Source organism: Clytia hemisphaerica, unplaced genomic scaffold, assembly GCF_902728285.1.
Source record: "Clytia hemisphaerica strain Z4C2 unplaced genomic scaffold, Clytia hemisphaerica genome assembly, whole genome shotgun sequence".
Lineage (NCBI taxonomy): Eukaryota > Metazoa > Cnidaria > Hydrozoa > Leptothecata > Clytiidae > Clytia > Clytia hemisphaerica.
Window position 1 is genome coordinate 982,282 of NW_027103770.1, and position 60,948 is coordinate 1,043,229.

General features: G+C 34.0%; 3 protein-coding genes across 5 annotated transcripts in view; 2 read left to right on the forward strand and 1 right to left on the reverse strand.

Annotated features, from left to right (window-relative positions):
- LOC136805884 (uncharacterized) overlaps nt 1-14,159 on the forward strand; it is a 16,697-nt gene extending 2,538 nt beyond the window's left edge. The window contains exons 1-5 of one of the 2 annotated variants that reach the window (XM_067062456.1): nt 6,214-6,270; nt 11,567-11,719; nt 12,325-12,374; nt 12,658-12,893; nt 13,114-14,159. In XM_067062456.1, coding sequence (XP_066918557.1) covers nt 6,251-6,270; nt 11,567-11,719; nt 12,325-12,374; nt 12,658-12,893; nt 13,114-13,983 — 1,329 coding nt within the window. In that variant the 5' untranslated portion in view covers nt 6,214-6,250 and the 3' untranslated portion in view covers nt 13,984-14,159. Of the gene's footprint in view, nt 1-6,213; nt 6,271-11,566; nt 11,720-12,324; nt 12,375-12,657; nt 12,894-13,113 lie in introns of those variants that run through there. The other variant, XM_067062455.1, reaches the window with a different exon arrangement.
- A 16,514-nt stretch (nt 14,160-30,673) lies between these two features.
- On the reverse strand, nt 30,674-42,578 carry LOC136805886 (nuclear pore complex protein Nup50-like). The gene is made up of 6 exons (XM_067062459.1): nt 42,464-42,578; nt 34,681-34,730; nt 34,447-34,501; nt 33,459-34,092; nt 32,538-32,706; nt 30,674-31,565 (listed from the first exon to the last, which is right to left on the reverse strand). Exons 1-6 carry the CDS (start codon nt 42,545-42,547, stop codon nt 31,208-31,210), a joined length of 1,350 nt encoding a protein of 449 aa, XP_066918560.1. The 5' UTR covers nt 42,548-42,578; the 3' UTR covers nt 30,674-31,207.
- Nucleotides 42,579-42,917: 339 nt separating this feature from the next.
- LOC136805885 (phosphatidylserine lipase ABHD16A-like) lies at nt 42,918-60,251 on the forward strand. 2 transcript variants are annotated; one of them, XM_067062457.1, is made up of 21 exons: nt 42,918-43,056; nt 47,458-47,514; nt 47,789-47,855; nt 48,798-48,887; nt 49,395-49,474; nt 49,883-50,049; nt 50,474-50,547; nt 51,522-51,562; nt 51,931-52,029; nt 52,439-52,502; nt 53,100-53,149; nt 53,881-54,045; nt 54,420-54,483; nt 55,072-55,135; nt 55,865-55,921; nt 56,238-56,297; nt 56,972-57,048; nt 57,634-57,729; nt 59,132-59,178; nt 59,515-59,598; nt 60,184-60,251. In XM_067062457.1, exons 1-21 carry the CDS (start codon nt 42,982-42,984, stop codon nt 60,214-60,216), a joined length of 1,611 nt encoding a protein of 536 aa, XP_066918558.1. In that variant the 5' UTR covers nt 42,918-42,981; the 3' UTR covers nt 60,217-60,251. The 2 variants fall into 2 exon arrangements, with proteins under 2 accessions (XP_066918558.1, XP_066918559.1); XM_067062458.1 differs by having other exon boundaries at nt 60,196-60,251.
- The last annotated feature ends 697 nt before the right edge of the window (nt 60,252-60,948 follow it).

A 60,948-nucleotide genomic window follows, 5' to 3' on the forward strand; every position in this document is an offset into this window, starting at 1 on the left:
CAGTGATATTTGATAACTATAATTACTTGTACAACTTTCACTAACCATGAGATTCAAATTACATTTTCAACTTGTATATACTGATAAATGGAACTGTGCCAATTGTTATTTATGGGTCGAATGACTAGTCAATTTGGAATAAAGTTTCTGACCCTTTTCAAGGCACTTTATGCACCCCTGTGTTACAAACCCGCTGGAACCCCAGCCCCGCTGGAAGATTGGCAAAAATTTCGTCCCCGGTAGGAAGAAACCCTTGAATTTCAGCCTCACTGGGAAATTGACTTTGATTTCATCCTACTCGAAATTAAATGTTTAAAAAATTGTGCTCCAAAACCATCCCACTGGATTTTGTAGCCTTGGTAAAATAGAATTTTTCATCCTCATTGGTCAGCCTAAGCTGACCATTCAAATAGGTAAAATTCGGTTCTTCTTCCATAAGACGGCAAAAAAAAAATCCGATTTCCCGATCTCACTTTGATTTCTAAACTTTCTTCCGATCGGGTTAACTTTTTGGGTACTTTTAGCGTGCGTTGTTTTTACAGATCATGTGGTGTTTCAAGATGGCGGCTCAAGCGATAAGTCAGATGTGATAAGTCAGTGTTGTACCAAAGTATTTCCAGTGTAAATCTGTTGCAAGCTTCAATTTCTGTTATTCATTTTTTTAACTCGGTAAATCAAACACATGATTTTCATCAAGGGGATTCTTTTTCTACATTTTTTGAAGGTTTAAAGCCGTTTGCTCAAGTTTTTGTTTATGTTGAATTTTCTGATACTTTTTATTGCTGCTTTTTATTAGTTTTTGCAATGAAAACATAATATTTCTTGTTTGCCTCTAGGGGGGATTGATGGTGTTATAATGTTATTGGAATTTGATAAAGTTTACAAAAGTACAGCTACTGTCTAAATTTGATAAAGACTGGATGCAATCGTGCTTTTTTGGACTTGGACGTGTTTGATAAAGTGAATCGCAAAAAAATGTTTGGTTCCCGTCATTTCTACTTTAAAAAGTGGGGGTCATTCGGTTGGTCGGTCGAAAATATTTTTCTGTTAAGAAGCAGCTACATCTTGTTGAAAGGGAATCCGTGTGGACTGATCCGAATTAAAAAATTGAGAAACCGTGGATAAACTGGTTTTCGGTTTACTCTCCATTAGCATGCGGCTCGCTACTTCGATTTGAAAAATTGTAAACACAGAGAGCGTGCAGATGTCGACAGTGGAAATCCAGCAAAGCAGCGGAAAAGTTTTCCAACTCTCCAACTCTACCTGCTGACCGTAATGTAAATCAGGGTCGGTCAAGAGACGGGAACCAAATGATGACATCACATCTCCTATTATTGGACTTGCAAAATTATGACAAATGGTCTTTGGAATTTGATCAATTATATTAATATTAATATATACAGTTCTTGTTGAAATTGATCAAACTATTTTTCACGCAGTTCCGGAGGCAGATTGTGTTTTTCTAACCTTTTCTAACCTTGGCGCACGTTTTGACTGAATGATGGAATGGAATGAATGGCGATAACAGTTTATACATATCTCTTATCAGACTTGCAGAAAGTGTACTGCAGAAAGTTATGAAAAATGGTTTCTAGAATTTAATGAATTATACCGTCAAGTTACACAACATGCACACTCTCGTCACAACTTGCACAATCATGATTCATCTAGTCTTCATTTAACATTGTTTTAAAGTTTAAAAAACACTGCCAGTGCTTGGCACAGAAGAGAGGACTCCCAGTTGAAATTAATTACTACTCCGCTGCCCTGTTGAATTTATTTATTATGGTTGTGTGTTTATTCCTCCAAGGCGGTAAAGCGATTGCCCAAATTCATAGACCAATTAAAAGGGAGTTTAAAGCAAAATGGGGGAAAAATGAGCTTCCCTGCATAGTTATGAATTTTAAGTTTTGCTTTCGATTATCATTTGCGACCAGCAAAGTCTTCAAGATGGTTGTGTGCATGTTGTGTAACTTGACGGTACTAAACTACAAAATTTATTTACGCACACTGGATGCAAATTATGTTTTTCTGACCTTGCCAAATTTTGGCTTTGACTGAATAGCAGTCAGTTTATACGTACCTCATTGGCCTTGCAGACAACTGACAAATGGTTTCAGTAATTTGACCAAGTCTACCAAAATACAGTTCCTGTTGAAATGTTATAAATATGAACTTTATACGTTTTGCAAAGTTTTTGATGCAAATTGTGTTTTTCTGGAGTTTGCGCTTTGTGACTTAAAGTTTGTAGCTTGTTAGTTTAAAGTGTTATTGGAGTTTTATCAAGTAATACAAAAAGTACAGTTTCTATGTATATTTGATGGATATCTTTATTTTGGTTCTGACGTTTTGGCAATTTTCTTATTTATTTCTAGTATAACACTTTGGTCAGATATGGATATTGTGTACATCCAACAGAAAAAAATGTATCATAACTGGCTGGAATGAAATTAACAAAAAGTTTTAATTACACTATGTTTCTCTTTTATTTTATAGTAATGAGCTATAGCTTAATTGTTTGATGTCATAGAAACAGTGCTACAATGCTAAAGAGAAGTATACTTTGAGCTTCTCGTGGGGAGGGGGGGGTTGGAGGAGCTCTCAGGCTTTGTTTTAAATCATTTTAAATCAAGTTATTAAATGTTTCACATTTTGTACATTATTCAACATTTTTAGTCTACTCTGTTTCAGTCATCTCTTACATCTGTTAACCCACTTATTAAAGCTATCTAGCTAAGCTCTATTGGCTGACCTTCCAGCCTCGGCTGGTTTATTGGGATTTCAATAGGAATTTTTATCCCCACTGCGGAAAAAAGTTTCACTGCGGCTGTGAGACAGGAATGTCTTTATACACGTCGTCAACTTGCAACATAAACCTCCCGCAGAAACTTTCAAAAAAAATTTTATTATGGTTAATACGAAGATGAAAAGAAGTTAAAGATCATGGGGTTGTTTTCTTTTAAAATTTCTTAAAAGGTTTAAAATTGCCAAGTACTATTTTCTAATAACGTCATCATTTATTTAGTGTAAGATTTTACAATTTCAAATCAAGCTGAATAAATGAGCCTTAAAACGAACTAACTGAACATAATATAGGACTTCAATGGATAGATCACGAGATATTTGGGTTTAATAATTTTGCTGAATCAGCTGCTAAAGTTATCAAAAAAGTGCTGACTCGGCAAAAACCATGCATTCATCTTCTTATGTTTTCTTGGAATTAAAGTGATTTTTCTTTCAGATATTTTAGAGTCCAGCGGTACCTCCATATTATAGAGCATCTTCTCCTCTCTAATATTTAGAAGATTCTGACTTATTTTAAAGAAAAACTGGAGGGAGTTGATTTACTGTAGAGTTTGAGATTCAAAGTTACGAAGCTGGTTAAGGATGGTGATCAACTTAACATGCACAATTTAACCAGCGTTTGAGTAAAATAGGAAAATAGGCTAATGGGAAATAAGTGGCTCCACTTCCCATCCAGGCGTCTCGAGTCTAGCCCTTCGATCTTGGAAGTCAATGACCAGCCCCTTTATAGCCTTCGGTCTACGAACAACATTTTAAAAATCTTTTCTGCTTGTCTGACCTTGTGCGGAGTTTTCGAAATCGAAAGTATTTCGATGTCATTTCACACGCCTCCCCTTTCCTTGAAAACTTGAAACTTAAAGAAAATTATGGTTGAACACATGAAGCAATAAAACAAATATCTTCCTTCTTAAAGTTGCGGTTCCTTTTCTTGATATTGGAGTGAAAAGTACGTCTAAACATGTACACGTTTTTATATAAGGCTTCGATCGCAAAAATACTAAGAACTAGTTAAGAACATTTTAAGGCTTCTAAAACACCCGATTTCTTAGGAAATAGGACACAAATACTCACAAAATGGTGAAAATAAGAACATGTTAAGAACATTGTTAGGCTTAAAACTCAAAAAGTTAAGAACATCCAAAGACTTCAATAATTTTCGATGTTCTTATAAAAAAAAGGTGTGACACTGTCCTAATTCAGACCGCTACTTGTAAGTGGTAATTTAAAAACCACTAAATCAATTAACCAAAAAAAAGTAATTAAGAGATCCTGTTAAATTACAAGTTTCATTTGCATGGTACCAAAATGACTTTAAACTTTAAAGGAAGATTTTCGCTTCAGCTTCAATGTTAATTGTTGCAGCGTTTCATTATGAAATACATACGCGTGTTCCCACAAAATTGCACAATATGTATTTATAGACAGTCTTTGCGTATATCATTAATTTAACGAATTGCTCTAACACTTCAAGTAAATTAATTGGCTCTAGGTTGCCTAAAGAAAAACTACGACTACGACTTACAAACCTAGTAATAAGTAGCTTTGACTCTTTTTCGGGTCTTCATACAACTGTCTCGGCTACGAACTGAAATTGGCAGAACCTGTTAGCAGGGGGATCATCGCTTATGGCGCTTACACCATAGAAAACTCAACCGCCTTAAAGTTATAGTCGTTGATGAGTGATGCGCCTTTAGATACCCAGCTGGCACACAACGTTGTTTTAACGTTCATCTAACGTTATATGGACGTTGTGAACGTTAGATAAACGTCGAAAAAACGTTGTGTGCCAGCTGGGTAAGTTATTTCATACAGTTCAATGCGGATTAAACTCAACATCTTGTAATTTTGTACGAAGGTTATGCAGTAAGGAAGTGGTCAGAAACTATCTACTATCATGGTCAAAATCTTTTGAGAATTCAGCTTATTTCCGCGTTTTTTGAAATTTGGAGTTCGGGCGAGAAAGTCGATTTTGGGCCATCTCTCAAATTTAATCGGATATTTCAATTTGGCTCAGGTTTATAGGCCTCCAGGCTATATTATGAGCCTTATTGAACCATTTTTTAACTTTTGGGTCCTCAGATCCTAAGGTCTCATAGGTCTCATGTTAAAACTCAGAGTTAAAACTCTATCCTTCTAGCTTACTTTAGAGCACTTACAAATCGATTTTGGTTTCAAAACTTCCCGGTGGATTTCCATTTTTTTCTCAAATATTACGACCATGATTGTAATAGGGTGGGATGTAGAATAATTTCCAAAAATTCCAAAAAAATATGCACCCCCTTTACATCCTCAAAAAAACTTCAAACCCCCCTAAACAGTCAATATATTTTTGGCACCCCCTCCTAATATAGAACCCCCCTAGAATCCCCCGCCCCCTAGTAGATACTTCCTGGCCCTAAATTTAACTTCAACAGTATTATGGATTACACTCCGGCGTACCGTGGGTACCTAATGTTGGGATTTTTTCTATAATAACATCCAAAATCTTAGAAGCCTTCGGTAACTCATTTTGAGTTTTAAGTCTAAAAATTTTCTTAATATGTTCTTATTTTCACAATTTTGTGAGTATTTTTGTGTCAATTTTCTTAAGAAAATAGGTGTTTTTAGGGTCCGCAAAGCCTTAAAATGTTCTTAACTTGTTCTTATCGAAGCCTTATGTTCTTATATAGTCTGTTCTTATGAAATGAAAAACGTATAGTGATATTTTTGTTTGCGTTGATTACCAACAATTGTTATAAAGGACTTCAAGAAGAATATGAAATGAAAAAATGAAAAGACTTTCCAGTTCTCAATAAGAGCAGTCAATGGTTTTTGGAGAATGCTGGAAAAGGGATATCATAAGTTCACATTAAGTAATTGTAGGCCATTGTAGTATTTGAAACAATGAAAATAAGGAATGGGACATGCGTAGACAAAACCCCAGGTTGTAGAAGGAGCTGTATAATATAAACTACTAAAAGGTGCACCAGCAATATGCGACGTATAAACCTGAAAAGTAAGGATAGTAGAGTTTCAAAAGTTAATATTCGTTTGAAAAAAGGTAATGAGAAATACTCTGTGTATTAGAGAGTTATCTGCAATAATAAAATTGGAGAGACTGGGACAGAAAAATAATCAGCGAAAATTTCTCAGAAAATTTTTCAGTAATGTCCAAAATTGCATATATCTAATAGAGCTGTATTCTAGTCAAGAATTCCTTTGAGAAGCCGTATAAAAAGGTATGCAAAAATTCTGCAATAATAGGTACACCCGGAGTAATTAAACAATTTTCTTTTACATTAGGATAATTTTCACATCAATAAATATACAGTTAAATTGTTTGTGTATCGTTGTTTAATTTTTTGCAAAAGTTAAACATCAGGGTGCATTGAAAGAAAGAAACAGTCATTAACAGTTCTGGGGCTAAATTGTTGCAGTGGCAGAAGTTTGATTTCTGTTGCGTGTGATGGCTCCTCTTAAAATAAGGTAAGCTGTGTAAAACGTTCCATATACTGTTTAGCCAGAACTATTTCAACTAGTTTTTTTAATTACTATCTTTGCAAGGGCTACGGTAAGGACAGATAGCATTGAAAGATTTTTGTATTAAGAACGACAATTTTCTGGGTAACTTTTCTTCATTTTTGCAAAACAGTGCGAGCGAGCGAGTTTGAGGATTGTTCGATTGTGATGTACGTTGTTGAGTAAAAATTTAAGGTGTAATACGTGATTTGGGCCGTTTTCATCGACAATGCATGTTATGAGATTATTTTAAAGAAGTTTTTCAGAATCGTAATGGGAAATAATGAATCTAAACTAATGAACCCATGATTTGAACATGGAAGTCACTGTGGAGTCCTGGGGCAGTAAACAAGAAAGCCATTCCATCAATTGGTCAACAATTTTTTTTGAAAGGTTTTCCAGACTACCAAAGATATTGGACTTAAATATTGATTTAATATGTTTATTAATTATTAGTGAAAAACAATTGCTTCCAGGGACAATTTTAATTTGTTTAAATTGGCGATTGAGACCTCAAAACAATTTTAGTTGATTTCTTATGATTGTAGATTTACCCTGTGAAAGCAAATACACGTTTTTTTTTATAAGAACAAACTGTATAAGAACATAAGACTTCGATGGCCAAACATTAAGAACAAGTTAAGAACAATATTCACAAAATGGTGAAAATAAGAACACATGTTAAGAACATTTTTAGGCTTGAAACTCAAAAAGTTAAAAACATCCGAAGGCTTTACATATTTTGGATGTTCTTATAAAAAAAGTCTATTTAAAATGAGCAATATTCACAAATAATGATTTGGTATGGAAGTGAGGCTCGATAAATTTGGTATCATTATAATTAGCATTTTATGTTAAGCAATTAATTGTACAACTCACAAACAGAAAATTGTCATAAATACGTCAATTTAAAGGAAAAATACTAATTGCTTTGCGGTAGCGAAATAATTGATGGTTTTTCACTCAAAGCCCATTATGAATTTTTAATAGTGCAAAGAGCAAAGAAAATCTGAGCCATTTATGTAACCAGGCTACAATTGACAGAACTTTCGTCTTTTTTTTTTAAAGGGGGCGAAAAATGAACCGCAAATTCGTGAATTTCCGAGACTCTAAAATGAAAGTAAAAATGTGCTCGAGAAGATTTTTTTGATTGTGGTGGAGGAGTGAAAACGGTTCTTAACGAAATAAGGAAAAAAGTTTTATTCTTTTAAAACAGGCAATTTAAATTGAGGAATCTTTCTATAAAGAAAAAACTATTTAAGAACATAAGGCTTCGAAGCCCAAAATATTATGAACAAGTTAAGATTATTTTAAGGCTTAACAGTCTCTAAAACTCCCGATTTCTTATGAAAATGGACAAAAATACTCACAAAATGGTGAAAATAAGAACAAAATAAGAAAATTCTTAGGCTTATAATTCAAAAAATTCATAACATCTGAGGCCATTAGTATGGGGGACCCCGTCGTGTGTTCGTAGAAGGTTACGTATAAGATCTTCCCAACCCCGTTTGATTAGCCCACTTTTTTAACATACAAACCTATGTAACTATATATTGTGAAGTATTACAAAAAAGCAGGTCGGTAACTTTGTTAATTTGTTCAATTTAGGGCCATTCTTTAGGCTTCCCGCTTCCCACATAGACTGAAGAAAGAGTTCCAGAATCAAGAAAAAATTTCAACTGCAATTTAATCTTCTCGCTATGCTGGCACCGAAACTGTGGTTAACGAATATACAGCAGCCCATTATTTTGCTTCACCTGCATCAACTACTGTTTTGTTTCAAGATATCTTTTATATCAGACAGAGCGAGCCCAATCCTTGGACTTCAAAGCCCCGAAGAGACTAGACCCGAAACTCCTAGATGGGAAATGAAGCCACTTATTTCTCATCCCAAACGCGTGACCGCATGGTTTTCACAAAGACACCAGATTGAAAGTAAAACATATCAATAAAATTTCGAAAAATATGCCGCTTAAAAACAAATGAAGGGCTTGATGCTTAATTCAATCCGTAATTCTAAATGCGGCGCAAACGTTAGGGCTTCACATTTTCTTGCTTGAGTTGAGAAAGGCTAAAAGATTCATTCGGCTTTAAACTCAATGGCTCAATCACGTACAATTTGTACTCTGAGTACAATTTAATATCACAAGATTCGCATTGTCAGCAATTTCTCTTCTGACGTCTATATTGGCTTAAAATGAGGGGGTTGTCTTTTGATCTCTTTACGTCTTATTTCATATATTAAATTCTTGATCCCTCTGCAAAAAGATTTGTTACTGTGTATCATAAACATTATACGTCTTTTTATAAGAACATCCAAAAATTTTAAAACCTTCGGATGTTCTTTAATTTTTTGAGTTCTAAGCTTAAAAATGTTTTTAACATATGTTCTTACATGTTCTTTACATGTCCATTTTCCTAAGAAAATAGGTGTTTTAGGGTCCGAAAAGCCTTAAAATTTTCTTAACTTATTCTTAACATTTTTGCCATCGAAGCCTTATTTAGCTTGTTTCTTATAAAAAAGGAGTAATTTAACAGTTAGAAAATGTTAACCATGGCAACTCAAGACATTCGTCTTTTTTATATGTATATTCAATATTTCTTTGACGTCATAATTTGTCATTTTTGAGTAATTTTGCTTTTGAGACCGAAAATTTCAGCAAATCATGCGAGCCCCTAAACGAAACTGAATGGCCAATTTGGCCACTCCGACATGAAATATTACTGGGAACCACAATCATGGAAAAAAATGTTTGAGAAAAACACAGGTATTTGTAGTAAAAATGTAGAAAAAAGCCCCCCCCCTTCCCCCAGCTGCAATGTTCAGTCCGCAAGGCCGTCCACACCAAGCACTGAACATTACAAATGGGGAAGCAGCTTAGAATTAACTTTTGTCTCAACATTTGTGTCCATGATTGCAGTGTGACTATAAAAAATCAAAAAAAATCAATCATTTGATAGCCTGGATCTCCAACTTTTAACCTTTTTTTATTTCGATACTTCTGTTTTTGCCTTTATAGGTTATTTAAATCTGCGTTGGCCCGTCCTTAGCCTGTGCGCAATCATGACTAGACGAAAAATATGCATGCGTATACTAGGCCTACAGACAATTGTTGCATTACTTTTGCTTGGGCATTTTTATAGCCGTGTAGCCGTCTGCAATAACATACAAAAAGACACTCGATGGCAAATCTCAAGGAAATAAATAGACCAGCAAATCTTAATCTCAATTTCAGTATTATCAGTGTAGCCTGAGCTTAAGTCGGTAAACCAGAAACAAACAGGATATCCAGGCTAAACATTACTGGTTGAGAAAAAAACAGTCTAAAAGTGATAGAGCTATGGGCCTTCTGTTTGCGGTAGAATTTTGATATCATTTCAATCAGCATTAATTCAAACCTGATATCTAGATAATCATTGACAATGCGAGTGTTTTTATCAATCAAAAAGGCGGTATTTCTTTCAATAATGTTTAAAAAGGATGCCATAATAATTATAGGTACGCATCCGATGATCAAAATTAGTTCTATCTTTACTGGGACTATTTATCAATCAGGCTAGTTATCTTGTGGTTGATTTCTGATCATTTTTTTATGACGACGCCAATAAATTTCTTCCGATCCACATTCTCATTCGGAAACGCATCAAACATTTTACTTCAAAATGTTTGAGACATAAAATTAAGACCTAAAAGCTATTGCCGAAAACCAACCTTGTCCCCGTGTATCCCAGTCTTTTTTTACGTTACTGAGACCATGTTCGCACGTGACAGTTCCGAAACGAAATGAAGCCATTCTATTAGTTACATTCAAGTGTTACGTCACTTCTAACCAATAGAATGGCTTCATTCCGCTTCGGAGCGAAACGGAACCGTCACGTGTAAACATGGTCTGATACACACCCCCTGCGTATTATCTGGCGCTTTCAGTGATGCATAAATAAGCTGATAATACATAGAGGGCAAGGTTGTCCGAAAGTTGTGCGGCTACAGCGCAGCTTTAATACAAACGTTAGATTGAAACACACTTTAAACTGATTCAGAAAAGATTGTATTTGTTTATCATGGTGTATTTTCATAAGTTCTAAATAGATCAAGCTACCTTCCCGAAGAGAGAATTGTTAAACAAATAAAATTTAAACTTGGAAAGAAAGTTAATACTGCATCATAAACATTACATCATTTCTAACCAATAGCTTCCCAGTATTTGAAAAAAAAAATCTTATTGCATACGTCAAATCTAAATCTATGTCATTGTTTCGCTATTAGAAAAATATTTCAATTAGTCAAGCCCGATAAGTCACCCAACACGATATGGTAGTTGCGGCTTAGATTGAGAAAGCAAAATTTTCCTAAACTAGGATTGGCGAAACGATCTGATGACTTGATTTAACGATGTTTTCACAAATTTCTCTTTTTGCCAAAAATAATCCAGGTGACAGGGTTTAAAACGCGAATGAAAAAACGATAGGAAAAAGCGACAGGTAGAGAAGTCGGACGTCGTTTAATTTATGACGAAAATCAACAATTAATTTACCAAACCCAAGTATTGATTTAATTCGTAAGAATTGATTTAGTTGATTGAGCCTTTCAAGTCTATTAAAATGGCCGTCAAAAGTTGTTCTCAAAAGCCCGATTATCTTAATAAACTTTTTTTCGTTGACTTAGAAAAATATAAGAGTGTTTGGTATTTCCAATAATTGATAAATTTCTTGGAGAAAATGATGAACTTCTATATTTGGAAACGGTTTTTGAAAAAAAACTAAATTACTGTCTACTGCGGAAGCTAAAAGCCTAAATGAGTATAATAATAAATTATCATAATAGAGAAGTAACAAAAACAAAAGATGTTACATTTAATTATGTGAAAATGACCTTATCCATTGTTTTCTTCAATTTGAGAAGAATCAATTATCAAAAGACCTTCGAATCCTGAGTTTGAAGACTTTCGATTCCAAGCCTCCTACATATGATTTATTCAATCAACCGAAAGTCCCACGCGATACTAAATTATTCTTTCACATAATTAACGTAAGAACTCGGCATTCCGTTCTCGCTAAACGTGGGAAGATAATTATGCGTATATAAATGTTCGTTTTTCTCTGCATAAATCATCATATTAACTTTGCATAATCAACGAGTGAACATCAATTTATCTTAAGAGTCCATCATTAAGGTTTTCGCTAGAGCACCAACAGTCAGTATTAGCTCACAAAAAATTGTTACGAGGTTATCATCGGCTTTTCAACTTTCTTACACGTACAGAATGGTCACTTATTCCAATCTGATGGGTATGGAAATGTTGGCAAATGACTTGCAAAAACCAAAACCGTCACTTTCAGTCAAAACGGAGAAGAACATGAACGAAGCTGACGAGAAATTGGCAACATTGAATTATGTCTCTGATCTCAAAACAAAGTAAGTAACACTAAATCTTTTGATTTGGAATTTTTTGACTTTGATAGTTTCGGCAATGCATGAAAGCAGAGCTAATATAGTATCAATTTCAAAATATTATACTTCTTTAAAATAATACACGTTTTTTTCTATATAAGAACAAACTATCTAAGAACATAAGGCTTCGCTGGCCAAAATGTTAAGAGCAAGTTAAGAACATTTTAAGGCTCTGTGGACTCAAAAACACTCATTTCTTAAGAAAATGGTAAAAAATATTCACAAAATGGTCAAAATAAGAACAAGTTAAGCACATTTTTAGGCTTAAAACTCAAAAAGTTAAGAACATCCAAAGGCTTCAAAAATTTTGGATGTTCTTATAAAAAACGTGTACGTTATATGTGTGATATTTTAATGAAATATAGATTTTGAAATTCGAAAAAATCTTGATATTTTGAAGTCTAATTTCGAGCCTATCGGTTTAGTTTTATTTCTTATGAATCTAGAAAACGTCAAACTCTCGCTTTTAGTACTTGAAAAAAATTCAATCTCTTAAGTTCTTTCAATACAAAACTACATAACCATTATCACCCCTAATATCACTAATTGAATTTTTTATCAATTTACAGAACGAAAAGCAAAATGTTGAAAGAATATGAACAAAAGATGGGAAAACCAGGTACTTAAATTTTTTAGAACATTCCAAAAGATTTCAATCAATCCCAACAACCTGAATAGTTTCTCTCAAAATATGTCTACTTACTATTTAAAAATTTTACTATAGTAATTAATATATATTCTCTCCCCAAACTTTCACAGAAATGTTAGTTCTTAAAGCTTTCAAACCCTACTGAAAGTAGTATTCAAATTCAATCAATTTCAAAATCATTTGTCTTTATACAGCTAACAAGATTTTTGTGTTGATGTTAAAATTTAATATTAAACTTCGTATCATTTTCTAGGAAACAAACGACCTTTATCCAGAATTCCATTATGGTACTTTCTTCATGAGATTCTGGATGTTGAAAGATGCAATGATATGATTGGTTGGGAATGTGAACCAGAGCTGATTTTCACCATCAAAAAGCCTAAAGAGTTGGCATGCCTTTGGGGACAAATCAAGAGCCGTGAAAACATGACATACGCTAAACTCGCCAGAGGGATTAGATATTATTATGGCAAAGGAGTTATTGAAAAGGTATACTATTTTTTATTCCTGCGCAAATGTCATTAATCGTGGTTGAACATTCAAAGTTATTGGATCAAAATTCAATGCATCAGTTTTTCATAGAAACGTTTTCAAAGAATCATTTGTTAGTTTGGTATTCAAAAAATCTTGGAATATAAAGAAAATGCCTAGACCACAAATCAATGTTAAATGGTACTTTATGGTAACATTTCTTTAATTTATTTTATAGTTTAATGGCAAACGATTTTGTTATCAATTCATCGTCTCCAAGAAAACCAAAGCTGTTTTATCCAAACGTAAAAATATTCCTCAAGAAATTATCAGTACGAAATCACCACATGATCGTAAACGAAAATCACCATTACCAGATACTTATAAAAACGATTCTAAGAAGTCATGGGAAAATAGAAGTCAAGATGGATTTACCAACACCTCGGTCAAAGATTGGACTAGCGATGATGATGATATCATTTCAGATTCTGATTTAAGTAGTTTAGATCAATGTATATCTGATATTTTCACTGACCCGAAATTTGCTACTTTCTTCCCAGATGTTTCACTTGAGAATAAAGTATTCCCAACATCAGTATCAACCACGAAATTAGATTCAGATATGTTCATAATGACCAGACAACCATCAGAACTGGGAATATTTCCAACGTTAGATGATATGAGTCAATTTATTTCTACATCAGGACCTACCGAAACTTTAACAGATTGTCTCCAACAGAAAGAAGATCTCGTTGATTTATCCAATTTACAAGATTCCCAACTCTTTGATATTTATGACCAAGATAATAGCTTTGATGGTTACCAGCCAAAACAATACAGAGATCACCAAGAAGTTCAATGGGATCGCAAAAAATCGAAAAGTGAATCTGAAGCTTTTTTCCAAGACTTTTTTAACCAGAACACTAGTTCTTTACAGCGTTCATCAGCTACTGTCAGATCTTTACCAGACTTTTCAATTATTGACAACAATGTGTCAACATTAAAACCTGAAGACCAATATGGATTTTTCACTAATATGCTGTTAGACCAAGAAGATACACATACACAAAGCAGATCATCATCTCTTAATGATTATTTCAATTTTTAAAAACATTCGATGACATTTTATTAATAAAGATGGGGCTGAAAAAGAGAAAATTTTATATAAAAAAAATTATTAACTTAGAATTTTTAAATTAAATTCCATGACGCAATTGTAAATAAAAATTAACCTTATTTTTGTTACATATGTATAGTTTTATAGAAAGAATTGTAGCGAATATATTTACTTGTGTTTTAAACTGACACTATAGTTTGATAAAAGAAGACAAAAGTTGATAAAATAGAAGTTAACAGCTTTAGTTGAGGAAAATTATAGCTCAACTCTAACTAAGCGTCGACCATTAAGAAGATTAAATAAAATTTTCTCAATATTTGAATCAAAATATCTCAAGGTCCTTGCAATGATTTTTATCGATTAGATAAAATTCGTTTCATTCATAAACCACAAAACATTCGAAAGGAATAATTGTCAGAAATAATCTGACAATGCTACACCCTATTAGCAGCATGAATATAAAATATTTGCCCTGATCTAAGGGGTACAAGAACCTCAGGTCTCTGAATTTCGTACGGTCTATAAATTTCAACAATTGTTTCTTTAAAAAAAGCACATTATCAAGTCAACGTAACAAGATATTTTTGACCTGAGTAAAACATACAGTGTGTATAAAAAAAGCGGACAAATCTTTATATAAAGTAAAATCCTAAAAAATCGTTATCTGAACTGACCTTAGAATAATTGAAGTAAGATGAGAATTCTCTGCTTAATCAATAGACATTTAACCCTTTAAATGCAACGGTCATTTTCTTCTAAGTTTTTAAAGAAAATCGCTAGTTCAAACTTTAAAGGCTTATATCTCCAGATCTAGAAGGAGTTAGAAGCTCGTTTATAGTCCGTTGGATAGCTGAGAGTCTCTGCGAGGACCTGCCTGAATGATAGAAAGGTGCCCAGTGGTAAAACTTTGAATCAATTCGCTGGTGGACAGAATCAAGTAAATCAGGGCCAAATTTGGAGGTTCTTGGATCACTCGTTGACCAAAAATTGTCAAAAAACGGTCAAAATCTTAAAAAAGTGGATTTTTGTCAAATTTTGGCATTTTTTTGACTTTTTAGCTTAAAATCTCGCTGAAAAGACTCGCTTTTGATTTTTTTTTATGCTTGAACATAAAGCCCAATCCAATTCCTACGAGTTAGATCAAAAATAACGATTTCTAACTCAAACTGGGCATTACAGGAGGGCTTCGCCCTCCTACATAGCCCATGTCTGATATATACGACATTGGCACTTAAAGGATTAAGAGCCAAGATGATTGAGTATGTTTTTGAGATTGAAATATTAAAGTATACAAGTCATAAAATTTGGCATAAATTATGAGGATTTTACTTTATATAAAGATTTGTCCGCTTTTTTGGGACACATTGGGCTTTTCCAGAAAATTTTTTACCCACACTGTTGAGGATATTGATTTTTCGAAGTATCGAACCCCCTGGATATCCTACTTTATTAGTAAAGACCCCCTGGATATCCACTCTTAAAAATATGCTCAACCCCCTCGATATCCTCTCTTATAAAGATGATTACCCCTGGATATCGTATTTTTTACTTAAAAAGACAGTTTACTCTTGGATACCCGCTCCCTTTTTATATAATTAACCCCCTGGATATCCACTTCTGAACAAAAATCGTTAACCCCCTAGATATCCGATATTCTCAACAGGGGGGGGGGCACGGGCTATTTCTAAAAGCCCATTGTAGAAGGAACGTTGATTCGAACTGTAAACTGTAAACTTAATTTTGGTGTTGATAACTTGTAGCAGATTCTTCAAATATTTTGCAAAATCAATGGCGAGATTATAATAAATTACTGCTTATAAACTTAATTGTATGGTGGAACAACTTCTTTTTGTGAAAACAGCTCCGATACTTAGGAAATAAGATGACATTTGGCGTAAGTCGTAGTTCTGAGAGTTTTAAGACGTGATTTAAGTCTGAAAAAGTACCGCGGGATGAATGAAAATGAATATTTTCAACAAAGAAAATTGAAAATATGAATTTTTGTGAAAATTTTATTGGTTAGAAAAAAGAATCCCATTGAGATGGATTTGAAAATATCTCAATAATACCAATTTTGATGTATTAAAAAAAAATAACTTTCGACCGTGATTGCCAGAAGGAAGACTTTTGTTGTTACTAGGTTTTAATAACGAGTTGCACAATTTGAAAATATTTCCTTCACAAAACTTTAGATCATTAATTCGAAACTTTTGACATATTTTAGGACAACTGTTGTGCGCAGATTTGTAATACTTGCGCAGATTTGTAATACTTGCGCAGATTTGTAATACCTGCACAGATTTGTAATACTTTCTGCGCAGATTTGTAATAAACTTTGCGCAAATTTGTAATACTTGAGCTGCGCAGAAATGTAATACTTCTCTGCACAGATTTGTAATTTGTAATTTAGATTTTTACTTCGAAGGCATATGTTTCCCACGGAGAAAAGTTTCGAAAAAAAGACTTAAGAAAATAATCAGAAAATCACACAAAGGTTGTATATCTTTTGTATGAACATTTATTAGAAACGAATCAATATATTTTAATCTAATGAAAATTGGCTTTTGGCAGTTGGTTCCTTAAATACAAACATTTTGAATAATTTCAATAGTTTCATTTTTCTTATAAGCATCAACTTTATAAGAAATAACGATTCAATATATTTTATAATTAATCTAATAAAAATTCGAAATAAACAAATACCGACAATTTCTATTTTACGAGTCATTATTAGTTTCTTATAAAAGCAGTTCTTATAAAAAATTATGTCCGCGCTATTCTCATAAACAATTTTTATATTACCAGATAAGTTCCTTATAAAAGCACTGCTTAGAAAAGAAATATTAATTGATTATTTATTCGATGTGCTCAATAATCACTACTTTATTTGGGTATTATTTTTTAAGTCTTTTTTAATGCATTTTGTTCGCAGAGTAGAATTTGGTTACCAATGAAAATATCAATTCCAAATTATAAATCTGCTCAGAGAAGTATTACAAATTTGCGCAAAGTTTATTACAAATCTGCGCAGAAAGTATTACAAATCTGCGCAGGTGTTACAAATCTGCGCAAGTATTACAAATCTGCGCACGACAACACATTTTAGAGATTTTCGATACATATTTGTATATACAGGGTATATAGGAAGATTATTCAATGTCTCAAATTTTCAATAATAAAAAAATCTTGCAAAGACTGTATGTTCATATGATTTTGTTTGTGTTGATCTAAAAGGGCTGGTCAGTGTTCATATCGTCAAAAATAATATTAAAAGAATTATGAATCTAAACAGATTTTACAAAGAAGTACACCCCCTTCTCACAGACCCGGTCGGATTTTATCAGCCAGTGAGGGCAAAATATAACGGATCAAAACTCGATGGGGATTGATATTCCCATGTTTTTTATTACTGGGGACTTGAATTCCATTGTTTTCTAGCAGTGAAAAAATTCAGAAGCAAATTCAGTGGGGATAGAAAAAATAGCACAATATTTGCAGTGAAGATTTGCTTATCAGGTTATTTACAGTAGGGACAAAAACTAGAGTATAATTTTCCACTGGGGACGATATTTTTGCCGATTTTTCCAGTGGGAAGGGTTCCCAGTGGGTCTGCGAGAAGGCAGTGTAGAAGTCTCTATAACTCGAACAACCAAGAGGAAAACAAATTTGTTTGAATTTGGAAATTTTGAGCTATGCAGTAAGGTTTATAAAGAATTGTTAACTGAATGGACGAGAAAACTTCTTCGAGTCATAGCGGTTCAAGTTAAAGAGCTTCCACTGTACTAAAATGTTCTACTTTTACATGAAATCACCGTGGTCGAAATTTTACTAAATTATCTTTTCCACGGAAGGCCAATATTGTCAATATGCTTTTATTTTTCAAAACTAGAGTTTGGTAATACACGCTTTTTTTTATAAGAATGGTGTAAATCCACTTCAGCATGGATATTCTTAACTTTTTTGGGAAAATCATCCTAAAATATTCTTACAGCATTCTTATTACTTGGGGATAATTGGCAATTTATAATTTAGAATGCTCTAAAAATGACATTCTTTGCTTGAATAGCAAAATTCTATGATGGTGATATTCTTACCATATTCTTAATTTTTTGGCCATTTTCATCATGGACATTCTTATAAAGTGTATTTATCTATATCAGGGTATTATAAAAAAAAAGCGTGTAATGTTCGAAAAGTTTCTAGTAGAGAATTCTTTAATTTAAAGACGTATAAACATAAATTGTATCCAAATACTGACGAAATCTTCAGCTAAATTTGCTGAAAATCATAATTGCAATTGTAAAGTTGGTCAAAATACTAGTTTGAATGTAAGCAATTAAATTTAGAAATGAAGTTTATATAAAATATAAATAGACGTAAAGAAAAAAAACCAAGTTGAGTAAAACAAGAGCAAAACATGTTGAAATTATGACGATGCTATCGTCTGTTAAGGGGATACGGTAAACACGGAAATTTTTGCATACGCCGTGTTTGCAACCGAAATTGGTGGTAGACGAAGAAAAAATAGCGACGCTGGAGTAGAAAAAGCATCTTAAAACACCTCCCTCACGGTTAACTCGGTACCGGACTTTACCTCAGTTTCATATTTATCCCGCCACCTAGATTGCCATATCACTTCAAATAAACAAACGAGGCGTTTATTGAATTTTTGGGATTTTAGGAGGAGTGTTTATTCGAGGGGGCGTTTAAAAGAAAGAGGGCGTTCATTCGAAGTAATACGGTATTCCTTTTTTAATGACCTTTGTAAATAAACGATCGGACCGTTTAGTTGAAATTTGTAGACTCATACATTTCCTAGACTTGAACATTCTATTTCTTTCTGTTTAGAATGTCGTTATTGTTGTCTTACAGCATTCTAGATATTTTTATCATAGTTTAATTTTCTGGAACTTTTTTTGTAAATAGTATATAAGATATAAGACTGAGCAGTAAAATTCGACATACTATACTACATTTTTATTTTGTGGGCCTGGAGTAGTAACATTTGCTTTGGTTTAACCATGAACATATAAACGACTGGACATCCATCTCCTTTGTCTTTTTGTAGAAAGGGCTGCTAGCTTCGTTGCCGCCTCGTTAAAAGCATAAAATGAAACAATAGATTTTGATGATATACCACTTGGGAATACCTTGCTAACAACGTCAAAACTTCGACAAAAGTCTCTGATGTTCTACTCTTCTCAAGTCGTTTATCTATATCATAACAAAGATAACAGAGGCAAAATCATCGTCAGCTTGTCAAAACTCCGACTAATATTGCTAAATTTTGACTTGAAAGTGTCTAATAATTTTAGAGAGTGTCACATTCTAATTTCGATATTCTTATGGAAACAGCCTCTCAAAAACAGCCTTTTCAAGTCATAAAAAAATTATTGGAGTGACAAAAGGGTTTCAAAAGTATACACGCAGTTGAAATTCTGTATTTTAGAGTTGAAAATTTTGATAAAATATATTGCAAACTTGTGAAAAAATTCGATAATGATTTTTTTGTGCATTAGGAGTAATTTTCAAGCTCTATCAATCCTTTTACGTAAATGATTCAAAGAAATAAAATTATGACGGAATATTGTCGGATTTTTCATACCAATTTTGAAATACAGGCGGCAACGAAGCTCGCTTCAAAGAGGCAATAAAAGAAAGACGTCCAGTCGTTTATATGTTCATGGTTTAATCTGACTTTATTAAGATTCATTTTGCCTCAAACATCTATGCAGGTTTTGAATAACAACAAATTATATAGGAACACAAGGCTTCGATTGCCAAAATATTAAAAACAAGTTAAGAACATTTTAAGGCTTTGCCGACTCTAAAACACCCGATTTCTTAGGAAAATGAACAAAAATACTCACAGATGGCAAATAAAAATAAGAACATATTGAAATTTTTTTAGAGTTTATAACTAAAAAAAGTTAAGAGCATCTCAGGGCCTCAACAATTTTTGGATGTCCTTATAAAAAGAAAGTGTACTTAACAGGTTAAAACCCCTGAGGAATAGGCTCAATATAAAACATTAGATGACAAATTAAAATCCATTCTCTTGCACAAATTCTTATTTTGCTTGCCATTTTTCAATGTATGCTTTAATGTAAACAAATCATAAACCGTTGAAAAGATAATTCAAAATAAAATAATATTTGAGGAATTACTGCACACTTTCAAACCATATGGACATCTCCAAATTTTATAAGATTCTTTATCAATTAAAGTTATGACCTTAAATGATTTCTTTCCAACAATTATAGTATGTACAGAGACTGTTGAGTTTAAAAAAATCTCCACATTAATTTGAGATTTTGTAAATGCACGGAAAAGGGCTTGTATATTTTTTCAAATAAATTTGAGTAAAAGTTGCACTTAAACTTTTTAAACCTTTCCGTGCCGATGTCAGCATATGCCGACATGAGCATTTATGATTTACTTGCCATTGTCGGGATTTGCCGACATGCGAAATTTCGACCTATTTGCCGGAAATTTATCATTTTTTACAAGATTTTTGTATTAAAAAATGAATAGTTACAAACTTTTCTATGTTGAAAAATAACTATTCTACTATGTTCAACTCAAAATTATAGTCCTTGGCTAATACTTCATATATTATTCAGAAAATGAAGTGAAAATCGCTACTTTTTGCCCATGTCGGCATATGCCGACATGGGCAAATAGGTCGAGGGTGTAAAAAAATATGGATGGAAATTGTATTGTTCCAAGCTTAAAAAATCCAGTGGGAGTGCAATATTTTCCATTGATTTATTTTCCATCTAAATGTGATAAAATTAAATTACCTTATGGGGCTGAAATTGTAGGATATCTTTTCGACTGTGCGTGGACGATATTTCTCAAAGGGGCAGGGGTACAAGCGGGTCTGTGACACGAGGGTGTTTTATCAATTTTTTTTCTAAAGCTTAAATATAACCTAATGGATTGCCTTTAAACCTTCGCAAAGTTGACTTTAAAAAAAACAGTTTTATTTTAAATCCAATTGCAATTGCAAAGGATTGTTGTTTTAAATAATGCACTCGTAAATCCTCATAGCTTAGTCAATCCATTTCATTAAGATTAGCCAATTATCAATTTGCACAGCATTCTTAATAGTTTTTCCGATCTGGTATTAGGTTATTGATCATACTTTTTTAAATTCCAATCCTCCATCAAAAGTGACTTATTGCAATTAATGAGTCAGATTCCCATACCATGCGTATATGGGGGATATACTATTACTAAGGTCAAAAGACTTCATTCATCATTAGTAGTTTTTGATAAAATTTGAAATTGTATCTTTTAAAAAATCTTACTTTTTATAGTAATTTGATGAATTTTAAACTAATTTAATATGATATTTTATTTCAAATTTCTAGATGATATTATAGAAATAGGGGGATTTTTCTAAAATTTTTAGAAAAATATTTTCTAAATTAGAAAAAAACCTTCCGACCAGATTTGAGGTGGAAATTTAGAAATTTAAAAATATAATGGCATTAATGGCATGAAGTACACATTTTTCTTATAAGAATGGTGTTTGTTCATTTCATGGATATTCTTAACATTTTGGGAAAAATCATTCTAAAATATTTTCACAACATTCTTAGGTTAGGATCCAATCCAGCAAAGCTTTTAATATTGGTGGGGGGTTTTAAAGTTGCTCTAAAAATTGACATTCTTAGGTCCAGTTGCCATATTCCACAATGGTGTTATTCTTAACTTATTCTTAATTCTTGTTTGTCAATTTCGTTATGCATATTCCACAACGGTGTTATTCTTAACTTATTCTTAATTCTTGTTTGCTATATTCTCAAGAAGTATTTTCTTCTAAAAAAAGCGTGTAAATGACTTTTCAACTGACAATGAACTTAATTAAATTTAGGGCTCCTGTAGATTACCGAAGCAGATTGTGGGCATTTAAAAAAAGATATCATGAACGATAGATAAATCGTGTATAAAATCATATTTTTAAAGAGTGATTATGTTTTTTTTTCTTGCATCTATTTTCGGGGCTACGTTACACAAACAGGGTTTCCGGTCATGTGAGCTTATCATGTCAATGCAAGTTCACTTTATAGTATTGACAAATAAATATTGGAAGTCTACTAACCTAATCTATTAACCGATCGGTATTCTTTTATAGTTGACGCAACTTTTTTGATCCCAATAACTTAAATTAAAAACGTTTTTTCAAAGAAAATTTACTTTGGCGGATGGGTTGAAAAATCTGTAATTTTCTTGAGCTTTGAGCCTAAAAACTTTCTTATTATGCTCTTATTTTCCCCATTTTTCGTTATTTTTGTCAAATTTCCTAAGAAATCGGGTCTTTTAGAGTCCTCAAAGCCTTAATATGTTCTTATAGTGCAGATACAAGGTGGTGAAACAAGCCATCCCCTGGAATTTTGGCGTCACTACGAGTTGTAAAAAAAATTCATTCATTCAAAGCTCATCCAAATATTACCTACTAACGTTTCAGCACCCACAGACTGTGGTGTGATACACGCTTTTTTTATAAGAATACACTACCTTATCGGCCCTTTTTACACCAGCCCTAATTTAACGCCGGCCCCTTTTACGCCGCCCCTTATTACGCCATAGCCTGATTTTGGGCTTACGCCAATTAGGGCCGTAAATAACACCAAAATTTGTTAGAATGGATATTTCTGCTTCAATTTACATTAAAGTATCATTTGTCAGTAGTAAACTGTAGAAAATTCCATTGAAAATCACTCATTTTTGCGAAGTTTTAGATGTGGAGTAAAACAATAGGTAGCTTTTTATCTGCGAATCATATACCCGAAATCCTTTAAAATGAGAAAAATGGTCAAAAATTAACGCCACTTTTAAGTAAAATTTGCAAAATTTTGGCCCTTATTAAGCCAAGAGTCTAAAAATAACGCCAAATGATGAAAATGACCAAAAAATTAAGAATAATGCTAAGAATGTCACTATCATGAAATTTTGCTACTTAAGCTAAGAATGCCATTCTTAGAGCATTTTTAATTATAAAGTGTCAATTACCCCCAAAAAGTAAGGCTCGCTCCTTTCACAAAAATGCCATTTTATGTTTGAGACGTATGTACTAAATGTTAAATCTAGTCTGAATTAGGATCCTAACCAAATAATGCTGTAAGAATATTTTAAGATTATTATCCCAAAAAAGTTAAGAATATCCATGATGAAATGAATTTACACCATTCTTATAAAAAAAGCGTGTATTGGCAGCTCATTCAAATTTAGAAAACTTTATTTTCAACTACAGTAAAACGACCCGCCAACAAAAATTGTGCGAATTTGCAACCATTCAGATAAAACATTCACCAGTAAAATATAAAGTGCTTTGAGTGGATTTGGATATTCATCTATAAAGAAGAACATTTTTGTGCTAAAGGGAAAAAATTATGCGGGCAGTTATTTGTCGGTCTTTGAAATTTTAAAATCACCAAGAAAAATTGGTCATAATGGAAGCCTAAAGCTTGAAATGGACAGAATGAATATTAAAATTTCTCGCTGCCATAAATCGGTAGTCGTTTTTATTATTCTATTGCATAATAAATGCAATTTGCATAATTAGCTTTCTATTCTTACCATCTGCAAGAACTATGGCTTGAATGAGGAAATACAGCTCTCAATCCCCATTCTTGCACGATTTCTAATTGCATGTTTTGTTTTGTAGTGGTAGGAGGGTGCCATGAATTTTAGTTTCGAAAGATAGCATCTTTAAAAAAAAAGGCTTGGTATCATTTCAATGGCAAAACAACTGATGAAAAGAGTCCACAATTAGAAAATAGTGTCAAAAGATTATTATCACGTCATTCGCTATTATTTACAAAAAATTATTAAAAACATGTCATTTAAAAAGGATATAGCAATTAAGATTTAATGATTGCGTTCTTTTGTGATGTAATTACCTTTCGAAACCGGACTTAAATTTTTAGTTTCGAAAGGTGTTGAACATAAAATACCTCTTTAATACACTTTTCTTTATAAGAATAATTTGATAAGAAGAATGGGGCACAAAATCGCCAAAAAATAAGAACAATTTAAGAACAATACTGAGCCTGGAATTACAAAATTTCAAGCAATTTAGGGGGCAAAGTAGTACAAATTGGATAAGAAGCCTAAAAAATACCTCAATTACACCATATAAGTAAAATCAGGATAAGAGCAATTTGAGGCTCAAAGCACCATAAGAACAGCGGAGCCTCATAAAAAATTAACTGGTTCTTATAAAAAAAGTGTATACATTCAAATTAAATTTAAATTTAAGCTAATACAGTAGTTAAGGCATAAGAAAAAAAAATGCATGAACAAAAACACGTGTCCTTTAATTTGCGGTATTTTTACCCCGATTGAACAATCCCGTAGCAAAATTATTCAATAATTTCGGTACAATTCTTTAGAAATTTCGACTGAGATAAGAGAGGCTTTCGAAAGCGGAATCAAGGGTCATCGAGGTATTTTAGTTTCGATACGTTGCTAATGATTTATAATGGCTTTATCTTTTTAGGTAGGTATGCAATTATCACTACTTCCTATCTATTTTGTCAGATTTTGTTTTCCTTTATTGTTAGCTTCTTAATTTGTTAGATAAATAACAGGATTTCAAAATAAAATTGTCTTACTACGACGGCACTATGAATATATTTTTAACATTTCCAAGCTTTTTTTTGGATTTTTTTATCCGAAATTTCAAACTGGTATCAAAGCTTATAACTTGAGGGTTAGACAATGGTTTTAGTACCATTCCAAGGGTTATACTCTTTATAACAGCATCCTGTTTATGCCATTTTAAATCAAGTGGTCAGGAGTTTTTTTTTAAATTGAATTTGAAATTAAAGATTTGAAAAACCTCATTTTCGCCCCATTTTGATAACGTCACAGAAATAAGAATTTGAATAACTTCTAGGAGAAAGCTTTTGACTTCAAATTTTCACCAAAGGTGTAAATCAATAAAAGAAAGCGATCCACACTCATATTTCAGCCAAAACGTTTTTTTTGCAAAATTTGCTGACGTCATCAAAGAGTTTAAATTTTTTGACAGAAATGTGGAATTTCAAAGAAATTTTCGGTAGTGGAATTTTTATGCTCATTTGGATGGTTTGTGACGGAATTTAAGTATAGATTTTCGCGGATTTGGAGGATTTGGGTGTCATCCGCGAAATGGATTGTCCCAATGGAAATTTGAAAAGATCTTATCCGGGAAATAAAAAAAAACAAACTCAAAAAATGTAAAATAATTACTTTTAAAATGTTTTAACTGGCATCAAAGAAGCGCTAATAATACGTATTTCGTATTTCGACAACCAAAGTTAAAGAAATTAAGTGCCTGCGAAATCTTTCTAAAAATTTCGCGGATTAGCTCAACCGCGAAATCTAATCCCCGCGAAAATTTATCCCACTAAAGTAATATGGAGAAATAAGAACTAACTTACAACCTTTCACAGTGTTTCGTGCTGCAATGGTGCAATCGTGCCAAACCAAATCAACTTCCCATTTTTCTATGACATTCGTCTTTTCGAGTTTGAAACAATCGTGATCGATGTGGTGTAGACACATCAATTTTGATTTAGCTTGCTGGTTATTTTTCTTGTTTTTTATGTACTAAATAAAATCAAAAAATATTTGAGAGAAAATTAACAGAGAACCAAGAGTAAATTGCTGTTTATCTAATAATTGGAGAGGAACAAAATTTGCCTTCAAGCATTGTGACTTCCATACCATGGTTTATAGACCGCCTATTAAAAAATTAACATAAAATTGTACAGATTAATTTTTCGCGTGGATTTAATTTCAGCCAAAAATCTATCGAAAATGGCCCTGTAACTACCTGTTTTTGTCACAAATAGCAAATCTACATGGTATTTTAAGCCGAAAATCTGATATTAAAAATTTCACATGAGTTTAATTTCACGAATGAGCGATACTAAACGATTTTGCGACTTTTATTTTCGCGAAAATTACAAAAAGTCGAAATTTAAACTCGCGAAATTTAATCCGATTGAAGTATTTGAAATCTTAAAATGTTGCAGACGAAGTCGTCAATCGTGAAAATTGTACCGGCCAAATTCACATTAAAGAAAATATGTAGAATAACAAGAAAAAGGAAAACAAAAGCTTGAAAATCAAAGTTTTTCGATATTAACATTTGGCCTGTCAAAGAAAAAATATTCTTCACGAAATAATGAAAAATAATATGTTCAAAATAATATGAAAGCGAGTTAGAAACAAAAAGATATCAACATATACAACATAAAATCAGTTTTACTACTTCACAAGCTAAGTTTTAGACTGTCAAGTTGTAATAACTGATTCATGAACAGAAAATCTAGCGATTTTTATAACCCATTTATGCAAAACTATTTTCAAGGAAAAAAGTTTCTTTGGCATATTCATGAAATGAAAAAGTTAAACTTTTCGATAATTTTTGCTTATTTTAACGGTATTTGTCGGTATTTTTGTCTGGATAAAGATCTTAAGAGCCATTTTTTTTAAAAACCTTCAGAATAAAGAAAGTCTGATACCTCACCCTCTTAGATTTTGATGAAATTTTGACCAAATGATCTATCACACAAGAAAATAAGACTCTGAAAATTTCACCTTGATATCTCAAGTAGTTTTGAAGAAACAACGTCTCAAAGATGGGCTACTAAGCGAAAATTGACCCCTAAAAATCATGAACTCTGGTGGGGAGCAGATTTTGAAAGCCAATGAATTTTTATTCAAGTACATTAGAAAGCTGATTTACAGTGGATTTCAAGAACTTTTTGTAGGGAATCAGAAAAAATCAAATTGAGTCTCCAAAATTTTCCCCAAAAATCTCTAGCACCTCCTGTAGAGGGCTTCAAACTTTGCGTAATCTGGGTTTGGAAGCACTTTTAGCTGGCTGCTGATGGTCCTTGGGACTTTTTTGAAGTAAACTTTTGACCTGGAGTGGTTTACTGGTGGGTTTTGGCCACAAAAATAACATTTTCAGGATTTCCATCTTTGCGTAACCGTCAAAAATGGCCGAAAAAATTGCTATTTTGGCAGACCTGGAGCAAAATTCAAGATGGCGTATCTTTTTAAGGCAACACCAAATTTTTTTGAAATTTTCAGCAAGGCTTCCTTAGTAGGTCTAGTTTATAGCCTCAAAAAAATCTCAATGGGCTTTTGAAGTCTCTTAAAGATATGATCGATTGAAAATTTGCTTAACTTCGTTGTTTTCTCCCTAGTAAAATGCTAAATCAGGCCCACTTAAGGGCTCTAACAGGATAATTTTTGTCAAAATATTGGTTGATCTTCTCTAGCCAACTAATCATTGGCATTAGGGGAACAACTGAAAAAGATTCCAGGTCATTTCCATCAACAGATGACATTTTATGACTGTTTCTTAATTTTTAAGTACAGAATATGTAAAAAAATGAGACTGGCATCTGGCCTTTCCTAACATTCCAGAGCCCATATTTCCAGGAAACGCATCAACCTTTCACAGTTTTGTGAATAATAATCTTAAATATAAGCAGGCTACTTCAACTAAATGGGTTTAACAGTACTTAATTCCTATTCAAAAACTTTTTAGACTCATTCAGAAATCCTACTTTGACAATAATTTGCGCTTTACCGCAAAATTTCTAAGTCCAAGTGTTTTGATTAGCTTTAGACTGTCCAATATTTCTTGTCCAGAAGATTTAAACAGCATTGTTTGCAGTATCTCATAAATTATCACCCTAGTAATGTTGCCTAGTTATTTAAGAATCAACAAGTAAGACTGTTAGTGTACACTATTATAGAGATATTGGACAGTCTAAAAGCTAATCACGACACTTGGACTTAGAAATTTTGCGGTAAAGCGCAAATTATTGTCAAAGTAGGATTTCTGAATGAGTCTAAAAAGTTTTTGAATAGGAATTAAGTACTGTTAAACCCATTTAGTTGAAGTAGCCTGCTTATATTTAAGATTATTATTCACCAAACTGTGAAAAGTTGAGGCGTTTCCTGGAAATATGGGCTCTGGAATGGAAGGAAAGGCCAGATGCCAGTCTCATTTTTTACATATTCTGTACTTAAAAATAAAGAAACAGTCATAAAATGTCATCTGTTGATGGAAATGACCTGAAATCTTTTTCAGTTGTTCCCCTAATGCCATGATTAGTTGGTAGAGAAGATCAACCAATATTTTGACAAAAATTATCCTGTTAGAGCCCTTAAGTGGGCCTGATTTAGCATTTTACTAGGGAGAAAACAACGAAGTTAAGCAAATTTTCAATCGATCATATCTTTAAGAGACTTCAAAAGCCCATTGAGATTATTTTGAGGCTATAAACTAGACCTACTAAGGAAGCCTTGCTGAAAATTTCAAAAAAATTTGGTGTTGCCTTAAAAAGATACGCCATCTTGAATTTTGCTCCAGGTCTGCCAAAATAGCAATTTTTTCGGCCATTTTTGACGGTTACGCAAAGATGGAAATCCTGAAAATGTTATTTTTGTGGCCAAAACCCACCAGTAAACCACTCCAGGTCAAAAGTTTACTTCAAAAAAGTCCCAAGGACCATCAGCAGCCAGCTAAAAGTGCTTCCAAACCCAGATTACGCAAAGTTTGAAGCCCTCTACAGGAGGTGCTAGAGATTTTCGGGGAAAATTTTGGAGACTCAATTTGATTTTTTCTGATTCCTACAAAAAGTTCTTGAAATCCACTGTAAATCAGCTTTCTAATGTACTTGAATAAAAATTCATTGGCTTTCAAAATCTGCTCCCCACCAGAGTTCATGATTTTTAGGGGTCAATTTTGGCTTAGTAGCCCATCTTTGAGACACTGTATCTTCAAAACTACTTGAGATATCAAGGTGAAATTTTCAGGGTCTTATTTTCTTGTGTGATAGATCATTTGGTCTAAATTTCAGCAAAATCCAAGAGGGTGAGGTATCACACCCTGAAGACTCTTAAAAAAAATGGCTCTTAATCCAACCTGATTCGCGGAAATTAGCTCTCAGAAAACAAATCAATATTCCTGCTGTGAATTATCAACTGTAGTCCTAATCATAAATTAGCTAGTCTGTGTATTTGCACTTTTGAGGACGGTAAAGTGAACGAAGCGATTTGGAATAACCCGCAGTTCTGACCAGCAAAATCGAGGACGTGGTAAAAGTGCTGATTTACCGTCGTCCTCAGCTGGTCAGTATCTAGTCAAATTAAAACCTTACCGTCTCCGTCAGAGAAAAACACACATACATAAACTCAGTATAATCAACTTTAGGGGAACATAAATTTTCTTTCAAAATTGTTAAGCCGTTCTTCAATCTAAGGTTAAGTATCTTCCTCCTTTCCACGATGTATACATTTTTTCTTGGATTGTGTTTGTGATTTTAACTCCTTTTCTTTTTTTTCTGAAAAGAGCTTGCAACGGTTTCAACATCTCAGGTGTAATAAGTTTAGGACAATCAAGGTCAAAATTCACTTTTTCCAAATATATCATTTTCTTCAAAGTTCTTTTCATTTCCTTAAAGTTTTCCTTTAAATTCCTCAATGCGTTTGTTGATATTTCAACAATCTTGACGTCTTTCTTGACCAGAGCTTTTAAATCTTCAACAGTAAAATCATATACATTGACATAAAATGTCTTTTTGCTATCTGGTGATTGAAATTGTCTGTTGTGCAAAACAAGACGACATTGTTTCAACGTTGCAACTAACTGAATAAATCTCTGTACATTTTCTTTGGTGATTTTAAAACAATATGTTCGAATCTCTGTTATTTTTACAAATCCAGCAATTTTTCGTAGCCAGTCGATATCCCATTGTTTCGGGCGTTCGTTCCTAAACTCCACACAATCATGGTCGATAATTAGCTCCTTTATTAAATTGGAAGATTCAACACATTTTAGGAGAATATTAAAATCATCTTCGGTCATTGCTTTAAATGCTCGAGTATGCAATATAGCAGATACTTTGATCTCTTCCATCATCTTTACATCAAAGGTTTTTTTACATGCATAGTGATCGATGTATACCAGCCGTAGATGAGGTAATAATTCATTAGAAATGACCTCAGCAGATAAATCTATTGAGTAGGAAAGGTCAACAGTGTGAATCTCTCGAATTGGCAAATGAGATAGTTGCTGCAAACTGTACAAACCATGGCATTCTTTTGGAAGTCTTGGTTTATTCCATATTATTGGCAAACACGACGAATACATTCTTTTTGAACATCGATTGAGCTTTTTGACGTCTTCAAAAGATAACATATTGATTATCGTAGACAAGATTTCATTTGGTAATATATCCATCTTTTGTAATATTAAATTTATCAATTTGTTATCAATTTGTGCTACTTTAATCTGAAAAAGAAATGAATTTCAGTCAAAATTCATACCCGGAGAGCTGCTGCTCTTCTTTGCCTGATTGGGAATATTTCAAAAATTATTCAAGGATACCAAAATCTAAAAATAACCAAATGATGATTATTAATTCTTTTAAATTTTGATTGCAATTTAAAATTCAAATGGGAAATTAGGTAAATACTCCATATCTTATACAAGCGTCGTGGCGTCTTTGAAGGGTTAACCACCTTAAGGGCAATTGTTGAAATATTATAACCTTTTGTCGTGTTGTTGACTAGGGGGATCCTCAAGTCTGTCTCGATGTAATCTGCAGCAGATTGGGACCTTTTCAAGATTGATCAAAATCAAGAAATAGCGGCTACGTTTGAAATACATAAAAGTTGTATTTTAAAAAGCTATGATGTAATAAAAAGAAAAAATATATTCATTAATAAACAAAAACACAAAGAATGAAGGAAAGTTTTGTGGATTTTTCTAAAAATTTAAAAATCTTAAGTTTACAATAGGAAATACAAGTAGTATTCTTTAAGTGCAAATATCATTATTGGCAATCAGGTCAGACAAGACGGGTTTTAAATTCAAATTTAATTTAAAGTATATCCAGTTGTTCATCAATATTCAATGTCTATGATTTTTACCCTATTGGAAAATAAATACTATCCGTCAGCCACAACCCTCCTAATTTCTAGCACATCATTATACTGGGTTATGAAAACTTTCATCTCAATTTTTCCGATCCAAATCAAAATTACCCGCCGACCATGAAGGATTGCATTATTTGCATTGTACTATTTCATTGAACATGAGCTGATCCCAGAGTCATTTTAGTGACTTTCATGACACCATCAGTGATAACATAATTCACTTTGGCTTAAAAATTGCCACCCAGCATAGATTTTATTTTTTGATTTTTCCAAATAGCTCATCTGCTTCAGTGGTACCTTTAACTCGAATCAAATAAGTACACGGTTTACCATTGTCCCCTTCTTCTGGTTTTGAAAATACTGGTGGATTGGGAATAGTTACAACCATGACGTTATTTTTACCACTTCTAGAGGTCGGCGTATCATTGGTCACTGTCACATTTATGAGGACTTTACCAGTACTTGTCTCCATTCTGACAAGGAGTTGTACTTTGGTGTCGTCAGAACCAGGTTTCAGATATAACATACCGATACCAAGTTCTTTCCATTCTGCACCTTTCTTGAAGAATAGTTTACATCGTGTTGTGTGGAACGCATCAGATTCAACAACCCTAGAATGAAAAAATATAGAAATTATGAGTATAGAAAGATTCTTCTTCAAAGATGGTCTAAAGCATTTTTGACAAAGATAACCAGAGTAGAAGTCGCATCAGAATAAAAAAAGTCCATTTTTGTTGTTTTGAGAAAATCGACTTTACTGTAAATGACTTTTCCTTAAACCCTGAAAAACCATTAATATTTGAAATATTTTTGTGTTAAAAAAGCCTCAAGTCCAAAATTGTTTCCACTCTAGTCTCAAGGCTTTTTTGCCCCAAACTGATGTGACTTGAGGCTTTTTTACCCAGAAAATAAAATGAAAAGTTAAATTCTTATTTTTTTAAAAACTTTTGAAATTAGTTTGGTTTTTGATGGATTTAAAGCCAAAAAATCGATACAAAATGGTGTCTAAGGCATCGGTATGGTCATATTTAATTTTCCAGAATATGGACTTCAGCTTTTTTATTTTGATGCGAGGTTATCTTGTTAACCACCATTAAGCATAATAGTAAGCATAATGGGGAAAGTATGTGACTTGAATTAGACTTCATGATTCAGATGAAATATCATGTGTTCCTAATATGCGTGATTGATGATTATACGATGTATGATACTTACACGTCATGCACATAATTACAAAGTGTCCCAGGAAGGATTACCTCCTTTCACTCAAAGAGTGATTATAATAATTTTGTTTAAATACAAACTGACAAACAAAAGTACTGTCATCAAGGGGGTCAAGTAGTTAGTACAAGACACCATGCCAGTTAGTACCGTGGTGATGTGCCTTGGATGTGCGAATTGGATGAAATCACTCAGTACTCAGGTGACTAACTGCAAAAAATGATGGTTCCTTGCAGTGTCGTGTACTAACTGCTTGACCCCCTCCTTCTATCAAAAAAATTCTTTGAAAATGGAAAACAAATTATTCATTCAATTGATTATAAACAATGTATCCATAGAGTGAAAACAAAAGAGCAACAAACGTTTTTCGTTCTGGTTCCGGCACTTTATCTTCATCGTCAGCATTTTCTTCTTTAACAGTTTCAGGGACTTTCGTTGATGTTCCTCCTGTGGTGGTTGCAGATGAAGCGGCCGATGGTTTGAATGAAAATGGCGATGCTGCAGCATTGAACACTGAGTTTGTTTTCAATTCTACATAAATGGAAACGAAAGGGAAATCTTTAATAATTGTATGCACCCTTCAACCCTTATAGAAAAAGAGCTCAAACATTCATATAAACATTCGATGCCTAATGATTTACTGTAGTTAAAATATACTTCAAAAGGATTAATTTTCATGTATAATTTTGTGTTTTAGCGTTTTTTGTTTTTTTCACGAATTTACGAAACTCACAAAATCGCATGAGATTCAAAATTCTTAAGAATGAAAGTAGCCCTCAAATCTTCTATTTGTGAAAAAACAACTGGAGTTTCCAGTGCCACTTGCAACTGATCTCTTGCTGGTTCTCAAAATCGAATCTACACAAGATACTTGAAAACGCTGATTCGCCTAAATAAATCCAAAAAATTTTGCAACATTTTAGCTCGCAAAATTTAAATCATGCAAAAATTAATAAGATTAAAGTAGCTAAAAATATCAAAAAGCTTGTGTATTAAGGTATTATCAATTCAAAGACCTTCTACACTCTTTACAGTCCTTAGAACTAAAACTTGTGGTTTAAATTCATACCATCTAAGTAGGTTGGAAGAAGAAAATGGGAAAAAATATGTGACTTTTTCTACATCAACCTTGTATTGTATGTATTGTAATAGGTGTTTTCTCAGGTTTTCTCAAACTTTACCTTCGTAAAATTAATTATTGTCTCTTCATCAAAAATGCATGGTCTACTAGTCTTATTTTCAAAATGAAAGAAAATGTAGACTAACATAATATGAATACCTACCACCAAAGGGGTTAGCTGGTATTGGAGTTGACGATTTGAATGAAAAGGGTGGTGCAGCAGATGATACGGCTGGTGCTGATGCAAGAGCACTTTCAGGTGTTTTTGATGTAAGCGGTGTTTTGAATGATGCTTGTGTTGGTTCTGGTTTAGATTCTGTTTTTGTTGACGCGTCTGATTCTGTGCTGGATGCCTCTAGTTCGTATTTAGCGTTCAGTACTTCTATATGTTTTTTGTAGTCATTGAAGACAGGCTGTAAATCGATGACCGGGTTGTCATCAAGATTTTTTTGAATAAATCTTAAAACACTCATATTTAATTGGCATAGTTCTTTTTGGAAATTTTCGTCTGTTTTCTTATTAGAGCCGTTTTCTTTATCACTGTTGTTATTAGTGTCTGAAGTTGCCGATTCATTGAGCGGCTTTTCATTTGCTGGTTTTCTGTTTGAGAAAAAATCTTTTTTCTGGTCCTCTGTTTTGTTTCCCCAAAAGTTGTTTTGTGTACTTTTATTAGTATTCATTGCAGCCAGAGGAGCAACAGGTTTTGCAGGTGTTATAACCTTAGCAGCACCAAAGGTTAACGTAGGTGTACTTGTGTTTCCTCCACCAAAGCCTCCAAACTTGGCAAATGGATTTGACTAAAGAAAGAATAAATAAAGCTCCATGAAGCACTAGGTAACTCTTTGGAGAATAAGCTGTAGTTTAGTCAACTGACTTTCTGCCCTGAATATTCTAAATATTAGAGTAGCAAAAAGTGGGATGAAAGTTCGCAATCAAAGAAGTCATTTCAGTGACGTCAAACAAGGGGAATGCATTGACTTCAGAGACCCACTTTATGATCATTTTGATTCAATATTGGAATAGACAGGGCTTTTAACTAGAGTTAAAGAAATGTAAGAAAACAAACAATTTAGCAAAAGGCATCTCACTGCTCACAAATTTGGATAAAATCTTCAAAGCGAGAAGTATAGCTCATAGCTCAAAATGAATACCTTTTCTTCACCAGATGAAGCAGAACTCAGTCCCCTTCTTTTAGCTTTTCGAATTCTAGAAAAAATATTTCATATATTAATCATTGATTTGTTAAAGGTAATTTTAAAATGTCACTACAAACACATCAAATTGGAAAATATTAACTTTTTTATTTCTAATACTTTTCATAAAATGCTGCAAATGGCTTTATAAATTGAGCAGAAAGCAAAAATAAAACAAGACCAAAAGCTTACGTTCTTTGAGCTAAAACTTCTTCATCTGCAGGTTTGAAAACACCAGGATCCTAAAAAAGACATTATTAGAAAAAAATCAGTTTAAACCAGCCAGGATTGAGATTACGCTATCCATGCAGTTGAATTACCAATTCAACCAAGCAACTGACCAATTGGATTAGATTTTCTCTGGAAAGGAGGTTTATTAAGATTTATTGTATTCCCACCATTATATCCATTTTATTATCAATGCATAAAGCAACTTTTACAAAATCTTAGTATCCACCTTTGGACCCACAGTGCTTTGAAAATTGCCTTTCACACTACTACTCCAGCTTTACAAAAATCAATATTTTTAAGCACACACAATATTAAATTTTTTAATTAAGGACATAGCTTTTTAGGCCAAATTAATAACACAGAGAGTCTTAGTCTCAAAAGCCTTATTTTTCCAGGTTTTTTATCTGGAAATGTCAAAAACTTTCCAGACATTTTGATAGAATTACCAAAAATTTTCCAGACACTTTATCTGTTACAAAGGTTTTCAGATATTCCTTAAAGGTCATTTGAAAGGCCAGATTGATAAATACAAAAGAATGAGAAATGTCAGAATGAACGAGCAAAGTGAGCCCAAATCTTTTCCCTTTTTTTTTTCCAGACAAGTATGCCAATTCCAGACTTTTCTAGACAGGTATGCTAATTCCAGACTTTCCAGACTTTTCCGGACTTAAAAACTCTATATATAACATTCTAAGAATCATTCAGAGGCTTCGTGGAATCTAGTACAGTCAATTTCTAAAAACATTTTTTCAAATTTTATTTTCTATCAAAAGTAACATATGTACTAGTCTGCATGACTTTGTGTGCTATACAAATATATTTTACAACCTAATGTTTGTATGTGTATTTTTTGCTTGGCGTGCTATGTGCTTAGTTGGAAGCTTACTTGGGACGATTGGTCAAAACATGGGACTGTTGATATCTGGCCTGTATTTTCACTTACTGTTAAATCTCTTTGACAACAAATTTGTTTCGATAACTCCACCAAGTTTATCAATCATACTTTCTGTCACGATAACTTTCACTGATAGTGTGCCCTTTTAAACTTTTTTGTTTTCATTCAAAATGATCGGACGCCAATTGGAGAATTAGAGAACGCCTGCCGCCTATCGCACGATGGGATTAACAAGTAACGAGTGTGTAACTTGTCACGCGAGTATGGCGTCAAACGCTCCATTTTTTGCCACTAATTTGGTCTTCTTCGTTCCAGACATTTGCGTGTGTTCCACTACGGATTTTTTTCATATTTCGATTTAAAAGCCTACTCGGTGCGAAAGGCTTTCAACACTTATTATATATTTGAGTTAAAATTGTATCCTGACTCACAAAAGGTCTTTTTCATAGAGTCGCAGTGCAACTTTAGCATTGACAAATTGGGCAACAATTTTAAATTTCACAGCTTTTCCATAGTCAGAAAGTCTGCAATATACTTGGCTTTCTGATTTGAATGATGGCGCTGTGATAGCCGTTTTGGAGAACACATTAGTCTATTTAACTAATTACTCAAGCAGTAATTTTTTTAATGATAACATCATAATTATAATTCAGTTAGTCACACTAGGAAATCAAGCTTTCAGAAAAAACAACATTGCAGTCATCTACAGGATGTATTTGTAACAACAAGGATGAGAGGTACCTGAATCAAGTTCAAGTCCCAAGACAATAATTAAACCTTGAAAACTAAAAAAGAGACAAAATGATCGTTCGCGAACATGCAGCAGCCAGAATATCAAACAACCAAATTTTGTCATTCAATTCCAGAGACAGCGCTTTGATTTTTAAGGCCTTGTTTATACCCTAAGTAAAAGTAATTCCGCACATGTAAATGGGGCAGTGTTTGAGGTCCGGCAAAATTTCCAGGAAATAGTATATCCGACGGTGCGCACATCTAGATGGGTTACGTCTTCCCCGTAGATCTTTTTCTTGGGAACTTGATCTTCAAATTAGTTTTCAATGTTGGCTTGGCTCAAATTTTATCATCTATGGCTCAAATTTTAGGCAACTTCTCATCAACATGGGACTATCTTACACAACATGGGACGGCCATTCCACCGCCATTTCACTGAACCTCCAAAGTCATTGGATTTGAGTTTAATGAACCAAGTATTAAAAAATACATGATTTCTCTTTCGCACTGAGTAGGCTTTTAAATCAAAATATGAAAAAAAATCCGTAGTGGAAAACACACGCGATATGAGCGTTTGAGGTCACTCGCGCGCCAAGTTAACACTCACTATTTGTTAATCTCATCAGGCGGTAGACGGTTAGGCGGCGGGCGTTCTTTAATTCTCCATTCGGTGTCCGGTCATTTTAAATGAAAACAAAAGTTAAAAAGGGCGCGCTATCAGTGAAATTTATTGTGACATGTTATGACAGAAAGTATGATTGATAAACTTGGTGGAGTTATCAAAACAAATTTGTTGTCAAAGAGATTTAACAAATTAATTTTAAGTAATTAAGTTACAGTAGGGGTGGCCAAATTGATTCCCTTGCTCATATCAGAGGGGGCCAAGATGGGGGTAAGAGAATTAAAGTTTCTTAGTAAAATCTTAATTATCACCCAAAGAAGTGGCTTTTTTTTTCCATATCTTTTAAATAGATAGCCCCAGCCTTATCCCTCCTTCAGTAAAGCTTCCTATACCTTTTGTCCTTCAGAAAAACCAAAAATATTGGCCTTAATTGCTTGCTTTCAGTTCCTGTAGCCAATAGTGTGACCCCCTGTATTTCTATTTTACTTGGCGCGGGTTTTTCAATAGAGACTCAAATCCTGCAGTCTTATTGGACTAGAGAAAGCGAAAGTGAAATCGCGCGATCTGATTGGATGAAAAAAAGACTGGGGAACTGGAACCAAATAGAATTCATTGAAATACTCATTCTAAAACAAGACGGGGCGAGAAAAGCACGTCTTTTGCTTCGGATGAAAAGTTGTAAGTTCTGGTTGATTTTAAGGTTTTATCTTATCTTATCTCATTTACTTTAATTAGTAGAGGCTTCTTCAATGTTTGTGGAAGGTAAGTCTATAAAAGTTATTTGTTTTTCGATGGAAAAAAGTGTTTAAAAAAGCATTTTTTATGCTCAAGGTTTATTTTTCTTTGCAAATTTTTGTCTTCGATCTTAACCCTATTGAACCTAGGCTTTTAGGGGCGGTTAAGAACTAGGGGGGGGGGCTTTCCTGTACCACCCCTTAAAAAACTTTTGATCTAGTGGGTCTTTTTGGATGAAATTTGGCACACAAGATCTTTGTCAAGTAAGGTAACTTTTGACAAAAAATTTTTTTGATGACGTCACTCATTATGCCCAAAGTGAGCAAAAACCCAAAATTTCCTTTGTTCTTATAAATAGCTATTGTATTCTAACAAAAGCTTTAGAAAAAAGTTGTCTGAGTTTAAAATGCTTATTTTATCCTAAATATTCAATAAATTACGGTTTAAACGATATATTTGACATTAAAAATAAATTTGTATTGGAAAAGTGTCAATTTTTGTGACACCTTACTGTCAGAAATGTCATCATACTCAAGGTGTGAAAATTTTTAGGTGTCAAATTTTTTTTTATTTTGAAGCTAAATAAAAGTTCGGAATTTATAGAAAATTTCAAGGAAAAAGCTCTATTATTTCAGGAGCTATTACCAATAGTTTGACCTCCGAACAGAAAGAGCCCCCCCTAGTCCGAATAGGGTTTTAAATAGATGAACAAGTATTTCACTGATGGTTATGATTTTTTCACAGAACATAGTAAAACTATTCAGGAACTTGGTCCTTTTTACAGAATTTCAAAGAATCTGTTAGTTCTGGAGATATATTGAAAAGTTTAGACATGGGTAGTTAGCGTTCGTATTTCGCGTTCCCAAACCAAACGCACATGAGCTGAATGCTTCTGCTATTCAGCCATATAATTTGTTTTTCCAAAACTTGTTCTGCTCAAATGTATGAGTCAGTTTTCTATGGTATGGTAAGACAAATTTTATCAATAACTTTTTTAAAATTTTTTGATTTGTATGTGACGTCATTTGACGTTCGAACTGCCTTTTGATTGGTCTTTTTTTTTCTCAAAATGGCAGAAAATGAAAACAAACTAAACTATGCCCCTACCTGCCCCTACTGAAAATTTCAGATCAAAACAAACAAGGAATTAATTCATGTAACTCGAAGAAAATTGGAAAAAGCTGGTTTTTGACTGTTTCTGATCCTAAAGTGCTAATTTTTGGTAAAAGCTTTTCAATTTACAGTATGTTTGGATTTCTAGAAAGCTTACCCATTCATTGTTAATACATTTTTTATTTGAAAGTAATCTCTTCATGGAATAAAAAGATATAGTCAAATCTTGTAGGGTCATTTTTCAAATTTTTTTTGCCAAATTCGATTTTCGCATTTCGCCATTTTACCCTACGCAAACGCACGTGGCCATCATGGTTCCCTTGCTCATATCAGGGGGGCCCGAGACGGGGGTAAGAGAATTAAAGTTTCTAAGTAAAATCTTAATTATCACCCAAAAAAGTGCCTTTTTTATGTCTATATCTTTTGAATAGATTGTCCCAGCCTTATCCCTCTTTCAATAAAGCTTCCTATACCTTTTGTCCTTCAGAAAAACCAAAAATATTGGCCTTAATTGCTTGCTTTCAGTTCCTGTAGCCAGTAGTGTGACCCCCTATATTTCGCGTGGGTTTTTTAATAGAGATGTCACATGACTCAAATCCCGCAGTCTTATTTGACTAGAGAAAGCGAAAGTGAAATCGCGCGATCTGATTGGATGAAAAAAGACCGTGGGAGCTGGAAACGAATGGAATTCTCTAGAATTCTCATTCTAAAACAAAATGGCGGCGAGAAAAGCACGTCTTTTGCTTTAGATGAAAGGTTGTAAATTCTGGTTGATTTTAAGGTTTTATCTTATCTTATCTCATTTACTTTAATTAGTAGAGGCTTCTTCAATGTTTGGGGAAGGTAAGTCTGTAAAAGTTATTTGTTTTTCGGTGGAAAAAAGTGTTTAAAAAAGCATTTTTTGTGCTCAAGGTTTATTTTCTTTCGCAAATTTTTGTCTTCAATCTTAAATAGATGAACGAACAGATACATCAAAATGCCTCGAAAATGTCAATATGAAAATTGTGTAATCAGAGAACGTATGTCTCGCTCATTATAAAAAGGCCGAGACAACTTTCAATAATTGGATTGTAATATCGATAAGTCTCTTTTGTTAAGTCACCAGGGGGTAAATAAAACAGACCTAGATACATTTATCGTTCGTTTCAACTTGACCATTTGTTTAAAACTCAGCCTCCTAAATATTTGGGGTATGTAAAATATGTACAAAGAAATTCTTACTTTTCCAACCCGGCCAATCTTTAAAAAAGAAGCGAACAATAAAATGTAATTACCCTTTCCAAATAAACCTCTTCGGTGGCGAGCGTAGTCTACTCTGACGTAATTGTAAAATTTATGTAATGGGAGTTTGACATAGTAATGTAATGTTGTTTGGGGGATTACGAAATTCTCTGGGATTTCGATTGCATTTATTCAGGTTGATTTTTTATGACTTCTAGGTACTTTTTCTAAACGAGTTTGATTACTCTGTTCTCACACTTATGTCTTTTTTTTTCGCGTCCTTTTCCGTGATTACTTTTATTCATATTTTTAAAGACAGGTAAGAAGGCATATTGATGTAACTGACGAGTATTTGACTGATGCTTATGATTTTTTCATAGTTCTGGAGATATATTGAAAAGTTTAGACATGGGTAGTTTGCGTTCGTGTTTCGCGTTCCCAAACCAAACGCACGTGAAGAGATGAGCGAATTTGATTATTTCTAGTTTTCAAAAGCAGCAAATTTAATCTTTTTTCTACTACAAGATTACACTTTAATATAATACCAATTATGCATGTAAGTTTTACATTATTACTTTCTTTTTGCATATGTTTTCCATACTTTCTAAGGGAATTTCACCACGCCACGACAATTCGGCCACCATAATTTTTGCATACAATTCAATATGGCGGATATGGAAAGGCAAAAAGGTCTATACTATCACTACTCTCATTTGTGTCCATCAGAAATGGTAGGTGGGTTGCGATTATTGGACAATTGTGACTCAAAGAAGCGACAATAACCATTGCGCTCTCCATCCCAAACAACCACAATCTACTTTTGTAGCCTTTTGACAGTATTCTTATCCTTCTTCCAGTTAGTCACACTAGGAAATCTAGCTTTCAGAAAAAACAACATCAGTCATCTACAGGATACATTTCAACAACAAGGATGAGAGTTACCTGAATCAAATTCGCAAGACATTAATTAAAACTTGAAAGTTGGAAACAAATAAAACGTGCAGCAGCCAAAATCAACCAACCAAAATTTGTCTTTCAATTTCCGAGACAGCTCTTCGATTTTTAAGGCCTTGTTTATACGCTAAAGTAAAAACAATTACGCACATGTAAATGGGTCATTGTTTGAGGTCCGGCAAAATTTCCGGGAGATAGCCTATCCGGCAGTGCGCGGATCTAGGTGGGTTCCGCCTCCTCCGTAGATCTTTTTCTTGGTAAGTTGATCTTCAAATTAGTTTTCAAGGTTGGCTTGGCTAAAATTTTTTCATCTATGGCTCAAATTTTAGGCAATTTCTCAAAGTTTTTGAAAATGTTAATTTCATTAAAAAGCGCCGGGTTATTTTTTCATGAATCCCTTTAGAAGTTTTGCGGTGCACTTTTTTACTTGAGAGTCAAGTAAACGATATAGCGCTTTCGCAGCATTAATCTTTGATACGCATTTTGGATGGCGGGACGCTAGTGTGGCTAACCGGCAGGTCCAAAATGCATAAAACATAATGCATATTGCATAATGCATAATGCATAATATTTGAAAAATGTCAATAATAGAGGATATAATAAGGAGAATTTGAAAGATACTACTTTCAACGAAACAAATATACCATTTTCTACCAGAAAATAAAGGATAGAAAGCTGTAAATTTGTATTTTGAATGATGAAGAAAATTCATGATTCACTGAAAATGCTTGTCCCCATTTTGATTTTCATTTTTGTAATTTACAGAACTTAGCATAGTGTAGAAAAAACACGAAAATATCTCCTCCGTATATTACTTTTCTAACTCGAAAACGTAAATTTTATAGCAAGATCTTTATTCTTTTCGAACAATTGCTAATAAATTTCAACGGGTTTTCCCTTTTACAAAGCATTAACCATGTGAATGCTTTTTGTTAGATAAGCCAATATCCAGCCAATATAAATTAAAAAAGAGCTTCATGAAGTTCATGCGAAAGCTAAAGAAAATAGACTTCGAATCTTTTTACATTCGAATGTTTATGTGTATTACCTTTTTTGAGAAAGACGAAGGGGGAACCTTTCTGATCTGTTGCATGCATACATCTTCTTACTATTTATGCTCACGGAAAACCCTTTGATGTTATGATTCGAATGTTTTCTCTTTCGTTCGAATTCGAAAAGTAAATATCATGTCTGGGGAAATCCCCTGATTGGAGGTTTTCGCGATTTTTAGCCTGTACAAAGGAGAGTTTTTGAAAATATAAAATCGCTCTGTAAATTACACAATACTAATATGCATTATGCAATATGCATTATGTTTTATGCATTTTGTACCTGCCGTGTGGCTAACTGTCTTCTTGCGAACCAAGACTTTCATTTTGTGCGTATCCCCTTTTACAATTAATTTTACTAAAAAAAACTTAAATAATTTCAATACAGGAAATTATAGCATAAAATTGAAATAAGAAATTCACCTCTGGTTCTTCACTGTCATCTTCTTGATCCCAATTATCGTGAGTCAAATAATTGTCAGCAGCACGCTTCTTTTTCGTCGCCATCTTTGTTTTGGTTTGGCGCGATAATCCGATTTGGTTTTAAAAGACGGGAGAACATCGGGAAAAAGTCACAGTTTTGGCGGGAAACTATAGACTTTCACTTTCACTTTTAATTCATTCGGTGTTTTAAACAGAAAGTTTATAATTCCGGTCAGCAATTTGACATTTTTTGGAAATCGAAAGTAGTATTTTCTTTGTTTATGTGGAGTTTGGACCTTACAGCTTAGTACCTTCTACCAATCCAGTGACGTCTAATGATCGAGGACCGATACTCAAAAGCTTCCTTCGATATTGAGCTAAAATCCGGCGGCTCTTGGTTTAAAGGCGTCCCTTGACCGAGCAGATAGTTTCTACTGTCCTTGTCTGCGAAACATCGAAGAAGTCTAGAAGTCTATTATGAACTGAACTAATTGTAGTTGATATAAAACAATAAAAGAATGCTGCAGTATATTTTTGGCCCAAGGCTTTATCGTATTTTTTCTTTAGTAGAATCTACAGGGCAAAGAAAATTGGTAAGATTCCTTTCTTTTTGTTTAGAATAAAATTTGGATATTTTTTCATTATTTACTTACTTGTGTTACTTGTGTTTGTAGTTGTTTGAGCATCCTGCTTCAGGTAAGGTTCTTGGTGAACCACGCCTCTGTGTGATCAATCTGTCGAGAGAAAAAGAATCTCAGCAGATATTTTTCATGTCAATTATTGAATTTGAATTAGCTCTCGACTGCACCCAGTATATCCATGGATCTGGGGTTCATCTGGGATAGACTTAAGGTGTGTGTCCAGGGCTCTTTTGAATTTATCGATAGAAATGTTTTTGAGGTTTCTGATGCTCTTTGGCATAGCATTAAAAAGTTTTGCACCTTGCACTGCAAGTGTGCTGTCTCTAAATTTTGATGTTTGGTTCTTTGGAAATTGACAGTGTACACATCCGGCCCAGCCGGGGGTTTTCAGTGGTTTTGATACCATTTACAGTAGGTACAATCTTTTCCATCACCTTCCAGACGTACATTATTCTGTAGCGTTCTCTTCGCCTTTAAAGTGAGTAAATTTTTGTCTGTTTTAGACACGTTCCCAATAATTGTTTGGGGTGCCATTTATCTTTCGTAAGAAGGACTTTTGAATATCTTCAAGTCTCTGAATGAGACCAACTGCATTTGGGCTCCACAAAACGGAGCAATATTCTAATATTGGTATCACCAATGATTTATATAGTATGATCATACAATTTAAAGATCGTGAAGAAAAAGTTCTCAGGATCCAAGATGTTAAGTTTTTAGCCTTTTCGATTACTGCAGTAATTTGCTTCTGAAATGTGCAATTACTGTCCATCAGTATTCCAAGGTCTTTCACAACATCTTTGTTTTCAATCTCAACACCAGACGGTGATGTATAGCTTGTTTGAGTCTTGATCTCATGGTTCTTTCCATAGCGCAAGAGTTCAAATTTTATATCATTCAGCTTCATATTTTTGTCATCCGTCCATTTATATATTCTATCAAGATCATTTTGAAGTAGGACAGCATCTTCTAGAGTTTTGACTTCCTTTGTGGCGCGAGTGTCATCAGCGAAGGATTTGAGAAAGCTGTGCACCACTTCCTTGTCAATATCCCCAATCAATATGAGGAAAATCAAAGGTCCCAAAACACTACCTTGAGGGACTCCTGAAATGACATGTTGTGATTCAGAAGTGACACCATTCACTAGCACTGATTGTTTTCTCTCTGTTAAGAAGGACTTTAGCCACTGTAATAATTTTCCATCTATTCCTAGTTTCTTTATTTTTCGTAGGACAATTGAATGGTCTACTTTGTCAAAAGCCTTTGAAAAATCTAGGTACACATCATCCGCATTAGCATCTTCGTCCAATATATTTAGTATCAGGTCATATTGTTCCAAAAGCTGACTCAAACATGAACGCCCGCTTCTGAATCCATGTTGATTGGGATTGAACAGATTATTTTCATCCATGTGCTTTACAATATGTGCTCTGAGTACTTTTTCAAATATCTTGATGACATGGGATGTTAGGGCTACTGGTCTATAATTTGATGCCAGTGATCTGCTACCTCCTTTGTAGATTGGTGTGATTGTGCACCTTTTAAGTTCGTCTGGGACAATCCCTTTGTCCAAACTTTGTCTCCAGAGGATACAAAGAGGAATAGAAAGTTCTTCTTTGCATTGTTTGAGAAAGGTTGCAGGGAAACCATCGGGACCTGGTGCTGCAGTTTGGGACAGATCGTTGATTGCTTTTATTAAATTATCTTCTGTAACTTGTAGATCTGAAATGATATCTACGTTGACTTGATCATTTTCACTCTGCATTATATCGAATGGTTTTGGTGCACTGAAGACGGAAACATATTGTCTTGACAGAATTTCAGCCATTTCTTTGCTTCGTTGCGTCAATTCACCATTTGTGTTCAGCAGAGGGCCAATTTTCGTTTTTATCTTTGCTTTCTTTCTCGCATAAGCAAAGAAATATTTTGAGTTTTTCTTTATGGAATGGATTGCTATATTTTCTTCATAACACTTGGAATCCCTAAATGATTTTTGTAAGTCCTTTTCAATTGTCAAAAGTTCCTTTGTTATTTTAGTCTTCTTTGATTGGGACGTGCATTTTAAAAATTGCTTTGTAATTGTTCTTCTTCTTTTCGTAAGAGAGCGGCAATATCTTTCAACTTTTGATTTCTTCCTGGTATCTTTGGTTGTTCTGAATGGTATTCGTCCTCTGCATACGTCCAAACATATTTGATTGATACTTTCAAGAATTTCTTGTGGATCATCACTGTTAAGTTTTACATCCCAGTCAATTTGATTCAAATCTTCTTTTATCTTATTCCAATCAATTTCATCTGAGAAGAAATTCAAAGCGTTGAATTTGGAACGTGGTTCTGGTTTATCATCATTACTAGCAAAAATTTGAACTTTACTAGGCTTGATACCATAACAATACTCAGGCTTTGTCATTTGAAAATTCCAGGCGTGTGGTCAATCGCACTCCTAAAAAGTACTTTAGGTGTGTGATAAGGAGTGCTATATATAACTTTAAGTAGTAAAATCCAAATTTATGGCGTGTGATTTTTAATCACTCTCCTCAAAGATTTTAGGTGTGCGAGTGCTATCACACGCCTCAAACGATGCAGCCTGAATACTGTGATGTGAAGTGCTTTGTAACACTGGTAAAATTGAGTAGTCATGTATAAGATCTTCATTATTTGTGAAGACAAGGTCTAGTGTGTTCCCATCTTTGTGTGTGGGTTGATTGACATATTGGGACACGAACAACTCGTTGCAAAATCGATTTAGATCGTTCAGCATTGATCTTTCTTCCATAGAGCATCCAGTTTTGGGTAGTCCATCAGGCCATGTTGACTTTGGAAGATTGAAATCGCCACCAAAAATTATGTTTGTGACGGGTTCCAAGGCGGAAAGGGCTTGTTTCGCACCTTTGAGCAGTGTAAGAAGGTCCTTAGCTGTTGATGGATTTCCATTACTCTTGTCGTCAGGCTGTCTATATATTACAAGCATAGCCAAGTTTTCAGTCTTTGAGTAAACACAAAGGAGTTGTACACTTGGTGATTTATGGGAGTAGATTATTTCACATGAAGCAGCTATATCATCTCTTATGTAGAAGCAGACTCCTCCAGTTGCTCTCCCTCTTGATTTTTTCTTGCGTGATGAATCACATTTGAACAAAGTATAACCTTCTACTTTTAGTTCTGCATCTTTATGGTTGTTCGTCCTGATCAATTTCCTTCTGAGCAGGTTTTTTATCAGCCAGAGACCATGGTTGTTTAAAGTCCCCTGGCCTGCCCAGTTGGCGTCCGGTCTAGTTGGTGACCCAACCTCTTACGCAGAAAAGTCATTCATAAACAAACCTCTGGGGAATATGTTTTGGTAGTTATCTCTGCCTCGACCTATTCCCCATGCATACTATGTTAAAAAAAATCTAGAAAAGAACGAGTAGAATCCGAAAGATCCAACCTTGCACAGGAGTACACGAAAAAAACGTTGTTTTTTTTTTAATAAAAAATGACTACCTGTGGACAAAAAAGTTTTGTAAGAAAAAACGCTTACTGCCACTCAAAAAAATACACACCCAAAACGATGATGAGTATGTTAGAGAAGACATTTCTATAAAAATCAGCTCTATAAAGTTTCCTCGTTTGAAATATTGATAAAAAAGTAGATGCAATCAGTTTGTTTTTATCGTCCTGATCAATTCTTATAACTTAGTCTACAAGTAGAGCACTTGTTTGTTTTCAAGGGATTAGTTAAACGTATGCCTTAAAAAATGTAGGCATTTGAAAAAGTTGAAGAAATTTTGTTTGTTATTTTTAAAAATTGAGCACCACTTTGATGCAAATGACTCATCATCATTTATTTGACTTGTAAGATAAGAAAGAAATTTTCTGAAAAACTTTTAAAGGGATTTATGAAAGAATGACCCAACTCTTTATGGCGGCCATCAAAAAATTGTTCTATTCACGTCACCCGCCCGCATCATATTTTCCGCTGATTTTCCAGTGCGGAGATGCGGAAAAATATCCGCGAAAAGCAATTTGTTCTTTTAAAGTACTATAGCTTTTTTCTTAATCGCTCTGACGCCAATGAAAAATTGTTTTGTTCATGTCACCACCCGCCGCCCCCGGACTTACTGGCGTGATTAAAAAAATCTGGGAATTTTTTCGTCCGCCCGCATGCATTTTTAACACCCGTTGCGACACGAACAGGGCATTTTTTCAATGGTCGCCTATTGATCAAATTTATATTAAAAAAAGTCATAGATGAAAAAATTTAAAACGATGCTATATAACCAACTGCAGGTTCTTTTCACCTTTGTTCATGTCCACAAACCATATTGTCAAGTCTTGTTTGCCAATATATTGTGTAGTCTGTCTTTCTGTTTCTAGGTCAAAAATTATGAAGTCAACAGACTGGAATGGCTTAGTGAATCATTTCTCCACACAGTAAGGCTTTATTTTGTATAAGGGGTTCAAATTATTTCACAAACACTTGTTGGATATATACATTATGTAAGGGAAGGAACTTAAATGAGAACATTTTTCACACCTTTTTTTGTCATCTGTTAAAAATAATGTTAATTAGCTTTGAGTCTTTGTTTTGTGAAAATCATCAAAAAAGTACTTTTTTTTAAACTTTCCAGTCTTGCTAGAATTTTGCCTGAAGGAGCGCTAGGGTTTTCTAGATGTTTGATTGATTGATATTGATTTTAATTTTCAGGTATCTTATGCTTTATCCATAACCTACTATTGTTCACCATTCTTTGTTTATTATGGTTACACAAGAGGTGATTATTTAATTTTTTTATAAACTATATATAATATACCTAAGAAAAAACTGTCTGAGTTTACTTGGTTGCAACGCCTTTAAAAGAATGTTAACATTTGTAAGTTTATCGCCATATTGATTCAAGACATCATCACCATCACAGCCTTAAGTTCTTAATCTAGGGCAAACTTCAGTGTCCAAATTTTATTGTCTCATGGAGTAATCAATCTAGCCTGAATCCAAACATAATCGAGTGATGAACTAAGGCAGTTTAAGGCTCAATATTACCTTGAGACTTGCTTAGTATGAAGATTTTAAGTTCCATTCATCACAGCCTTAAGTCCATTAAGTGCCATTTTAGAACCTCTGGAGCAAGCTATGAAAATGTCTTTTCAAGGTTAACTCATCACATGCCCTCACCCAAGTTACTTACCACTTAGATCACTTTCTCTAATAAGCTACTCATCTGCTGAATTAGCAGTGGCCAGGGATTGAATCCTGGGATTGCTAGGTGAATGCTCTACTGACTGAGCTAGCTGACCAGCATTACCTCTGCAAATCTTCTAATAAAGTAACTACACAAAATTAAATATTTATTGTAATTATAGTCTCAGATTTAGTCTGTGCCACATTTAGTTTTATGGCGTAAGATGCTAGGCAATTCGATTCAGTGCAGTATGCAGTGCTGGATTAGTCCCAACAAGGACGAAATGCATTTGCTGCTCTGCCACCAATCTCCTGAAACAAAATAGTTAGACAAAGTTCTAAGAATTTCTTTGCATATTTCTTTGAATATATTCATTATTATATCCAACCAGTTTTGAAATTTAATGACAATTAAGCAAGAGGAAAATTAGAATCACTTTTTGTTAATCGTTACATTTCCACTTTTTCAAAATTTTAATATGTCATGATACTGTACATGAATTTTATTAAATATGTATTTCTATTTTTGATTTAGAAATATTCAGTTCACCAGATCGCCTCATCTACTATTTGAAGTTTTCTTTATCAATATGCATTGGGATGACAGCTTCCTACTTATTGAGAGGTATGTTATAATATGTGGTCATAAATAAATCTGGTAGTTATTGATTAGTTGATATGTCTTTGATTAAAAGGAAATAGTCTGTTCAAGAAGAATGTAAGAGAAATACTATCTGAGGCATCCTTTTGCACAAAGAGCTACAAGACCGTTCAAAAAGTATGTATGCCCTGAGAGGGGAAGGAGTGCCGTTAAAAGCCTACAAGGGGAGGAGAGTCATCGAAAATGTAAACCATGCCTTAGAATCTTGGGTTCAAACAAATTAACTCATACTCCAAGATGTTAGCTTTTAATTTCGCTATACACAAAAAGAAAAGGAATGAGCAGTTACATAATCAATATTTGAAAGTTTCTTCTTTCTCCATTCTGTTCATAAACTAAGAAGGAACTTTCGAGATATTAGTTGAAAGAAATCAGCTTTTGTGCATCATGTTTGAAACTCTGTGGAGTCTGAATTGTATGTAGATTGTCCAATGTTTTATATTGTATTTTAATTATAATAAATTTATACAGGTCTTGGTCGAAGCATTAACACAGAATACCAAAAATTCATTGAAGTTTTGAATACTGCCAAAAAAGATAAGTTACAAATGGTGAGACAACTCGTTATTACTCATAAGTGTATCTCCTTTATAAATTGTTTCATTGGGCGCTATTCGAAAGAATCTGTTCATTGGGGGTATATTATTTTTTTCAATAATTTATTCCTAGACATTTCAAAATGATCCCCTGGACACTACTGGACACTAGATCTGGAAATTACTCCCGAACTTAGCAAATATACCCCATGGCAGTTTTTTCACAATCTTTCCAATACCCCTGGATAATATATCCTACACCCCTTATGAACATTATATTTTCTGGAAAAGTTCATTTTAGACGGAGGTCTAGGGCTATTCTTTGATAATTTATTTTTGACCCTGTATTAGGCTTATAAAAAGTAGATTGAACGATTTTTTGAAAAACAAATTTAAAAACCAAAATATTAATTTTCTTTGTAGGAATCACTCAGAAATTATGATTTTGACTTCAAAGCATGGCCAGTTAATTTCAGATGGGATGAGTCTTCCATTAAAAGTGAAGTCACCAATCCCTCACCCATTTCTGATCACGAAGACAGCAAATCGGTTATTGGGAAAATATTCAGCATCCCATCAAAAATATTAGAGTAGGTATTTATTTTATAATCGAGTCTCTTTAAATCACAACTCCTTTAGTCCTTCAGAGATTTTAGTCTTTTACTTGAACTCTCCATGAATGATTTCTTTAATATTTAGTTACGGAGACTTGACTATAGTTTCAAGAAAACGTTGTTTTTTAATGCCTTTTGTGGTCAGGCGAAAAAAAAATTTGTGTTTCTGGGTGAAGGAAAAAAGGACTTTAAAGATAACTTTTATGTACAAACAGTATGAAGTAAGCCCTGAATACTAATGTATGAACTACTGACGAAGTCTGCGGACAGGAGAACAGAAGAAATGACGCCATTCCAAAAATAGACGTATGCTTTTGCTAAGCCCTCCTCTCCCCCCCCCTTTACTTCATACGTACTGGCGCTTCATGTTTTAATCTGATTATCTACTACTATTCTTCAGTTATTGTCTCGGTCATGGCATTGCACGTCCAATGGCATTTCCTGGATCCGTCAAACTTCTTCAGATGGCTATGGGTAATGACTCTTTTTGAAATCATATTTAAATAACTAGGTTAAAAAATGGTATAAAATCATGCTCTTAGGAAAACTTCTTGTCACACAAGGGGGGTACAGCTGCAGGGTGTCTAATTCTGAATCACAAAAAAGTTAGTACAGTTACTACATTTGAGGTGAGGGTGGGAATATCACTCATTCCAAGGTACTGAATTTTAGTATTTAGTTGGGAAAATGGGTAGAAATTTGTGGGTTTACCAACTGACGGTCATGGCCTTTTGGAATTGCACCCTTATAATGCAGCAAAAATCAGTAAATTTCATACCTTTACAGTGCGTTTTTCTCAAATTGTCAACTCTTTTAGAGCAAAATAATCTAAATCTTCAGGCAAAAATTTAGATTAGCTGGAATTTCCAACCTTACAGTCCATTTCTGCTTTCTTGAAAAACATACCCTTAACCGCCGCTCATACCTGTCGGTCAATATGTCTGACCCCCCCCCCCCAGGCCTGTGGCTGAACCTCCTCCTGGTTGTTATTATCATTTATAATTCTATTGGTCGAGAGTCGATGAGACTTTTTATTATATTCTTTTTGCATAGTTTGGAAGGGGATCACTGCCCTCCTAGTCTAGAGCAACCCCCTTACTCTAGGTTCTACCCCCTATCAGAATTTGATGGAACCCTACTCAAAATCGGGGGTGCCATCGGGATTTTTTTCCCAAGACATTATGCACCACTCATATTCACTCTTAAAAAAAGGGTGCGAACTACCTATGTTTTAGGCCACTTTATGGCTGATGAAACACTAATCTTTATACATATTATCACCTTGTTGATGAATCAAAAAAAGTAGAATCAACTGTTTTGTACGTTCTCTTTTAGAACTTCATCAGGTAAGTTGTCTTTTATTGAAAAAAAAATTAACATTGCTTCGGTCGAGTTCATTTGATTGTCTTGCTATTAACTTATTATCTTTTAATGATTTTATTTTTCAGCGCAATTGGCTGATCAGGGAAGGACAAGCTTATTAGAAAAGGTATAACATTATAATTAAACTGTTGGCTAGAAAAAATGTACGGAAAATTAGTGTCGTAGCATGAGTTATCAAACCAGGCGACCGTAGCATGAAGGTAGAGCATCTAGCTACGGTGCGCACGGTTGTGAGTTTGATCCCCAGCCGGGTCATACTAAAGATTCCCAAAATGGTACTTGATGCCTCTCTGCTTGATGTTCAGCAACTAAAGAGATGGATCAAGGGTAAGTGGAGAAATTTAGGGAAAGGAGTGGCGCCCTCTAACTTCGGTTAGACAGCTATCAAAAAGAGGTGCCTTCGGGTCGCCCTCGACTGTGCTCGTAAATTTACATACTTACCAAACCATTGATAATTTCTTTCCTGCATTATAGAAAGGGTTGCGAGCAAAGCTACTTTGTGAAAATGGAAATGAAATCGATTCAATGTTTGTCGATCGTAGAAGTGATGAAACAGGCGAAGGACAAACTTTGGTTCGTTTTTCTGTCATTAATTTTGTTTTTCCATGTTGGATTCTAATGCAGGAATTGCAAGACATATCTACTGTAATACTTGAAATAGGAATCTTTTTGGTCTATTCTAATCACTGATTTCTAACTTACTTGACTGGATCGGATTACCCATATATAGGAAGCATGTCCAGATTTAGAGCTTACTAGTCCCCCATCTTGTTGTCAATTCTCGTCGCCAACAGCACGATTTGAATGTTTTGAAATTCGAACGTTCGAAAATCTAAGATAGATTGGCATTGGAACTTGTTCTTAACATTTTGGCCTTAGCCCTATGTTCTTATATAGTTTGTTCTTATAAAAAAACGTGTATTTGTGATTCCAATATTCAGCTTTCAAATTTCAAAAGATTGCTCTTCATATTCTTTGTTAGGTCGTCACTTGTGAAGGAAATGCAGCTTTTTATGAAGTTGGGATTATGGACACTGCAAGAAAAGGTAGATGTTTTTTATTGTAAGTAAACTAAGTCTGCGACCGCGGTCGGAGGCGACCCAAGCATCAAGCATCAGGCATCAAGTACCATTTTCGGAATCTTTGGTATGACCCGGATGGGGTTTGAACCCAAAATCTTGCGAACCGTAGCCGGATGCTCTACCACTGCACTACCGTCGCTTTTTATTGTAAGGTAACAAAATGATACTCTTCCATCAACGACCATCTCCTTGCCAACTGTTAACGATTTTAAAGTGAGAACTTTTGCTTGCCACACTCGATAGCAATGAAAAAAATGCTTAAAAGACAAGGATTGTAGAAAGAAAATCATCATTACCCTGTTGATAGTGGTAAATGGGCTATAACAAAATTTAAAACGTTAAATGTAAAATTCATGACTTTAGGACTGACATTAAGTCTCAGAACTTACATCTGAAACTAGATTATATGTAATGTTGGATAGCACAAAATCTCAAAAACATATTCACGAAGCTAAGTCCTAGTGGCTTAGGGTCTTGAAATTTCACAGATAAGCTAAACTGCAAAACTTTCTCCATTTAAATAAATAAAATGTATGCAATTTCTTTTATTTGTCTTTATAGCCGGTTATTCAGTCCTTGGTTGGAATCATCCAGGATTCTTTGGAAGTACTGTAAGTGTTGTTTTTTTACCGTAGCTTTCTATATTTTATTTATTCGCGAATGAGCTTTTAAGAAATCAGCTGAAACGGCCAATTTCCGACAAATAGTGTTTACGAATAGTTTTTGCGCAAAAAAACATTTTGAAAATATAGATTTGAATAGGAAAAAATGGCGAAAATGAATCAGAATTAATATATAAAAGTATCTAACAAAAATTCAAAACTTTATAATCATCAAGCTTACATATACAATGTTCTAACTTGTTGAAAAAAATTCATTTTGAAAGTCGTAGGGTCGTAAAAAGTCGTAAAGTTATAATCAAAAGTTGAAACAAAAGTAACAGAAAATACTACTCTCAAGGATCTGTTGGGGACACGAGAAGTTTCTTCGCGTTGGTACAATGCAACATGCTCCATCCCACCAACATGACGCGCTTTCTTGTGTCTCCACGCCTTTTTCTTTCTACAAATAAAAGTGAAATCAGCGTGTCTTTTGGGTATTTTCCTCACTTTTTGTCCCATGAAACAAAAAAAAGAAACCATGGGACACCCACTTATTCGCCGACATTTGGCAACAATTTCCTAGGGTTTATTTAGCAATTCGAACTTATTTTCGTACTTTAGAATTTCCATGTAAAAACAATTTTTAGCTATGTGTTCATGGCTGGGTGTTGAAACACATTTTCGTTTTTGTGAAATTTGTGATTCTTTGTATCTGAGATTACAGTGAACTTTTTTCCCAGGGCAAGCCGTTTCCTGACCAAGAGAGGGAAGCCATTGACGTAGTCATGAAGTATGCTGTCACAAAGCTCGGTTTCGAAGTTGACAATATCATTTTGTTTGCATGGTCTATTGGAGGTTATACTGCATCTTATGGCGCCATGATGTATCCCGATGTAAAAGCTGTGGTAAGTGATGGCCAGCGTGGTCAAAGGCATAAGCGTTTCAAGCCAGAGGTTTGCGGTTCGAATCCCCGCTCCCTTCAATGTTCCATTCAGTTCATTGATAGCCGAGCCGGCTGGCCGTGGACCCAGTGAAAATAATCGAAGGACTGCCTAAACGTCCTAGATTACTGGGCGGGCTATCCACGTTAAATATCGACTCTATCTATCTTTCTATCTAAGTTTCACTGTCGAGTATAAACTACGCGTTATTGGCTAGCTAAATTGAACTCATAATGAGTTTCACTATTCATTGTTTTCCAAGAAAAAAAGTGCTAGACCGAAATTGTACCAGTTAACAACATCTAAACAGGCTATTTTCTGACTTCTTAATCTTTCAGGTTCTTGATGCTACTTTTGATGGTATCATTCAACTTGGTGCAGCAAGAATGCCTTCCTTTGCAGGTAAAAGCTTCCGACTGACTTACATTACCTTATTGGTATTATATTTCCCGCGTTACAAAATTTTGCGGGTACTTATTTTCGCGACTTTTTAGGCCAAATTTCGCGAAATTTAATACCGTTTAAATTTTTCAAAAATACAAAATCGCAAAATTAAATACACGCAAAAAATTTTCAAAGTAGGTCGAAAATCGGAAATACTTATTTGACACTTAGTTACTATTTTTGTCACTAAATTTGTTATTATTTTTGGTATGTTTATGCTCAATACGTTGTGTTTCAAGCGAAATCAGTCATTTTCTTTCTTTATTCCCACTTTTTGAAAATGTCCAATTTTAGTGAATCTCGAAATTTAATACACGCGAAAATTTCCAGAAACTGGCAATCGTGAAATTTAGTACACGCGAAAATCGTTTCCTCAAAAAAATTTCGCAATTCGCGAAATTTTATAACACGCGAAATATAAGAAGAAATCCAAAGAAATCCAATCACGATTTGTAGCAAGATTAAAAGAAAATCTGTCCAAGGGTTGATTTTTATTTCTCTAAGGACACAGAACCCTGACTAATTATATTGTTTATATTTTTTCAGTGAATACCGTCAAAAGAGTAATTCGCAAATATATGTTTCTGGATGTCACCCGTCAAATTGTCAAGTGAGTCTCTACAATTCCCCTAGCCACTTTGTTGTATATTCCCGGGGGTGGGGCAAGATAAAAAACATACCGTACGTGCGGCCCTAAAGGGTCCTTTTTCCATGTTTTCCAAAGTGCAGTGTAAGGGTCGAAATGAGCAAAGATGAGAAAAAGTGCACTCTATCTAAGGGTGTGAAATTTCGAAAGTCTGACCATATTTTGTCTAAAGATGAAAAAAAAATGCACCGTAAGGGTCAATTTTTTGCCCAAATTTACTCAAATTTTGGCTAAATTTTCTCTACACTGTAAGGGTCTGATTTGAAAGGCCTAATTTTGGGGTGCACGTATAGTCGAGTGCCCCGTTTGTTTATTACACTGAAGGTTCAATCTTGATATTTTGCACAAGAAACCTTCTTCATTTGAGATTTCATCGTTTTATCATCATTCGGGTTTATACTGTCTGAAATATAAAGTGAGATTCTGTATTCGAGATACATCGATAAAGACGGTATAAAACAAAGTTGACATGTCGCCAAAACGGTCTTCCACTTTGCTCGAGGAAGGTAAAAACACCAAAATACCGTCGTCTGTTTAGGCGTGCAAAGGCGATGTAGAGCCGTATATCAACTATCGACTTTGTTTTGCTTATTTCGACTTCACTTACAATCCCCCTCGATATCCTCCGATACATAAACTCGTTAAACTTTCATTTTGAAGCACTTCAATTTTTCCTCTTCTTTCTTTCTTAAGATATTCAGGTCCTGTTCAATTGATCAGAAGACAACGTGAAGAAATTATCACTACTAGGTAAACTCGTATCTTCGCTTCGTGATTGGTTGATCATCTTTTCAGATCAGAGTCTTTTTCTGTTGAATGGTTTGTGCTGTTCCAAAAAATGTTCATACAGGGGGGTGGAGGAACCTTTTCAAGTCAAAACAAATTTCTTCGAAATGTGTTGATACCCCCTGGAAATAAGCAAAATTTGCAAAAAAGACCCTGGAAAAAATTATTTCTTATCTCTTAAAGAAAGGGTGGACGATACAGTAGATACAGTTGACGCTAGCTCTAATTTGATTTTCTACATGGTGTTTTTGTTTCATCGAATGTGCTATTATTTTTTTAGACCACAAGTACCCATTACCAATCGTGGGAATTATCTCCTTTGGAAAATGCTCTTATACAGGTTCGCTTTATATTTTTTTGTGTTTCTGATCATAAATTATTGATGTACCCTATAACGTATAACAATAAAGTCACCAAATTAGTCTATTGTTATCATTGTGATTCGATTGACAGGTTAAACCATTAGCTTCGATATTTTTTATATCAGTTCCTCTATACTCTTTGGACCTACTTGGAGGTTCCACAAACTAACTTGTGCTCGTTCGTTCGTTACCAGCTTTTCTCGGGATAGAATATTATCAGATTTTTGGTACAAATATACAAAATGGTAATATACCCAAAAAGTGACCTAGCTCGATCTTCGAAAAACAAATACTGATTGAGTGCTAGATTCGGAAATATCCCATAAAATAAGTGGTTTGTTGGGAGTTCCTCATGGTTTTCCCATTAATTTTTACTGATTTTTTGTTCATTGGGCTTTTCCAGAAAAAAAAATGGAGGGTGGAGGATATAACATTTTTTGGAAACTTACCCTCCTCCCCGGACATGGTGACTTTTGACCACCGGACAGCAGTTATAACCCCCGGACAATCATCAGTTGACCCCCTGGACATTCAAAATTTCCCCCACTGGACAAGGCAAATTTGTAGATTTTTCACTACCCCCGGACATGATGTTTTCTGTTGATCAGCTAGGTGTAGGTCCATAAAATTTGTATTACCTTGTTTTTTGTAGATATCCCAATATCATTTCTGAAAAGAGCACAGAAGCTCTATGGCAATATTTGGCAGCATATGATTCGACTGGCCAAGGTTTTTACTTTTCATTGTTTGGGAATTATCCCTCTGTATATTGCGTCAACCTTTTGACATATGCAGTGAAGCTTTCTTTGCCCTTTAATGGGATAATCAGATGGTCTGAGTATTTTTACGATTGAAAAACCTTGAATATCGTTTTTTTTTTGCCTTACTGTTTTGCTTTTGAAATGATGAGGGTATCGTTGACACCATCAAACGGCCAAAATATTAGAAAATCTTATTATTTTTAAAATCTCTGATCTGATTGCGCAAAGTTAGTTTCTAGATGATTTTTAGGTGACGCGATAATCATGTAAGAAAAATGACTTCTTTTTCTACTTGTTTACTTTTTGCTTAGCTGCTCAGTCCTGGACAGGCCCCTTGCTCCTCGTGACGTCAATTTTTCAAGTAGGGCTGATCCATTGCAATGTTTTGTACTTGATCTATCTTTTCACCTTTTTGGAGGTTTCTAACGTGGTCTTGGTTTCCTGAAGTCTTCCATGCAATGTTTATTGGACTGATAAAATATGATTTTTTTCTACAGTAGGACATATATTTAGAAAATTTATTGGATTGACTTTTTTTATATTCATCTTCTAGAGAGTGTAATCGCAAAGAATGGTGGCATAGATGAAGAGGCCTGTGAAAGGCGGTTAACGTTGAAAAAGAAACCCATCTTTCCACTCGAAAAATTAGGTATAATTATTCTGTCACATTAATTTTTCATTAAGTACGAAACCCTTGCCTTTTTCATTGATGATATGTAATTTTGTGGTAAGATTCATTCTAACTATAATGTTGTGTTTGCGCAACAAAATTACAAAGAAATTTTCCAGTGAAATAGTTCCCAGTACTTAAAAAATTTTAAATTTGTGCTAGACTTTTTTTTATAAGAACGTAAGGCTTCGATGGCCAAAATGTTAAGAACATTTTAGGGCTTTGAAGACTCAAAAATACCCTATATCTTAGGAAAATGGTCAAAAATATTCACAAAATGGTCAAAAAAGAACATGTCAAGAATATTTTTAGGCTTAAAACTCAAAAAGTTAAGAACATCCGAAGGCTTCAAAAATTTTGGATGTCTTTATAAAAAAACGGGTAATGGGCTCTTCCAGAAAAAATCCGTTCATGGGGGGTGGAGGATATATTATTTTTTTCATGAATTACCCCTGGACATTTTGATTTTTAACCCCCTGGACACGGGTTATACCCCTGGACAGACATCAAATCAACCCCGTAGACACAAAAAATTACCCCTGGACATTGGAATTTACCCCCTGGACATTGGAATTTTTTGGTATTTATTCATTACCCCTGGACAATTCATCCTCCACCCCCTATGAACGGATTTTTTCTGGAAAAGCCCAATTTACAAAAGTGTAAAATCAAATTGAAGGTGTCATCAAAAACGGTTATCAACAAGGTGATATGTACATACTCTACGGTCACCTTTAAAGGGACATAAAAGTAGAAATTTATAAACAAACCATATGCAGCGGGATTCAAAATCAAAACAAATGTTACATGCCAAAATAAACAAAATAAACAATCAAAACAAATATGGCAGATTTTGATAGTTTCAATTGTTTTACAAGTTTGTTTTAGACACGTGATTTTAATTGTTCCCTTTAATGACACGTGGTTCGTACAATTTTTACATTTTACATACTCTACGATCACCTTAACTTCTAGGGGTCACTTAAAACCTGTGTATAAGTAATGTATGCAAACCTTAAGTCCTTGTCTATGTAGGTCATATGCTACCTATCTACCAACCGATGTCTAAACGTTTAAAGGTTTTCTTTTTACATAAAAGTGTTCCCGTTTCATATCAGACACATGTTTCATATCAGGACAGCGTCTCCCTATTGTTTTGTTATGCTGATATAAATAAGAAAATGTTTTTTTCTTCCAATTATGACCAATCTTGCTCCACATCCGTGCCAATTCGATGTGAAAAAGCTTGTAAATTAAAATTTTTGAGTAAGCAAACGATATCACTCTTACTTATTGAAAACAAAACGTTTAAGACAGTTTTAGCAACCCATTTTTATATGACCCGCGTTTTTAACTTCTACTTTTCTTTTCATGTTGTCAGGCGAATCTTGGTCGGAAGAAGAACGAATTGAAGTTACACTATTCTTGGTATGTCTTTCTATATTGGAGACTGTTAATTCAAACCGGCCTATACTGTATTTATTCGCTGCCATCGAGACAAAAGGTTCAATCTCAAAATTAGTGTCGATAAGGAAAGGCTTTTTTGCTTTCATAACTTAAATTTTGAGATTGGCCCTTTTTTTTAGTGGATGAAGGCCCTTTTCCCTGATCAATACCTCATAGCTCAACCTTTAACCAGGGGGGACTGGGAATGTAATTTTATCAAATATTCACTTTTAATAAGATTGTATCAAAAATTAAAATGTCAGAGTTTTCGCCAATCAGAGCTCAAAGTTCGACCAAACGTATTTCTCTTGTTTCCAGGCTACAAAATACATGGCACATTTTGACGCAACACATTGTATTGCATTACCAGCATCTTATTTCCAAATGCCCTGGGCACATCGCGTACGTAGATAGTGTTGTGTGGGCGCAGGTGGTTAGGAAAAAATCAAAATCAATGTTATTTATTTATTTCCCGTACGCTCGTAAAAGACATAGACGAAATTTATAGGAGAACTGAATTGCTTGATTTAAAACTTTATCTTCGTTAAAAGTGAGGTGCGGTGAAATGGGTTACACAATTAAAGTGAACAATATTAACAGTGAACAGAATTTTTATCCATCTTAAAACGTCGACAAGTACCCATCATGGACAACAATTATGAGAAAGAGCGAATTTTAAGCTCTCTCCCACCTCCTTTTCTCTCATTTTCAATGTTCGAGAAACGGTGAAACGGTCGTGCATAAAGAACTTTGCAACTTGGGGGAAAGAGGGAGGAAGATTTTACTTCATTTTTGATATGATTCCTTATTTTTTCTCAAGCATTTTTATCCATGATTATAATACCCCTTTTTGCTATTGTGCCGGGTAACTTGTCAAAGTTTCACATTTTCAATTAACATAATTCATTTGATTTGCCTCTATTCAAAATTTACTAAGATTAAATTTCAAATTTGTTTTCGTAATAGTTCTGTTTTAAACTTTAGCAGTTGTTCTTTAAGGTGGAATCTTTCATTGTGTAAGACTTAAGTTCCAAAATACAAAGCCGCTGTGTCGAACTATCGAACTATCTGCAAAACTGTCATAGCAAATGGTTGTTCACTCGTTGAGTAATATGTTATCAAGGAAATGCCAAAATCTTTAGTTAATTGGGCTTTTCCAGAAATAGTCCGCCCCCCCCCCTGTTGAGGATATCGGATATCCAATTTTTGTTCAAAAGTGGATATCCAGGGGGTTAAATATCTACAAGGGAGCGGATTTTCAGGGGGTAGAGTGTATTTTCAAGTAAAAATACCATATCCAAGCATCTTTAAAAGAGAGGATATCCAGGGAGTTGAGCATATTTTTAAGAGTGGATATCCAGGGGGTCTTTACTAATAAAGTAGGATATCCAGGGGGTCAATATCCTCAACAGTGGGGGTAAAAAGATTTTCTGCTCTGGAAAAGCCCATTTCGGTATATGCATTTTTTTAAACAAGATTCACTCTTTCCTTTAGCACTTTTATTTTTTATCCTGTAAGTCAAGTTTCTGTTTTTTTGGATTTTTAGTTGGGAGATTTTGGCAATCTCTTTGAAGGTGCTTTGTATATTTTTCTGTATTTAATTTTTTTTTTTCATTTTACTCCAAAGTAGTCTTTCATATTCCTTAAAGTTCTGACATGGATTTAAGCCATTGAAATTGTCGGCTTTGCTTTATCAGCTTTCTCGTCAGGTGTGCTAACAATCTAACCAAGACGAGTTATATTTTTCAGAAC

What these genes read in the sequence shown, in the direction of transcription:
- LOC136805886 (XM_067062459.1), bottom strand. Translation starts at nt 42,547, where the DNA reads ATGGCGACGAAAAAGAAGCGTGCTGCTGACAATTATTTGACTCACGAT. An exon ending in ATGACAGTGAAGAACCAGAG is followed by an intron (nt 34,731 to 42,463) that starts GTGAATTTCTTA and finishes TGTCTTTTTTAG; the next exon opens with GATCCTGGTGTTTTCAAACC. An exon ending in CTTCATCTGGTGAAGAAAAG is followed by an intron (nt 34,093 to 34,446) that starts GTATTCATTTTG and finishes TTCTTTCTTTAG; the next exon opens with TCAAATCCATTTGCCAAGTT.
- LOC136805885 (XM_067062457.1), top strand. Translation starts at nt 42,982, where the DNA reads ATGCTGCAGTATATTTTTGGCCCAAGGCTTTATCGTATTTTTTCTTTA. An exon ending in ACTTCTTCAGATGGCTATGG is followed by an intron (nt 50,548 to 51,521) that starts GTAATGACTCTT and finishes TTTATTTTTCAG; the next exon opens with CGCAATTGGCTGATCAGGGA. An exon ending in GGACAAGCTTATTAGAAAAG is followed by an intron (nt 51,563 to 51,930) that starts GTATAACATTAT and finishes CCTGCATTATAG; the next exon opens with AAAGGGTTGCGAGCAAAGCT.